The sequence below is a fragment of the Eutrigla gurnardus genome (genome assembly GCF_963514095.1).
Source record: "Eutrigla gurnardus genome assembly, chromosome: 1".
Classification (NCBI taxonomy): domain Eukaryota; kingdom Metazoa; phylum Chordata; class Actinopteri; order Perciformes; family Triglidae; genus Eutrigla; species Eutrigla gurnardus.
Window position 1 is genome coordinate 17,791,045 of NC_139915.1, and position 72,089 is coordinate 17,863,133.

Consider the following 72,089-nt stretch of genomic DNA (forward strand, 5'->3'; position numbering starts at 1 on the left):
TGACCATTCTTCCAGAAGTTTATTTGTGAGGTCACACACTGATGTTGGACGGGAAGGCCTGGCTCTCAGTCTCCACGCTAATTCATCCCAAAGGTGTTCTATCGGGTTGAGGTCAGGACTCTGTGCAGCCAGTCAAGTTCATCCACACCAAACTCTCATCCATGTCTTTATGGACCTTGCTTTGTGCACTGGTGCACAGTCATGTTGGAACAGGAAGTGGCCATCGCCAAACTGTTCCCACAAAGTTGGGAGCATGGAATTGTCCAACATCTCTTGATATGCTGAAGCATTCAGAGTTCCTATCCCTGGAACTAAGGGGACACGCCCAGCTCCTGAAAAAACCCCACACCATAATCCCTCCTCCACCAAACTTTACATGTGGCACAATGCAGTCCGACAAGTACCGCTCTCCTGGCAACCGCCAAACCCAGACCTGTCCATCACATTGCCAGATGGAGAAGCGTGATTCGTCACTCCAGAGAACGAGTCTCCACTGCTCTAGAGTCCAGTGGAGGCGTGCTTTACACCACTGCATCCGACGCTTTGCATTGCACCTGCTGAGGTATGGCTTGGATACAGCTGCCCGGCCATGGAAAGCCATTCCATGAAGCTCTCTATGCACTGTTCTTGAGCTAATCTGAAGGCCACATGAAGTTTGGAGGTCTGTAGCGATTGACTGTGCAATCGCTTCCACAATCGCTTCCACTTTGTCATAATCCCACTGACAGTTGACTGTGGAATATTTAGGAGCAAGGACCTTTCATGAACTTGTTGCACAGGTGGCATCCTATCACAGTACCATGCTGGAATTCACTGAGCTCCTGAGAGCAACCCATTCTTTCACAGCTGTTTGTAGAAACAGGGAAGTGATTGGAAAACCTGATTTCAATTATTTGGATGGGCGAGTGAATACTTTTGGCAATAAAGTGTATGCCTGGGAACAAGACATACAGACAAAAATCTCAAAAAAATAATGTGACGGTGTACTGATGATATTCAGATGTATTACAGTGACACTTTTAACCACTGTATTTCCCCACCTGGCTATATATTTCCGGGGTGATAAAAAGCTACATAGTTGGATTCACCTTATAACAATTGGTACAAACACAGTTAATATCATCCTCAAATGACTCTACAATTATATCTAATAAAGGCAGCTATGTAAAACTGACTTTACATAAGGTTTAAATGAGCTTGCATTTAAATATTTTTCTTCCATCACTATGGAAGGCGCAACAACCAATTTCAGCATAATTAGTTATTTAATAAATATATTTTTAATATGGGAAAATAAATTGCGGGGTTTTCAAATGTCTTTTGTCACATGAATACCTCTATTTTAGAGATGGAGTTATTAGATATGTTCCCTCAGGACACCAAAGTCTCAGGGTAGACTGGGAGGCCATATAGACCTTGTTTGGGGCAAGCCTAGTGATATCAATGACAATCAGTATTCATGGGACAAGTGCTCATATCTTAGCTATCAGTAAAATTTGCCGAGATACAAGAATCTCTTAAAGAGCCGTTAAAGCATGACATTCTCCAAAGAGTCGATATGTGACAGATTGATAAATGAACAAATTATCCAACTTCATCTGCGCAGGACTGTTGTCATAGTTAACCATCAAAAATCAAAACATATCTATTTCGTTCTGCTAGCTGTCTATAGCATCAAAGTCAAAGGGATATTGTAATTGGATGCTGATGTAGGCCGATATTCATAATCATTTTATCGTCAGGCTCAGCAGCGAAGTGGGCAGAGCTGCCGTGTTTGGTTCAAGATGGAGTATGCGGAGGAGAAAAGACCAATTTCCTTGTCGTGAATGGAAAGCATTTTGGAGTGATTTTTCATCAATCATGGCACATTCCTCCTGAGCCGGGAATTGGGGGGGGGGGGGGGATGAGAGAAACGGAGAAAGAGTGAGAGAACGGGCTGGTCCACTTTATTACCTGAGCGCACTTCACTGTGAATAATGATGTATAACATAAAAGCACTCAAGAGTTTCTTTAAAATGTTGCCAGCATTGATCTACAGCTTCAGTCATGGGATAACACGCATTTAACATTTAGGACACCCCTGTGTGAGATCGGGAAAACATCATGCAGCAGCTCTGCCTCTGGTTCATCAATAGAATAGCAAAGATGATGAGTGTCTCTTTATTATATATTAACAAAACCTCAAACGTCTTTTTCTCTCTGAAAGTGATTTGACATTATGATCACGTCGTCTGACTCCCTCCGCACCCCTTCTTTTGACTTATTTGATAATATAAAAAAAAATGTCATATCTATGATGCAATGTCAAGCAAATCTGCTCATTTGTCTTTCTCCACAAATTTCCACAGTGCAAGTTCTGACATGTTTGCCATTAATATTTCAGAAATAAGCTCTGAGCATTTTTGTGTGTGAAGTTCACACTTTTTCTATTCCACCCAAGGTCAATTTGTTGCTTGTTTCAAGACCTTTTTCCTGGGAGAATCCACCCAGTGCACTGAAATAAACCGACATCTTGTACCTTAAGAAAAACATATTGTGTAAAAACATTAATATTCTGTATATTTTAGTGTCAGCGTGGGAAAATGGTGAGTGTGACCAGCACTACATCGGTACAGGTCAATGCACTTGCACTGTGCTGCGAGGCTCTCTCACAGTTCTGCGGTTATGCAAAGCAACTCAGTGCATGTTCGCTCCACTGCACAGTGGTTCTGAACCTGCAGGTCTTTGAATGAATAATTTAATCATACACACTTTCTATTCCTCTTTGAACATGTAAAGAGAGAAGTTCTTACTGTTATGTGTAACATTTGTCATTACATAGTCTAAAGAATTATTGTACCTTTCTAGTAACACTTTTCTGTGATGGCCATGTCTATAATACATCATGAACATACTTGTAATGGGCTATATCTATATATAGTACTGCACAATTATATTAATAAATCACTAATATACAATATACAGATAAGAATCAAATGTGTGTGTCAAAGTATGAACATGTACAAAGTACAATCAGAGACTTTTGAATAACTATCAAAATTAACGTTGGTTTCAAAGGGTAAACAACAACAATCAAGTAATGTGCACTCTTGCTACATAACATTAAAACAAAATGTAACATTGGTAGGAATTTTAACAGTCAGGCAGCTTATTAGACACAGATCCTCAGCAAAACCAGTCTATTCACTCTGTTTTTTTGAGGTAGCAGTATCTAACATTCTAATAAACATGAAAAGTAGAATAGAAACATCAATGAGGAAAAGCCAGTTTCAAACAATATGAATAGTGCGTGTTCGAGGCCCTTATGTGGTTTAAGCATTTTATAATGACATACGATCAAGTATGATATACTTCATACTTGATTTGAAAGGATTCCCATAGTTGTAATACATTCATCTTTTTCTAATGCATTAAACTGTTATATTGCATTATAATTGATTTCATACATATTGTAAATAGTTGTTCTTTGCGTGAGGCAAACTAAAAAAAACATTTTACAATATATAGTGCTCTTGCTTCGTGTGTAGGTGTGTGCGTGGGTGTGTGTGTTTGTGTGTTGTAAACTGAGTTTCTGCTTTGTGTAGGTAGTCTGGCAGGGTGTTTGTGTATTTTAATGCTTTTGGGCGTGCCCCACTGGCTAGGTTGATTCGTCTCCGGTTCCCTGTGTTGTTGTTGTTTGCAATTTTAGCTTTTACCACTGTCAGCTGCAAGCAGCCAGCTCAGCCATTGCCCTGTTAAGAGCTGTGTGGAGGCAATAGATATTATTAAGGACCTTTACAGAATACAATGACCACCACACTCTAATGATTTATAGGATTGTGCATTATAGAAATACGTGCATAACATCTATAAGAGTTACAACCCCCAATTTCCACTGCATACGTCTCCCCTGCGGTGCGTCTCCGATCCGGCTTTGGTCCACCGTCCGCCAATCCCCACAGGATGCGTTTGAGTCCGCCACGGCGCAGTCCGGTAGAACGACTGTGACGTTGCGAGATTGGGGAGTTCTCGCGATAATTACGTAAACGCGCGAGACTGCAGTTAAAGGTATGTGCAAAACCTCTGACCTGTTGACTCCGTACCTGGCCCTGCCCATTCTGACGTTTTGTGACGTAGTTAACTGAAATATGATCCGTTGTCAAGAGGTTTTATTAACACAAGTGTTTTATTTTGAAAAGTAACCGGATGTTTTATTGTTGAGTATGTACCGAACTTCCTGTTTCGCTATATTTGCTCTGTGCTGAATTGCTGCGCCGTGGTCCGGCATCCGCCAGAAATAGAAGTCCTCCGTATTTGTTGCGGAGAGCTGCGGACTGCCGGAGCTGAGACGCAGCGGACACGCAGCGCAGCGGAACTGGTGGGGATTGACCCATAGACTAAAGTGAAACGTATCTGCTCCGCTGGCATGGCGGAGACGCAACGCAGCGGAGACGTATGCAGTGGAAATTGGGGGTAATACATTTCAAATATTAACTCAATGACCTACTGGCGTGCAACTACGCTAATTCAATGGCTCCCACAATGTGTTAGCGCTGTAATTCAAGGCCTGGCAGAGAGCTGCATATCACAGCAATTATCATCATCATGTACCTCTAGCATTAATAAACTATACTATACTATTGTACTTACAGTAAGGTATCCTATACTATTGTACTTAAGGTATCCTTGCTGAACAGCTACTACTTTACTCAGATGAGGACCCAACACTTGTTTCTATTATTTTCGCTCTTACTTTATCGGCAATAATATGTTGTGGTTTCTTTCTTTCGGCAAATGTACTTATTGTAAGTCGCTTTGGACAAAAGTGTCTGCTAAATGGCCTAAATGTAATTATGTTACTGAATCATTGTACGGTCAGTGTGCACTGTGGCTGCTCAGGTTGCACATAGTGTAGCACTTTTACTGTAGGGAAATGGTTTAGGAGGTACAGAACACACTGGAAATATATGTAAATGTATCTTCAGTCCAAATATATATTTGGATGCAAATGTAAGTATTTTGTTACGGCTTGAGACGGGTAGGACCCGGAAGCAGAGACGCTTAGGCGCTTTAGAGGAGCAGAACAAAGTTTATTTACAGACGGCTTCACAAAACTACTGATAAGAGGCCGACACGGCCGTGGGGTAACTCCAGAGCGAATGTGAAAAAGTAACAGGCGCTGAAGCGAACAGCTCGAGGATCCCGGGTGACGAGGCAGCAGGAAAAGCGAACTGAAAAACACGAGAGAAGGTACGTATCAAAACAAGATCAAACAGTACGGAAACTGGACTGTGTGGGAAAGTATGTCAGCACTACCGACGAGACGGAATTATCTGGCACCGGAGCAGTGTGCGGACCAGAGGCTTTATGGAAGATGATGATGATGAGATGAGTGGACGCAGGTGTGCCTCGTCAGCCCCGCCTACCCAGCCCTGCAGAGGGGAAGAAGGAAAAGGAGGCGGGGAAAACACAAACAGCAACAAAACACACAAAACCCTCACATATTTTCTTGTATTAAGCCGGTGCCTAATCTCAAACTAGTTCTTCGAGTTTCGACAGCCAACCGGCTCTCAGCCAGGAAAACTGGTTCCAGATCTGCACCAACTCTTTGCTGGTCATGAACTTTTCAGGAACCATGTTTTGCTTATGTCAGGGGCTGGGTTATTGTCATTTTAAAAACAGAGCTTGTGGAATCAGGGTAACTATGGAAAATGCAAAACCAAAGCAGTGGTAGGTGGAGGAGACAGACTCCTAGGCATATGGTCCTTGGACGTATGCAGATGTATACAGTGATGTAATGATGTGGCTCTATGGGCTCTAACCCATGGAATCAAAAAAACAAGCAGTAGAATCCCTGCAGGGGACACTTGACACTCACTCCACCGAACAAAGTGGCATTGCCATTGTATGCAAATGCAATTGCTTCTGCCTCACCCTCTGCAGTAGGAGAGGGATTAGACATTAATGCATATAAAGCAGCTTTAATGGGCATGGCACATGGACAAATTCATCCACTCCCAGATGTCATGTGCCTCCCATATCAAGGGTCTGAAGTTCTGGGGGACCAAAAGCACTGCCTGTAGCTCAAGGAGGTTGATGGATTGTTGGTTTTGGTCACCGCTGGAGGCAACACACCCAACCACACTCCTCAGCCAGGTTGCCCATCAACCAGTCAGCGATGCATCAGTGAAGACTGATGTAGGAGGTCACCAGTCTCAGTGGGGTTCTCTTCAACAGGTGTTGTGGAGATCCCAAGTAGCAGAGGTCATTCTCTACAGAGAGAAGAAACCAAACCAACACCATGTGTAGCAGCCCCAGTGGCACAACCAGGTGGGTGGCTGCAATAATGGGCCTTGGCTGAGTTAAAGTGGCACTAATTCCAGAGATCCTCCCTTGGCCACAGACAGCAATTGCAGGTTATAAAACGTCTTGGAACACAACAAACTGGATGGTTTTTCCTCCCCAGGAAAATGGAGGAAGGCCAGTATTTTGTGCGCCAGAAGAGTTCCAACAGAGTACCAAATATGATAAACCTAATTAAATGGGTTTGTTTCCTCTTTTGTAGCATGTGTGAAAATGAATATATTCATGAATGAATACATTTTTGGGCAAAAACTGCATGCTTGATGGTCCATTCGTCTTACTCATATTACCAATTAAATTCACAAGGCTTTATTGGCTGCTAATGCTAAAAATAATGAGAGATAACAGAATTAAATAACCACATATATACAAGTAATATAATATAAGCAGAATATGTTTGTTTTCTTTACAGTGGTGTGTGTGTGTGTGTGTGTGTGTGTGTGTGTGTGTGTGTGTGTGTGTGGTTGGGTGGTTGTTTAGGTTCCACTGGTTGTCCTTAGGTCTTCATGGGCTGCTATACATTTAGCTGCTATCATCTCACAATGATGTTTTTGTCCAAGTAAATATGGGAGTTTCTGTGTGTGTTGTATGTTTAAATTGTGGGTGTGAGTGTGTATGTGTGTTATTTGGGGGAAGTATTCCTCTCTAGGATGTGAGGAAGTGGAGTTCTGTCTCTACCTGTTGGGTGTCACAGTGGGAACAGTGCCTGTCCTCTGAGAGCCAGCTCTTTTTGTAGCGACCCATCTCTACAGCCAGACTATGTCTGCTGGACGATCCTAGAATATTTTATTCATGGTAGAAATTCAGAAGGTAATAATGTAATAATAATTGCTGATACCGGCTGATACACTTGCCAACATGTAAATAAGGGTAGTGGTCCAGGCAATGACCACTGAAGAACTCATTCACCTGAGACAACTGTCATAATTTCAGTAGATTTGCTGAATCAGGGTTGGCATGAGATGAGGTGCACTTTATTAATCCTAAAGGGAAACTGAATAGCATGAAGGACAATTAGACCAAGCAATGGAAAGTATGCCAAATGCCTGAGTTGACTGTCATTTGGGGAGATGGCAACATTCCACCAAAACTGAAGACACATGCTGCATACTGTTCTTTAACCAAAATATACTAAAAAACAGAAGCAGTAATTGTCATAGTTGTTCTGACTATGCTTGTCTTCTGAATATTCCTGTCAGTTTATATTAATATCCAATATGGGCCACATCCAGTACTTCACATATATACAACAAAGCTGTGCATAAATTGTAGGGCTGCAGTGGGGCTTTTGTGAACAGTAGGAGTAGTAATTCACCCACAATCCATCTGGGGTTCCTTCTCATTCAGCCGTCTTTGCCTTTCTTACAGAAGTCATATATTTTATGCTTAAAAAAAAAGTAACATAGTTGACGTTGTATTGACTTTCAGGACTACAGTAATGCACACAAAATGTGTTTAATTGTGAATCATCATTGCACTTGGTTACCATACAGAGTAACAATGCTGTCATGTACAATGAGATGTACAGTTTTTTTTGTTAGAAACTACCAGTTCTAAATGACATACTTATTCCTAAATTTAAATTCATAAATATTTGGTGACGAGGGCTTTCCTGGTGAAACATCTAACGTTGAGGAGCTTTAATTAGGAAATGAGCCAAAACAAGCATATTTTACAGTGAAAATAAAATAAGTAATAACTTTATATGATTACATTTTTAAATCATCATCATTTAGGTTGGTGAGCTCCTAAAGGATTGTATATTTTTTAATTGTTTGTGTGAGCCATTTGAATGAGTCTCATATTTCATAATCACAGAAAATGTCAATCATCTGGAGCCATAGTTTGAAATGCATGGTGGTGTAGTGGCTAGCACTGTCACCTAACAGCAAAACCGGTGATAGACTGGTTACCTGTCTGTCTCCACATGTCAGCCCTGTGATAGACTGGTTAGCTGTCTGTCTCTACATGCCAGCCCTGTGATAGACCGGTTACCTGTCTGTCTCTACATGTCAGCCCTGTGATAGACTGGCTACCTGTCCAGGGTGTATCCTGCCTTCGTCCAATATCAGCTGCCGTGACCCTGAACGGGATAAGTGGTTGATGATGGATGGATGTTTTTATGCATGTATGTTCACTCCTTTTACTTGCTAACGTTGCAGCATTGCTATTATTTAAATGTTGTCAAAACATTGCACAATAGAATACTTTAGCTATTATTATAATGAATAAACTTTGCATGTAAAGAAAAGCATGTGAAAGGGGAAAGGTTGTTTGACCACAATTTGGGTCCTTTCCTTCTTTTTTTTTAAAGACACATATGTAACCAGTAGGCCCTGCCTCAACAAACACGAGCAAATCTGATGCTAGAGGTGTATGTAGAGAGTCATAGTTAGAAGCTTAGCAGAGCTGACCAAACTGCATTATTTGACGCAGGAGACATAGACATTCAAAAAGTAAACTCCATCATTTTTAGGAACTATACAAAGTATAAAGACTATGAAAAGGTAGGGATGTGGATGGACAACACAACTTTCAATAACAAGACGGATCAAGATCAAATGTTTCCTAAACCTTAACAAGATTTGAATGCCACACTTACTGGTGTACTTCTTGCTCTGAGCCAATTCTCTCAGGCAGAACTGTACACCCAGCATCAGTCAGATGCTTTCGGTCATGTGAGGGAGTAACAGTCTGCCAACCACAGGGAAGGAGTAAGGAGTGTACATACCCTGAAAGGAAGTGCTGCCAGAGAGACTCATGGCTAAGCAGCAGAAGTCTTTGAGCTAAGAATTACCATGGGCTTCTCAAAGTCAGAATTTTACATTATAAGGGGTTAGGAGGTAGAGCGGGTTGGCTGGTAACCGCAACATTGCCAGTTCGATCCCTGGCTCCTCCTAGCTGAGTCCCTGGTGTCCCTGAGCAAGACACCTCACCCCAATTGCTCCTGACGAGCTGGTTGTCGCCCTGCGTGGTTGACGCCGTCGGTGTGTGAATGTGTGAATGAATGGGTGAATGTCAGTCATTACTGTAAAGCGCTTTGGACAAAAACGCTATATAAATGAGGCCATTTACATTATGACCTCCTTCATGGTTTATCATACATTCACATCTCTCCCTTTTGATCTTCAGATTTCAGTGGTGCCACACATCGTGGACATTAGATCACTGTTCTCAATCTGGTGCCAATCAGACATTGGGCCCTAGTTTCGTAGACCAGGCGCAGTCAGCTTTCAGCGCACCTGCGCCGCGCCGACGGGGTGTGTCCGCCTGGACTTTGCAAGTTTCGTGCACCGCGCAGGCTCGCGCAGGCACACCTCCCGTCTCGCCCACCGGCGCAAGTGGGAAAGAGGGAGGAGAAGAAGGCGTGAGTGGGAGACGAGGAGGAGACGAGGAGGAGACGAGGCGTGGACTGGGATTAATACAGCAGATTCAGATCTTCACCAATCAAATGAGCTTCTCTCCTCTCCTTTAATGCGTTAGGGGAGGTTCAGTGCAAGTTCCGTCACTTGACAACCCGATGACAGAAGCAGCGCCGCTGCTCCCACCATGCTCATCACGCGCTGTGCGCGCGTATCATAATAATAACAATGCCCATATTATAAAAAACAGGAGAGAGAGAGGGAGATGTTTTGGTCCGAGAGGCTGAGTTTCCGTTACGCGTGCCATCCGCCTTTGATCTGACGTCAGACGTGACGGGACAATCTATATAGATATAAATTCACGTGTTGATTCAATTAGTTGCATTAAATAGTGTTTGTTGTGATTATTTATTGCATTTAAATGTGCCTGGAACTGTGGAAACCTGCCTGTGAGGTCTCGGTGACGTGTGCGCACTGCACGCCGTCAGCCAAACTTCCACTCCGCCAGCTGTGATTCGCATTGAATGAATGGACTTTATTTACGCCTTGCGCCGAAAGTAGACCAGGTTGGAGCTGGCGAGCTTTCAGCGCAGTCTCGGCGAGGCTTTTTGCCACGAAACTTCCGCTACGCCAAGCTGAATCTGTGACGCCTCCCCCTGCTGCGCTGCCACACCCATCTTGGCGCAGGCGATCCACCAAACTGCCAAACTGACGGTGCGCAAGGCTGCGCGGGTCGAAACTTGCATTGCGACGGCTCCGCCACCCTGCGCCACCCTGCGCCGCCCTGCGCTGCGCCACGAAACTAGGGCCCATTGTGTTATCGCATATAGTTTCATGTTGACTGAGAACAGTGAAAAAACAGTTGTCCAAACTTCTCACAATTTCAAGATGCAAAGAGATGACCATTTCTTTTTAAATGTATTCAGGAAAATGGTGTACTTAAGCCATGCTGTGTCCAGTGTCTTGAACCTAAACACAGTACAGACTGGAAAGCAAATGTAAACCTCAACAATGTGGCATGTAATAAACAACTCTTAACAAGCATAGGTAAACTTTGAAATTTAAGTTTGGGAGTCCACAAAAATGTAATGTATAACACAGAGGCAATTTAGAGGCATTTTACACAATAATAAATAAAATAATAATCAGGCACCAGCAATTGCATTTTCACAACCCAACTAATATGAGCATATAGAGTACCCCGATGATTACCATAGAAACCGAACTCATACAAATCGTAAAACCCGACAATGAAGCAGAGATGAGCTGCAGACCTCGATCAAGCTACCACATGGCATCTAGAATCAACCTTAGCATATAATTAAAAGACAGAGGTCAAGTGGAATCCTCCCCACTTTATATTACCTTCCCCAGTCTAGGAGTGTAAGAGTGCAGAAGAAAAAGGAAACAGGGAGCACTAGAATGAAACCTATAGGCAATGCATCGCATTGTACATTGCATATTACATTGTAAAAATAAAATGCTAGCTTTGAAATAAAACTATATACACAGTACAGAACTGACTAAGACCACAAACTAGCACAATGAATTTCACTAGTTAAAACACACATCCAAGAGAACTTAACACAGAGGGCCCTAGTTTCGTAGACCAGGCGCAGTCAGCTTTCAGCGCACCTGCGCCGCGCCGACGGGGTGTGTCCGCCTGGACTTTGCAAGTTTCGTGCACCGCGCAGGCCGGCGCAGGCTCGCGCAGGCACACCTCCCGACTCGCCCACCGGCGCAAGTGGGAAAGAGGGAGGAGAAGAAGGCGTGAGTGGGAGACGAGGAGGAGACGAGGCGTGGACTGGGATAAACACAGCCGATTCAGATCTTCACCAATCAAATGAGCTCCTCTCCTCTCCTTTAATGCGTTAGGGGAGGTTCAGTGCAAGTTCCGTCACTTGACAACCCGATGACAGAAGCAGCGCCGCCGCTGTGCGCGCGTATCATAATAATAACAATGCCGATATTATAAAAAACAGGAGAGAGAGAGGGAGATGTTTTGGTCCGAGAGGCTGAGTTTCCGTTACGCGTGCCATCTGCCTTTGATCTGACGTCAGATGTGACGGGACAATCTATATAGATATAAATTCACGTGTTGATTCAGTTAGTTGCATTAAATAGTGTTTGTTGTGATTATTTATTGCATGTAAATGTGCCTGGAACTGTGGAAACCTGCCTGTGAGGTCTCGGTGACGTGTGCGCACTGCGCGCCGTCAACCAAACTTCCGATCCGCCAGCTGTGATTCGCATTGAATGAATGGACTTTATTTACGCCTTACGCCTTGCGCCGAAAGTAGACCAGGTTGGAGCTGGCGAGCTTTCAGCGCAGTCTCGGCGAGGCTTTTTGCCACGAAACTTCCGCTACGCCAAGCTGAATCTGTGACGCCTCCCCCTGCTGCGCCGCCACACCCATCTTGGCGCAGGCGATCCACCAAACTGCCAAACTGACGGTGCGCAAGGCTGCGCGGGTCGAAACTTGCACTGCGCCGGCTGCGCCACCCTGCGCCGGTCTACGAAACTAGGGCCCAGAGAGACTACATACATAAGGGGGAGGAGCAAGACTCTGCCGTACATCATTATTGTGTAATGAGTTGCATTAAACATGATCATTTCAGGTCTCTACAGATTACTTTGAAGCTTCATTCACTGTCATTTCAAAAACATTTTCATTCCAGTCAAAAGAAAATGTTTGCTCTTCCGCTTGCTGAATAGTTATTTTCATTCAAGAAAGTTAATTGAATAAAAAGACTGAATCCAACCAATTACTTTTTTTGGTTTTTATTACTATATTTTACTACTATTTTTTAAAATATATTTCTTTAAATAAAATATTGATGACAGACATTTACAGCTTCATTTTAGAACCTTGAGCTTCAAATATAAAAAAAAATAAAAGGCCATTCAGTACAGCGTGGAAAGATGCTGATTACAGAGTTATGAAGCATAAGTGCATGGTTTGATCATTTTTTACTTTATTTCAATGACTGAATCAGCTAGTATTTTCTCCCAAATATTTGTACTGAGTTTTGACAGATACATACACATAGTTTGAGACACGAAATGCAATTGAACATACATACACACATCCATACAATCCCCCCCTGCGTCCCACATACCCACCCCATCTTCAAGCCAGTATTTAGTATTACTTGGAGCATCTTCTTCATCCCTGGAACAATTCAGCAATATGACAGAGAGTGTTGCTCGAGGGAAAATCAACAACATAAAGGAGATTGCTGCATACTTCTCTAGCCCTGCTGATGGTTCTGTAAGTATTTCAGGAAAGGTCCCCAAACTTGTTGAAACCTTTTGTTGGAATCAGGAATCAGTGTATCTTTTCGAGGCTAAGAGGGGACAGACATACTTTTGTCATGTGCTGTGCTTTAATGCCCCACTGAAGAAAAGGGAAGTGGATCTAAGGGCTATATGGCTCATCATCATCCCCTACTCCCAGTGCGCATCCCCAGAGACCAGTCATTATGCCTCCTCCTCCACAGTCCCTTGACCACCTTAACATCAAGAAAATTTCAAAGCGCAGATTACCTTATTTATCATAAACATTCGGATAATCAAAAATAAAATGAGATGGTTTTAGATTTCAAAAGAGGCTCTCTCCGAGGTTTGAGGTATTCTTTGTCTCTTTGTCACCCTCTATAGCTGCCTCTGTCTTTCCTACACCCTTCTTAACTTAGACACTCACGAGAATGTACTGTAATTGGAAATAAACAGAATTTATCTTCTCTATTGTCCCAGAATAACCCTCTGGCCCATCTCAGGTTTATTAGCCTCTTTATTGCAGAAGTGTAAGAGAACAGTACTTGACATATCCATCTTCCTAGTAATCTTTTATACTGGTTTTATAATGATAACACCCCTTGGCCACCAGGGAATGAGGAATCACTCTGCTAATGATGGCCTGTCAACAATGCAGCTGTCTGGAATAAATCGTCAAGATCCCCCTCATAAACAGCTATTCCCCAACATCCAGCAGACACAGGCACATACAAACAGACACACACACACACTTAGTCAAACTTTTATTCATTGCCAATTTGCCCATAGAGTTCATTTTCAAAATGAGGGGAGAACATAATTTGACCAAACTGCATTTAATTTCACTGGAATACCAATGTGAACACACTGCATTCATCAACTTACCGTTTCACACATCTTAGTGACTTTTGTTGCAATTGTCAAGCTTTGCACTGCAGCATGGCACATGCGCTTTACAGGAACAATGGTAGAAGTACCACTCAAAAGGAGACCTTTTTTTCCCTTTTGTTTAGCTTTACAATTCTTGCTTTCTGCAATGGATTCTGTTAGTTGAAAAATGTTGCTAGGAGATTTATTAGCTCAACTAGCTAGAGAAAACTAATGCACACTATGGTCATTTGTAACATGAAAAAATGTGCGTGTATAAGGTTTGTGGCCATATACTATAATATATATGTATATATATATATATATATATATATATATATATATATTAGTGCTGTCAATCGATTAAAAAAATTATATGCAATTAATCGCACAATTTGCCGTAATTATTCGCAATTAATCGCAATTAATCACTTTCTTTCTTCTTAAGAATAAAGTATGTTATAATGGATATTTAAATGTAAAATGATGGAATTTATGTAGAATCAACACAAAGGAAGTATTTAAATTCAAATACTATTGTTAAATAGCAGCTTTTTTAACTTTAAGCACAGATTCTCTCATGTGAACTACAGATTTCCAAAGAAACCATCAAGGCCATCAAAATTAACTGTCAGCTTGAAAAAGGCATATTTCTTATATGCACTAACACAACATTTCAAAAAGGTCCACAATAGAACATGCAAATATGGAAAAAAGAACAAGGAAATATTCTGCTGTGAAGTCAGAATGATAAATCCTTTTCACTCCATAGAACAACAAGTCAGCTTAGTCCTCCTTTACATTCAGCCTGAGACAGACCAGTCTGTTTACATTGTCAGGGGACAAAGCAGCACACGCCACATCTTGTGTTTCTCACGCAGACAAATTACCGGGATAATTTCAAAAAACTCCTCGGCGATCGCTCGCCACGAGTCACGATATATACATATATATATATGTGTGATATATTATTGCCTCAACTGCCTCAACTCAATGGATGATGCACAGTTGTTTCTGCTCTCATCCATCTACCATTTTTCCTTCAGTTGATGGTGATTTTAGGAAACAGCCAGTTGACTGACAGCTGATTTGCTTAAAAACAATAACCATGTAAACGGTCTTAAATATGCACGTGATGATGCATGTAAAATAGTTACAGCTGCATTGTTACTCCATTGTGAAGTGGAGCTCATAAGCATGAAGCATTCTAAAAAAGTACAAACAATTAAATTGTTATATTATTTCTACTGACACAGGTCTAACCCTTGAATGGTTTGCTTGGAATAGCAAGACAGGTAGAATACACCTTTTTTCATTGGAGACATTTTGACACACTGTTGGAATTAATAACATTAATGATGGTTGTGTTCTACAGTTCCAAGGTTTGGTAATATGCATGCTGGCCTATTGGAGAGGCTTCTAAGACTTCATGATCTTGGGTTTTTGTAGTCGGTTTCCCGGTTTAGTTTGAAATTCCTCTCCTCTCTTGTGTGTTTTGGTTTGACTTCTGGTCTTTGGATGTCTTTATGCGCACTCTCCATCTCTTCTTCTCAGTTTTTGGTGTATTTTTGTAGCAGAAACAGTGCCTGGAATATGTACTACAGCGGGCTGAGTTGTTTACAATGGATTCTTTAGGAAGCAGACAAGCCTGATGCCAAAAAAAGGTCCAGGTACCTCCTAACTGTGACAGTAGTGAAACATTATATTTCATGTTAGTACTTCTGTTTTTCTTTTGTTTTTTTCCTCTGTGATAAGTCAAAATGTATGCTGTTGTTGATCAAACTGGTCATATTTTGTTTATCAAAATATTCTCCAGGGGCATTCAAATAAATAAATAGTTGATATTGGACTATTTTCTTTGTGCATCTAGTGTGCATTTTTTATCTGTCCCCCAACACAGGCTATGACTGCTACTATATCAGCTACTACAACCAACTACCACTGGTAGTACTAATTATTACAATAATAATACTTCTAATAATAGCAGCAACAATGATAACATTTGCACATAAAACAATGTTTAGAGACTTCCGGTGGCGCCATGTTGGATAAGACAGCCTAAAAAGTTAGCTCTCGAAGAAACCAATTAAAACTAGCTCTTTTAAACATTATTAACAACAGAAAGCGGGTCAAATTCAAGAAAATCTGACAACGAAAGTTAACAACAACAAAAATGATGGAGACAAGGTCCAACAAAAAGGACAATGCGAATATTGGAGTTACGGACTCGACAGTGGGAGCCACGCTGGAAAAGGACACCGTCGGTGGGGAACAAGACTCTGTAATATTGGCGGAGTTGCGCAAGTTAAGACAAGAGCACACAGAAGCGGCAACTGACAACAAGAATGCTCTAGTGAGACTAGAAACTAATCTAAAAGAGATTATGGAGAGAACTGCTTCGCTAGAGCAGCGAACAGGGGATGTGGAAGAAAGGTTTGGGGAGACGGAAGACAGAGCAGCGCGGCTGGAAAGATCAGTCGCCTTTCTTCTTCACCAAGAAGCGACGTTAGCTGCAAAATGTGACGATTTGGAGTCGAGGGCGAGACGTAACAACATACGGATACACGGTATCCCGGAGGGCTCGGAGAAAAACGACACTATAGGATTTGTGACTGACTTCATCCGCTCGTCACTACAAATCCCAGCAGCCGTGGACATCCGCATCGAAAGAGCACATCGCTCACTGATTGCTAAACCGAAAGACGGCGTGGCCCCCCCGCGAGCCATCATAGACCGCTTCATCGACCACCAGGTGAAAGACCGCATCATACAACAAGCATGGAAACAAAAAATAACATATGAGGGACGGACCATCTACTTTAACCAAGATTACACTACAGAGATACAGAAGAAAAGGAAACAAGTGCGGGATGTAATAAAAAAACTGAAGGAGAAAAACATAAAGGCACAGTCTCCATATCCTGCACAGCTGAAAGTGTTTCTGGAAACCGGGACTAAGACATACGCCACACTGATGGATGCTGCACCCATGCTGAAGAACATGGGGATTTACGTGGAGGAGGACGAATGGGGGAAACTACAGAGAGTGAGGATGCAGGGCAGCTGGACGGCGGTGCCAGGACAGAAGGGGAAGAGGAGACAGCCACGCATCACAGAGGCAGATCTACAAGCTCTCATTCAATGAACTCTGAGGTTCACAGTGGTAAAGGCAAGACAACAGTCTAGAAACTAAAGGTGAAAATAAGTGTCAATCCTGAAGGGTAATACGGTCAATTTGAATATATGTCTAGTATAATGCTTAAAGAGAATAAAAGGAGCTAGTTATGGGATTTAAGTATTACTTACATAGATTAATGTCAAAATTGGTAGAATGAGCATAACTGAAGCTCAATTTGAGTAAGCAGCAACTTAATTACAACTGAGAAGTTGCAGGTGCACAGTGTGCTATTTCCCCAGAGAGATCTTGCCACATCTCTCTGACGATGGGACTTTTGGGAGTCATAGTGTGTAATTGTTGTATATTAGTTCAGAGGGAGATGCGTATTGTTTGTTTGTTTTTTCGCTGTGTGCCATTTTACACAGTTGTTTTGGTTTATAGCAGGAACAGAGCGGAATGCTTACATCTTAAGGTATCATGAATAGGTTGAACCTTGTTTCTTATAATGTGCATGGTTTAAATCATCCCATTAAGAGGAAGAAAATTTTGAGTCAGCTGAAGAAACTACAATGTGCAATTGCACTAATACAAGAAACCCACCTGAATGAGAACGAACATAAAAAACTGAAAAGGGATTGGGTAAACCAAGTATTTCACGCTTCATTTGGCAAGAAAAGGGGAGTGGCCATACTAATTAATAAATCCCTACCATTTTCTGCAGAGAAAGTGATTAAAGATGATATGGGAAGGTATATCATGGTGGTGGGCACAATAGGAGATGAGACTATTTCAATATTAAACATATATGCCCCAAATGAGGAAAATGAAACATTCTTTAAAAACATAGCTAATATTATTACAAGTAATGGACGAGGGACCATAATCATGGGGGGGGGGGATTTCAATACTATACAGAATGGTAAATTAGATAGATTGCCACCAGAAAGGGGATCGAATACAAAAAAATCCAAAGTCTTAAATAATGTTATAAAATAATTAGGTCTTATTGATCCATGGAGACATAACAATCCTAAAGGAAGAGACTTTACCTTCTATTCTAACCCGCATGGTAGTTACTCAAGAATAGACTTTTTTTTGTGTCAAAACAACAGATACACAAGATTAGAAATTGCAGTATAGAGTCCATAACTATAAGTGACCACGCCCCTATCACGCTATCTCTTGAGCTCGGCAGGGAATCCTTCTTTAGGTACTGGAGACTAAATGTGTCAATCCTATCAGACGAAAAGGTGGTCAAAGAACTTAAGCAAAATTTAAAGGAATATTTTCAAATAAATGACAATGGCGAGGTCTCACCATCAATTCTGTGGGAGGGAGGAAAAGCAGTCATAAGAGGGAAAATAAAAGAAATAACATCCAGATTGAAAAGAGCTCGATTGGAACAGCAAGGAAAGCTAGAAAACAAAATCAAAGAGTTGGAGTTAGAACATAAAAGGACGTCTAACAACCCCACTCTCCTCGAATTAAAAAAAATTAGGTGTGAGTTAGATGAACTTTTAACATATAAAGCAGAAGGAGCTCTCCGTTTTATAAATCAAAGATACTATGAAATGGGCAACAGGGCAAGCCGGTTACTGGCATTTCAACTGCGAAAAGCTCAAACAAATAGAATAATCACAAAAATTAGGCATCCCAGTACCAAACTAATCATGGCAAAGCCAACAGAGATAGCGGGGGCCTTTGCAGAATTTTATAAAAATTTATATAGCGACTCAGAGTCTAACCTTATTGAAACTAAAACACAAGAATTCTTCAAAAAACTATGTTTGCCATCACTAACAGCAGAAGAAGCATCTGAAATTATAAATTCAATCTCATCACAAGAAATAGCTAACACTATAAAAACCCTTAAAAGTAACAAATCCCCAGGTACAGATGGCTTCCCAGGAGAATTTTATAAATGTTTTGCAGAAGAGATAACACCAGTATTATGTAAAGTCTTTAACTATGCTCTGTCAACAGGAAACCCCCCAGACACTTGGTCAGAAGCCATAATTTCCGTGCTACATAAGGAAGGCAAAGATCCAACTTCATGTGAGGGATATAGACCTGTCAGTTTGCTTTGTAACGATGTCAAAACATACTAGCACAGAGAATGCAACAACATATAACTAAGTTAATCAAACCTGATCAAACAGGGTTTATCCCGGGAAGACAGGGGGCTAACAAACGGCTGTTGCTCAGACTTTTTCCACCTAAAAAGAGGAGTCAGGCAAGGAGATTGCTTGAGTCCACTGCTGTTTGCTGCAAGTATTGAACCGTTAGCAGAGTCAATAAGACAAAATAATAACATTAAAGGAATAAAAGATGAAGGGGGCATAGAACACAAAACATCGTTATTTGCGGACGATTTATTAACATATGTAAGTGAGCCCTCCACGTCTATACCAGCCCTACTAGACAACCTGAAAGAATACAGTGAAATATCAGGGTACTCGACGAATGAAGCCAAATCAATGGCTATGATGCTCTCAGGAAGGTTTCCAGAGGAACTTAAAGAAAAGGTCCACTTTAAATGGACAGAAAAGGGGTTTAGATACCTGGGAATAATCATTACTCCTGATACAGCACAATTATTTGAGGCTAATTATGGGAAATTGATAACGGCGATAAAGGATGATTTGGCTAGATGGGAAGTGTTGCCCTTGACTCTGGTAGGAAGAGTGGAAACTGTGCGGATGAATATATTACCAAGAGTGTTGTTTTTATTCCAATCATTGCCTATTGGGATCTCGGGAACCTTTCTAAAAAAATTGGACAGAATCATATCGAAATTTATTTGGCAGAATAAGAAAGCAAGAATTAAATACAAGACGCTTCTCAGCAAAAAAGAGAAGGGAGGGTTAAATTTACCTAACTTAAGAAATTACTATTGGGCAGCACAACTCAGAGCCTTAATTATGTGGATCACTAAAGAGAAAGATTCAGTGTGGGTGGAGATGGAACAAAATGCATGTCAACATGTTTCTTTAGAATCTCTCCCATTTCAGAACGAAAAGGCTCGGAAGAAACTCAGAATGGGTAACGAGTGGATCAGGGGAACATTGAAAATATGGGCAGCAGTAAGAAAGAAGCTGAAGTTGTCAAATTCGGTAAGCAGGGCTACTAAGATAGCAAAGAACCCAGACTTTATACCATCTACCATGGATTCAGGATTTAACATATGGGCGAACAAGGGGCTAATATATATTGATCAAATGTTCCAGGGACAAATATTGAAATCATTCACACAATTACAAAAATAATTTATCTTACCAGCTAATGATTTTTACAAATTCTTGCAGCTAAGAGATTATCTACAAAAACACCAGGAATGGGAGAAAATTTGCAAGACACCATCTAAATTAGAAGAAGTGTTGTGGTCATTTTCAGAGGACAAATCAAAAAAAGGGGCTATATCAAAAATGTATAAAGCTCTACAACACGAATCAAATGATAACAATTTTGATATAAAAGAAAAATGGGAGCTGGAAGCTAACATCATAATATCAGAAGAAGAGTGGGAGGAAACATTTATAGAAGGACACAAATTAACTAACAGCCCAACATGGAGGGAATTCGACTGGAAAGTGAAAATGCGCTACTTTAACACTCCGTTTATTACATCAAAATATAGCAATACAACTGATAAATGCTGGAGGGAGTGTGGAGCTGTAGGGGATTACACCCATATATTTTGGGATTGCCCCAAAATACAAGACTTCTGGGAAAATATTCAGAAGGAAATTAAACAGATTATGGGTATTAATTTCCCTATGGAACCATCATTGTATATTTTGGGTATAATTCCTGATAATATGACAGACAAGAGATCTAAATATTTGCTAAGAGTCCTGCTGCTGGTAGCAAAAACGACCATAACAGCTTCTTGGTTGAAACCGCTGCCCCCAAGCATAACACAATGGAGAGACAGGGTAAAAAATGTATTTGTCATGGAGAAAATCACAGCGAGACTACAGTTGAAAACAGTTATGTTTGATAAAAAATGGACATTATTAAAAAAAGCGATGCCAAACCTCTAATCACCTCCAATTTTATTTTATTTTATTTTATTTTATTTTCTCTCAGATTGGAGCGTTGTTTTACACACTTGTAAAGTATGGGTACTTTGTATTGTTGTTTTTCTCACATGAAAAGTACTTGTAATATGTACAGTTGTTGTTTTATTTTGTAAAGTACACGTACTCTGTACTATTGTTTTCTAAAAGTATACGTATCTGTAATGTTGTGTTGCCAAATGGTAAAGCGCACGTAATCAGTAAGCTTGTTTTTCTTACCTGTAAAGTACACACAATCTGCAGTGTTTTTTTTTTTTTTTTTTTTTTTTAAACCTTTGATGTACCCCTACTAAGGTAACATGCCAATTAAGGCAGAATAGAGAGCAGATATGGACTATGGAAACATGACGTACAAGTACAAGAATACGGACTGATATATACAAAGAATACTCAACATGAAAAAAAAGAAAAGACTTTCAGTTTCAAGAATCTCAAGCAAGTGTAACTTTATACAAAATACATCTCCTTGGTGTTTGTTAAATTTATGTATGTTTGTTTGTATGTGTCAAATAAAAAAGTAAGTTAAAAAAAAAAAAAAACAATGTTTAGTGGTCCAATGAATAAAAACAGACAATTTGGCCCTCGACTTGGCAACCTGGACATAATTTGGCCCTCAGTGAAAACTAATTGGGGAACCCTGCTGTAAGGTATCAATGTGGACATCCTGAAGCGCCGCACTCACTGCTAGACAGAGCAATGTTGCCTTCTTTATTCAAAGTTTATTAATATGGATAATTAATATTGCATGCCCAAATTGCAACACATTTGACAAAGCAGTTGGGGGTCTCCAGCAACAGAGCCATTAAGTGTGAAGTAGATTGGTGAATGGTTATCAAGACAGATAACGAAGGACAGACAGACAGATTCCTTGCTTCATAGTTTGATCAGACAGTGACCACAAATAAAAGCAGCAAGTTTAGTTAATCCAACCAACACATTTTCTCTGTCTTCGTGGTAAAGGCTTTGAGAATGCAAAACAATTAAAGAATTAATTTCTCCCCCTCAACAATATCACATGTCAACTCTGATGCCATTTACTCCCATCAGATCTGTTTGGTGATTGTTAACCAAAACCATCCATCTTCCACTCATCTCTGCAGCCTTATTAGTCCTTAATTCAGAAAATTTGAAATGTTTAATATCCCAAGATGGATTGTAATGTAGCTTTGTCAGATTCAATTTCACTGATCATATTTAACCTTCAGCCTGCAACTCACTCACAGGTTTGAAGACTGCATTACCATTATCAATTGTTCAACCCATTTTCAGAGGCTTCTCGAAATAAAGGCTCTAATCATTTCTCTTTGCTCTTGTGGACTGAATGGAAATTTCTCATTTGTCATGCTTCATGATGAGGCATCCCTGTTATCCTCTCACATCGGACACATTTATACATTTGTATTCACATTCATTGTCTAATAGCACAAATAATAGTTCTATCAGAGATTGAGTTTGGTTCTGGCAAAATGTACAACAGAAAATGTCTTTGTATCAGTGTTTCCTTCTATAGATATTAGAACGCATAGTGAACTGCATTTGTGATACAGTCGGACCATGGCTTTGAAATGTAATGCATATCATCTAGCTTAGACTTGAGTGTTGCCCTTCTTAAAAAAGATATTCCAAATTGCCCTTCAGCAAGGCATTATGTAGCCAGTATCCCTAGAAATTACAATCTAATTGGATGTTTCTGTAGGAAGAAGTGTGCCCTTGATGTAGCAATGCAGAAATTCCGACATTGCAAGCTGCAATGGTGGATGTTTATGCAATGTATCCACATTCATATGGAAGACTGGATTTTGCAACCTTAATCCAATAGTTAATTCATTGCTGAATCTGATGATCTGAATGGATAAAGGAACATGTGAATAATCATGATGAAAATGAAGGTTACACTTGAAGTCAATCCATGCCAATCATCCACATGTTGTGTTGATAACTGTTAGCTACTGAAAGGTTGAGTAGGTGATTCTATTCAAAAACACTTTGTTATATTACTTGAAATCCTTGTAAATACCGATAACAATCAATAGATCAAATGCTCTGAAAAATAATTGGACCTCCTGCCTGTCTGTCGATGCTTATTTCCTGATTATACGCACTCTGCTGACCTCGGGCACTCGTTTGGGTGTGTAAAGATGAAAGGTTACTGTTGGTGACATATGCCCGACAAACAATATGTCTTGATGAACATTTTAATGCATTTAAGCTTGTGTGTACAACAGAGGGACCTCATGTTGTTGATGTCAAATGCTGCTTTTCTACCGAGGCATTTAAATGGCCAGTTCGTAGCCGGTGCCTTATCGTGAACCAGTTCTTCCTGTTTCCACAGAAAAAGAACCAGCTCTCTGCCAGGAAAACTGGTTCCAGAGTGACACCAACACTTTGCTGGTCTTGAACCATTCACAAACCTATGTCAGGGTCTGAGGGTGGGGTTATCTTGCCCAAAAAGACCAGCCGAAATGTTGTGACCGCCATTTTTAAACATAACTTGTGCAGGATGGACGATAAATCAAAGCAGTGGTCCAGAAAGAGATGTCTGCAGCGGGATACAGCAGGACTGTTGACCAGATAAATGACAAACTAAAAAAGTTAAAGAAGAACTATAGGGACCAAAAGAAGGACCTCGGGCGAAGTGGTAGTGGCTGGCCATGGAGCAATCCACATTTTGATGTGTTGGACTCGGTCCTCGGCGATAGACCGGCGTGCCAAATAACTGGCGCCCTAAATTCTGCAACATCCATTCATGAAGCCATGGCGGATGAAAGTGCCAACATTACTGATCCTGGTAAGTTTCACTTCAAATGTTTCACCTTGTTGCAGACCAACTATACGTTTCTTTATTAGTAGTATAATTAGTAGCTGTGCTTGCTTTGGTACCATGATACTGCTAACAATAGGCAATGTCAGCATGCTAACACTGCCGTTGGCTCATTCAACGTTGCAAACTACCATCATAACTTAACTGTATAAAGTGCAGTGGACATGTTTTTGACCACTGTTGTTTTTGTTGCTTATGGAGATGTCGGCCATCAAGAATATCGCCAACACCATCGTGCAGCTCAGGAACTTGACGCTCCTCATCTTGTCCGGCCAGACCAGTTATGGTTTCTTGTGATGCTTGTGATGAGTTAACTACATGTGTTTTTGGAGTTTGTAGTTGCTGTTGTGTTGAACTGAACTGCATCATATTGGAGGTTTCTGTATTAATTGTGAGTGTTCTTGTTCTCAGGAAGGAGGAAACGTGATTTCGGTGGGGATCTGCTGGACCATCTGGAGAGGTCAGAGGAAAGACAATTGCAGCATGGAACTATCTGAATGATGCATTGCGGGATTCCTTACTGGAGAGGAGGGACTCTGACACCAGCGCCATGCTCAATCTGTTGGGGAGCATGTTGGTGGTGATGGAGGCCTCAAATGAAAAAACATTGCACAATATTTAACACTCCGCACACCTTTTTGTGTTGTTTTTTGCGTGTGTATTGTATATTTTTTGTGTATTGTATAGTGTTTGGGTGCAATGTATTGCTTTTGCGGGAAAAAAAAAAACTCTCTAAAGAGACATGTCTGCTTTTGTATGGTTAATATACAAAACAAAAAAACAGTGCTAGTTTTTTAAACGTTTATTTTATTAAAAAAAACAGAAGTCAAATTACAGGTGTGCTTTAACAAAACAAATCAGTCATCCCCAAAGTACTGCATTAATGCAGCTCTAACGTCAGCTCCTTCTTGTTTGCCATGCTCAGGTAATGAGGAGGCTGAATGATCAGGTGGCTGAATGATTACATCTTTGTCTGGGCGGCTCCTCTGCAACATTGTCACCATGGTCCTCACAGATGTTGTGAAGCACACAGCAGGTCAGCGTAATTTTTTTGCACAGTTCCAGCTTGCAGTCATTTCTTTTGAGGAGGCACCTCCATTGTCCTTTAACTCTCCCAAAACACGTCTCCAAAACCGACCAAGCACTGCTCAGCCGGTAATTGTAAGTCTGTTGTGCAGGAGATAGTCGGCCAGTGTCTGAAAAGTGCTTCATGAGCCAATTCTGCATTGGGTAAGCTGGGTCACCAATGAGGCAATGTCCAATGTCACAGCCAGAGATGCTCAGTTTGTTCTGGTCTAATAACTCCCCATCACGTAGGACTTCCCACAAATGTTTTGTGCACACTAACTGGATAGCCAACACATGCATCCCAGAAGACATCTTTGCCTTCAACAACTGCCTGCAGTACAATTGAATGCCATTCTTTTCGGTTGTAGTAGTCTCTAGGATACTCCTCTGGTGCTATTATTGGAACGTGGCCTGTTGCTCCAACACACTGTGGTTCTCTCAAACGATTATGGAAGAAAGTAGCCAGTTCTACAAACTTGCATCAGGACAAGTTATGTGCATTGGGAGCAGCACTCTGATGACTGCGTTGCAAAGGTCCTGAATACAATTTAACACTGTGCTCAGGCCTGTCCTGTGCTGTATTCACTTCCAGCGGCCAGGTTCCAGATGACAATAGCCACTCTCTTCCGGATTGGGGCACACATGCGATAATTTGTGTTCCTTCTCCCCATGACGGAACTGACTCGACACAGATGTACTCAAACGACTCCCGGGACACAAGGGAATTCTGCACAAATTGTTGAGCTGTGTAATCCAGAACGATTGTGTCCCACCAGCGGTGACATTGTGGCTGTGCCCAGAAAACAGGTGACCTCCGCCTTGGCATCTGCCATAATACCAACACTACCTGTAAAAGATATACATCGGTGTATCATTCATTTTCTTTTATTTGACCAACTGTATTGTGATCGATACCAGGTAGTGTGTGCTAGGTAACGTTAGCTAATGTTATTGTTAGAGCTAATGGGCTAATCCAACAAAGGCTAACATAATTTCTTACATTCAGTTTTAGATAATTACCTTTCTCCTTGAATGCAATCTCTGTTCATTTGCGCTATATCGCTTGTTTCCATGCCAATGTAGGCTGTCCCATACTGTTTTCTGTCATTTAAACAGTAAAGGTTGAATATAGGCTCTTTTTTTGTCAAAGAAGCTTTTTTATTTTTATTTATTTATTAGGGTGAGCAGAGACCATCATTTCATTTTTCATGAAATATCTGATGTGTTGCACATATCTTAGCTTTAAGAATAATAAAGTGCTTTGTTAAATACTGATTTATGATTTAATTACCTTGATGAGTTTAAGATAACCTTACAGGATAAGTTATTTTGTTTTGTGAGTTCAATTTGTAAAACACTAAACAGTGAATCAAAGTTATATTTCAACTCAAAACTAGAATAAATTCAGTTCGACGTTGAATAAAAGACAATTTTACGTTGAGTAAAAGACCATTCGATTTTGAGTAAAATGGCAGTAGAGTTTTTTTTTAATTCATGATACATAGAGTAAATTATCATCATGTATATTTAAATATGAACACTGAAGTAGACTAGAGTAGAAATAACTGAAAAATTAACTCTGGAACAAGAGTACATTTTACTCTATTTAGACTAGGACCAAATGTCTTTTTTGGAGTAAAACTTTACTCAATTTGAAGGAGATTTACTCTGATAATTTTACGTACTATAGGAGAGGTCACACCCTTAAATGTGATAAGTATAATGATGCAAAAAAAATGCATACACTTTGTTAACTTGTCATAATAATAGATAGATGAGAACAATTCAAATTCAATAAAATTTACTTGTTCTGGTAATTGATTAAGGTTTAAAATAGCATAATGCCGCAATGGATGTTAAAGTTCTTTAACTGCTGAGAAAGGTGTGTTCAAACTGTAAGGGTTGACGTCCTCACTAAGTAATGTTAACAATGGAAAATAAGGAATGATTTATAAAGCAATAGAATGCTGTGGGCTGAGTATTAGTCTAAATATAGGTGCAGCAGCTGTGCAGCATGTAAGAATAGAGTTGGTGTTTGTGGGTTTAATTAGAACTGTGAGCAGGTATAGGGGGAGGGTGTTTCGGGGATACCAGAATTTATGGTTGATCCTGCTCGAGGTGCTGAAGACTGAATTCAATTAAAAATGTGCGATAGGAGGTGCCCATTTTATAACCCCAATGGTATACCTGTTGTCAGACCCCCCATCCCACTGTTCTCTTTATAGCTGAGCTATTTCTCTTGTGGGAGAGTGACATACTGTGCACTGGTAAATGGTAACGTGTTTTGGAGTGGTAGATGGTTTTCTGCTCCCAACTTTTTAGTTTGGGAAGATACAGCGGAAGGAATGTCAGCTCCAGCTGCGGGTAGAAATCACCTCTGTTTATATTTCTAGTAGCATACCCCCTGTCATTTAGATTATGAATATCTTAAGAATGTGACATAAATGTCATCTCATCTTGTGGCTACGGAAAGTTTTTAGAATGCAATATTTCATAAGGTCTATTCCCATGTAGTTTTCACATAAAATCAATCCTGTTTGATGCATAAATATATTATAAATATAGTAATATAGATAAAATAAATAAATATATCAAACACAAGCAAGTAGTGCAATAGTCAAGAAACAAATGCTTTTAACAAATTGAATTAATTAATGAGAGGATTTGCTAAGCCAAAAATGTTCAAAGTAGCACAATAAACATGAGGTTGGGTAATGTTGGTGATGATGCCGCTGAATGGCTCGTGGATTGCATTTTTGAGTGGAGCCTTTCAAACTGTGGATATGGATTTGCATAAGTAGTTAATGTTTTCACTTCTGCACGCAACGCATACAGTGCAGTGGAAGTATTAAATTCTGTCACGTACTGTATTGAGGTATTGTACAAAACTAAAGCTAACAGGGTTGTCTGGGTCTTTGGAGCTTGCTATAAGTAGAGTCATAGGTTAAGCCTGTGCAGGGCTTAAAGAAACCTATTTCTCTTATCTTCCCTGGTCATGAACCATGAGCAATAACATTATCAAGGGTCTGTTGTTACAGGATTGGGGTAGAGGGGAGAAGAATTACAGGCAGTGAGGAGAATTTAAACACTACACGTCTCAGATGTGTCCAATCGTGCCTCTAATCTGGCCATTGTGCCGGACCTTATCAGCTGTCAGTGCTTTGAATAGAACAAAGAATAGCATCGGCTGATCCATAAATCATAACTTCAAACACTGCGGTAGGTCACTGCTTTATGTGCCCTCGTGGATACAGCCTAGGCCTGCAGATTCCACTGGCCCTTGTCGCTCTCTCATTAGCACTATATTGTCTATAAGAAATGTGAAAATGGACATACAACAATATGAAGTGTTTGGGGTAGTGTTATTCACTGGGGATTTTCTCTTGTGCTATTTTGTGCAGGTTCTTGTTTGTGATTGTTCAGTAAATGCCCACTCCAGTGGCTCATCGATTTGCATGTGTGTTATTGTGTGTTCCTGTGTTCAGTCTGCAGTCTTTTAACATATAACCTACATGCATTATTTAGAAAAGTGTAAACAGCTTTTAAACAGCTCACTTTGCTCTGTCTGACAGCTAAAACAAAAATGTAAAAAATTCTGACTATGGAGACCAAATTCCCACCGTCCTGTGTTACCCATGGGACCTTATTTCCCCCCAAACAATATAGTATGGTATTAATGCGAGCAAGAGGTAAATAATTTATTGATTTTTTTATGTTTTTAACAGCTGTGAAGGATAATTTTGCAAGTCAGAAAAAGCTCAGTTTGTCGTAAGTATGTCTTAGTATCATTTAGTCAGCTTAAAGCTTAAAAAGGGGAACCCACAATGCAGAATACCATCAAAAGGTGAATGGAAGTATTTTAATAAAACAATAATTCAATGTGCAGGCATCAGGAATGCTGGGTGCTTAGCCGGGGGAAGAGTGTGTGGGCTTTGGGTGAAGGTAGTGGTGGAGGTCCAGGGCCAGGAGTGATGGGGAAATCCAAATGAGTGGGGGAGCAGGCTGGAGACCAGGGCAGCAGTGGAGGAACTGAGCCAGGAGTGAGCAATCAGGGATCCAGGCAAGTGAGGAGCAGTGTGGCTGGACGGCTGGAAAGTAGGTAATGGCTGGTGGAGAATCTTGCAGATGGGGAGACAAGGCAGGTTCAAAAACAGACTTTTCAAAAAAAGATATCACAGGTAGGTGCAGACTGACCAAGGGGATTTGGCCTAAACGTGTACCACAGGAAGTATTTTAATGATGGGTCAGATGACCCATTGTTAATATATGTTATTGTAACGGTAAGGGGAAAAACATATGTGTAAATGTGAAAAACCCACACAGAATCATAACCCAACTCAAAGCATTTTAGAGTTTTGGGTCCTTGGTTTGGTTTCACTGCCCACAACTTGAACTGCGCTCATCGACTTTGTTTTCACCAAAGCAGCTCAGCTGAAGCCACTGTACACTTCCTGCTGAGCCCCAAACAGCAGACTGACAACATTAGCTTCTAGCTGGTGAAAGAAGTGTAGCATTTAGCAGCTAAAGAGCAAATATGTTGGAAAGCCCTGCCTGTGTGACAGTAGGCTATGTGGACATCTTCCCAGCAACCTGCCTACAGTTCCAATTTCTATATCTGAAGAATGTCACAGACATGGGGAAAAAATGAATATTTATTGTTACCCAACACTTCCAGTGTCCATTTAAAAACAAAAAAGCCCACTTGCGTTAGTTTGTGGATGGAAAACTTTATTTCTTCAACAATAGGCATTTTTACACAGAAGATTCCACCATAATCATGGAAAGGAGAGTCAAAAATATGCCATGATCACACCTTTTATTAAGAACTTTCGCTTGCAGCATTGTCTGCTTTTACAAAGCATCCCGGCTTTGCGGAACCAGAGAGGCTGTGATGTAACACAAAAGCGCTGATGGCTGTGTGACGTATTAAATGAGCATTAGAAATAAGATTTAGCTCAAGTGCATCAAGACAACTTTTAGGGCCATCAAGTTAAAATGCCACAAAGGCCAAGAACAGAAGACAAAACCAGGTTCAAATGCAAAAAATATTTATTTCCCCCCCAAAAAAAGAACTAAAACTGGACAAAGAAACCACAACATATCATTGCCGATAAAGTAAGAGCTAAAAAATAGAAACAAGTCTTAGGTCCTCGTCTGAGTAAAGTAGTAGCTGTTCAGCAAACATACCTTAAGAACAACAGTGCTATGATCAAAGTGATAGGTAAGAATGGCCTCATGCAGGTTTCTGCAACTTTATAAATTGTTTATATCAGCAAATACATAACAAGGAGACTCCAAACTCTAATCACAACTCAGGTTGGTGACAAACAAGAAATTATTTGAAAAGCATTTAAAGATGGACACATTATGATTCAACACTGAAAAGCATTAAAAGTAACACATTCACATGAATCTCACTTTCTCTCTCTTCACATAGATTGGTTGGAAAAAAATGATTCCCAGAATAATCTTGAGAGTTTCTGTGATAACAATCATTTAATATAGGCAAATTGAAAGGTTTGTTCCTTTTTTCCTTCCTTGTCATCACAGCATGCATGAATGGGGTATTCCACTAAGTGTAGGTTACTTGTGTGTATTTGTGTGTGAATGTTATCTGCGCAACTTCTTGACTGACATGTGAATGTCCAGTGAGATCTCATATTTCTGTGTTACTCAGAACAGACAAGGTGATAGAATCGCTATTTTTGTCAGGTATGCATCAGTGAATTGTTCATCAGTTCACCACCTATTTCCCTATGAGGTTTCTTCTCCCCCCCTTTCCCATTTTCCTTCTTCACTCAAAACTGGGTTTGAAAAGAGGCTTTGGTGGAAGCAGAGAGGCCACAAGGGTGCAAATCCCAGCGGACGCTCAGAAAAAGAACAGCTTCAAAGGGGCCTGCAATACCACGGTGAATTGTATAAGGGAGAAAAATGCAATGATTAAAAGTGAAATGTTTGTTTGAAGATAATGTTATTTTGGAAAACCTCTCTTAAGAGGATTTCTAACTTGAAAAAGACACAAGAGGAAGAAATAGAGAGAATGTGGGAGAGAGACTTGTAACTAATTCCCACAGTTATGTATACGTGTTCAAAATTGGTAACATAGTATACGAGGAGTGTTGCTATTCATCCGAATGTTTGCCACAATCTCCAGCTCAGTTCAGTGCTCAGTGCAGGGAAAGTGGGTGAATGATTGAAGTGAAACTATTCCAGCTTTGCGGGTTGTAGAGGGCAGATATAAGACACCGCAAGATCGGACTCTGAATGGATACAAAACATCTATTTAGCCTGTGAAACCATTAGCAGGTTTACATTAGTATTCAGCAGAGGAGCTGCAATGAAGCTGACTGCACGGGTCACGTCAGCAACACATCTGGGCTGGGTCAGCTCTGTTTTAACCTACAGATCATTATGTAAAATTGCAGGGATGAGAGAGAGTGCATAAAGTGGCATGTGGTAGGGAAGATGATGAGGGGCACAGGCTTCCATCTCAATCACCAAAGATTTGAATAAATGGTGGAAGCAGTAGGACTCTATGAAAAGATGTTTGATGGATTGATGGTTTTCTCCAAATGTAACTTCTAATATTTCCTTTTAAAATACATCTCTTTTCATATAAATTACTTAACAAAATGATATTGTGGAGCATGTTTCCATATATATCAAAATCAAATTCAGAAGCTCCAGTTGGATGTCAAGGAGTCCAGAGAACATGTCTAGTCATTTGAAAATGGCATCAGCAATCATGAGAGCATGATTGCTTTTTTTGGAGTTACTTCAAGATGGACTACAAATATATGAATGCAAAGCGGGAGGACCTAGAATCCAGATCCAGCCCCCAAAACATCAGAGTTGTCAGGATCCCAGAGGATGCCGAGACAGACAACCTACCAAGCCCGTCACAAAGCTGATACCTATACCGAGAGAGGAATGCTTTAAAATACAGACAAATCTCTCTTGTTGGCCGCATTAAAATTAGTTAAGTTTACTGAAATTCCTGTACATGTTTCAATGCCTATTATTGTCTTTGGAACAATAAGATGACCATAACATAAAAAATATATGTATATCAGGATAGTTATTTTATTTTAATATTTATTTTTTCAACTTCAATTATATTACTAGGCTGCAAATTTGAATTTTGTCCCTTTGGTGGAAGAGCCTACCAGCCGATGCCACTCTGAAACCTACACTCTTAGAAATAAGGGTTCCAATAGGGTTCTTTCACAAGGGCTGAGGTTCTACCTGGAACCATTTGCTTCTGAAAAACCCTTTCCCGAAGAAAGGGTTTTTCAAGGGTTCTTGGTAACACTAATGGTTTCAGTAAGAACCATTTTGATCGAGAGAACCCTTTAAAACCCCTTTCCTGAATAAAAGGTTTTAAAAGGGTTCTTGGTAACGCTAAGGGTTCCAGTAAGAACTATTTTGATCCAGAGAACCGTTTTTGGAAGAAAGAGTTCTTCAGGGATTGTTGAAAGCATGGGTATAAGATCCTGTGTCACCAGGGACATACTTCCTGATAACAATTACCAATAATGGTGCAAAATACAGTTCCTTGTGACTACTGATACAAATACTTTTCATATCCATTTTTTTGTTTATTTGTTCTTCTCCAGATCCTGTTGATCAAACTGCAACATAATTGCCCATCTTGCGATTTGAACACCTGCCACCCAGTCTAAAGTCACTGGCAGTACACTCTTAGAAATAAAAGTGCTAAGTAGAACCATATAAGGTTCTTCGGCTTGTCCTCATAGGAGAACCCTTTTTGGCTCCAGATAGAACCAGGTAGAACCCCACATAAAGGGTTATACCTAGAACTGTGTGAGTAAGGTTCCACCCAGAACCCCCCATGAGAGGTTCTACAAAGAACCCACGCAGGGAGTTCCACTAAGAACCCTTTCATTTTACAAGGGTTACGTCTAGAACCCACACAGGGAGTTCCACTAAGAACCCTTTCATATTTCAAGGGTTTCATCTAGAACCTGCGCAGGGAGTTCCACTAAGAACCCTTTCATATTTCAAGGGTTTCATCTAGAACCTGCACAGGGAGTTCCACTAAGAACCCTTTCATATTTCAAGGGTTTCATCTAGAACCTGCACAGGGAGTTCCACTAAGAACCCTTTCATTTTTCAAGGGTTACATCTAGAACCCACACAGGGAGTTCCACTAAGAACCCTTTCATTTTTCAAGGGTTTTATCTAGAACCCACACAGGGAGTTCCACTAAGAACCCTTTCACTTTTCAAGGGTTTCATCTAGAACCTACAAAAGGAGTTCCACCAAGAACCCTTTCATGTTTCAAGGGTTTCATCTAGACCTCACACAGGGGGTTCAAAAAACATCCCTTTTCAAAGGTTTTCACAAATAAATCTTCTGAGGGTTCTATACAGATCAGTTTAGTTCATATTATATTGTGGTCATTTATCATGTTGACATTGAACAAACATTCAAAACATTTTAATGAGAGAAACATTTATTTAAAGATAGTCCAACAGAACAGGCTGTGTAGGTCTCAGCGGAGAACAGGTCAAAAGTCAGCATAGGTCCAGTGGAATCAGCAAAATGACAGGCCAGACACACCATGCTGTCCTCAGTCGTGGATTTGTGTAATCTCCAGCAATGGTGACATGGCAGAAAGGGGAGACAAAAAAGAGTTTGAGTTCCATCAGTCCAAGGTGCACTTACTGCATTTACTGCGCCTTATTGTAAGCTATCTACAAACAATAAAATAATGCATGGTCCAATGAAAGGAATCAGAGTACATACTGTACGTAGTAATTGTGACAGTGGAACAGAATCATGAGAAAGTGAGGGAACCCCACAAAGTTTTCACATTGGTTTAAATAATGTTAAAATACATTTCAGTGTTATGTAACAAGTACTCAAAATGTTACGTATTATAACAATAATGGAAATCTCAGCAAAACCCTCTTTTTCAAGCCAATTCGGCTTCGGCTTTCGTCCAAGCTGTGTAAGTCATTTCTACAAGAAAACAAACATGCAAGCAAATGAACAAAACATAACAAGAAACAAATGCTTAGTCCACCTTTCACCATAAAAGTCCTCAGCTAGGGTCAAGCATGCTGAAATAAGATATTATATTTAGCTCACCTTGATTCTCTGAAGTTTCTTCTGTTCTCTCTCTCTTCTGTTCTTCTTTGTTCTGTTCGCAGTAATCACTATTGGTATGTCACACCTGGTTTGTAGAGGGGGAAGACAAGACTATATGGTGCAATCCATGGGGCAACCAGCTCTTAAGTCACACATGACAGCCACCATTGGGCCAGCTCGCAGGCCCAACACACCAAACCTTTCCCTTTCCCCTGGGAGGTCAAGGTTCAATTCCCGGGATCAAGAAACCCTGATGCGGTCGCCTCAAAGTCAGCATTACTATATGATTTTTTGCATCAGTTAAGGCTTGGCCTCTGACATCAAAGACCTTCCTTTATCACTGAACTTATCTGCAGCTTCACAACTTGACTAAGCCAGTAAGCAGGGTACAGCAGCCATGGGATGAGGCCGATCATGGAAAAGTATGAGGAGGAGACAAATACATGAGTAAAATTGTCTGTAAAATAAGTGTTTAATATTTTTCAAATTGTCTGTCACTCATCCACACATCACCTCAGTAGGCATTAACATGGTCACTCTGCATCAACCAGGCCTTGACTCACAACTTCAAACTGTATCTCTAGATCACCTGACTTGTAACAAACTTTCAAAAGCCTTTGTACAGTGAGTAGTATAGCTCACTTAGACGCCCCAGAAAGAGGGGTTATATCCTTGCTGTAGGGACCCAGGGTTCAATTCCCCTTGCTGCTTCTTTGCTGTGTGTCATTTCCTCCCAAAGAAGGGAGTAGTGTAACTAAACTTTTAAAAAATAAACACAATTATAGCTGCTGCGCAGCAATGGGTCGGGTCCAGACTATTTTTGGCAACTTTAGGCAATTCTGAGCAACAAACAGGAGAATAGGAAGGCAAGACAGTTGACATTGTAATGTTGCACATTTTGCACCAGTTGAGGCTGAAATCCACAATTTCTGGAACCAAAGACCATTGTCTATCGCACTGACCTAATTGGTAAGTGGCAACTCAACTGTGGCTTCACAAATTGACTAAGCAAGGTATGATATCTGTCAACATGGGAATTGATACTGTGACCTAAAAGCAGAAGTCACAGTTTGTACAGACAGAGCTAAACAGACACATGAGGGGTATTCCACCAAACTTGCTAATTAAAGCGGCGTTTACCTGGTTAAGCCTGGTTAGAACTAACGCCAACTTCCACTTGCGGCTAAACCCATTCCATTAACGCATTTCAGCCGCGCCTTGTTGAGGCTTATTCAAGCCAGGTTAAAGTTGTCTTGTGTTACACCGTTCACGGGATATGAAGCCAGACCAGAACCGTGAATGTCGAATCATCGAGAAAATGGCAAAAATTATTGATGAAACTGTATGAGGAGTACAAACCCATCATAACCCATAAAGGGAATACTGTAGTGATAAATAAAAATCGCGAGGCTGCTTGGGCAAGAATTGCCGAGCGATTTAATACGGAAGTACCGTTAAGAGTAACATGTTCTAATATAACACTGACTACAATTTCTCTAACGTCAGGATAGTGTAGTGGTAATGCGCAGGCTTTACACGCGGCCGGGCAAGGTTCAATCCCCGACTATGGAAGTTTGTGAAACTTCTTTCTTTGGCCGGAACTCACTCTCTCTCTCTCTCTCTCTCTCTCTCTCTCTCTCTCTCTTTCTCTCTTTTTTTAAAGATAGGCCTAGTAAATGCATCTACATTGACCAACTCATTTATCTCAACAATTTAATGAATACATTCAATGAACCTATTAATGAACTCACCTGAAAGGAATTTATGTGGCTGAAAATTGCATGCAGCAATGCCTTTGTCATTGGGATCTATAACATGCTTTTAATAATAACATCTTATGTCTATCATGTTTTTGCAAGTTATATTTGGATTCTGGGGAAATTGTATGACATATTTATAGGTAAGGTTTATAGTTAAGGTAAAATGTTGGTCTAATTTTCTGATCTAAAGACAATTATACAGGCAAAAAAAACAAAAAAAAAACACACATGAGATATTCTCGCCGGACCTGCGATGCCCACATCCGAGGGCAGGTGCATCACCACTCACCCAACTGGGGGTTTTAAGTTATGATATGGCCAGTCGGTGTTAAACAAAATAAACGATTTATTCATATTTTTTAATTGCAAGCATGTATTTTTAGACGCTTGATGAAAATATAGTCTGTTTGTACTTAATATATGTAATTTTGGTAATTTTTGGTCTTTGACGTGACGAAATCACGAGGACTAGGCTTGGCGGAACCTTCTGCTGGTACAGTTGTTTCCGACAGACGGACTTCTCTGAAACCCCCGCTAAAGTAAGCCTGATGGTTAGCCTGCCCCGGGGCAGGCTAGTTTGGTCGGATAAATTCCCATGGTTACTTAGCGGAGAGTGCCTCAAGTCATGTTGATGGAACGCAACTCTCGCTAAAGGTAGCGAGGCTTATCGAAATTAGCCCGGCTTTGCGCTTAGCGAGTTTGATGTAATACCCCTATGATCAGCTCCCTCTGTCTGATTTGGAGGGTGGGGGTTAAAATCCCAGTCACAGCTAATCTTTGCCTGGGTCAACAAGATTTGCTGATGAAGGTCTTGCGTTCTTATAATTAATGGTTGTGGTAACATTTCAGTTTCATTATTTGTATGTCTGATCAGAAGGTGTAAGGTAATAGACTAGTATGGTGGACCTGATGACTCCACCCAGCTAGCAGGTTAGCTCAGTCACTACTGCCAGTGACTTTAGACTGGGTGGCGGGTGTTCAAATCCCAAGATCGGCAATTATGTTACAGTTTGATCAACAGGATCTGGAGAAGAAGAAATAAACAAATAAACAAAAAATGTATATGAAAAGTATTTGTATCAGTAGTCACAAGGAATTGTATTACCATTATTGGTAAGTGTTATCAGGAATTTCCCTGGTGACCCATGCTTTCAACAATCCCTGAAGAACTCTTTCTTACAAAAACGGTTCTCTGGATCAAAATAGTTCTTACTGGAACCCTTAGCGTTACCAAGAACCCTTTTAAAACCCTTTATTCAGGAAAGGGGTTTTAAAGGGTTCTCTCGATCAAAATGGTTCTTACTGGAACCATTAGTGTTACCAAGAACCCTTGAAAAACCCTTTCTTCGGAAAAGGGTTTTTCAGAAGCATATGGTTACAGGTAGAACCTCAGCCCTTGTAGAAGAACCCTATTGGAACCCTTATTTCTAAGAGTGTAGTGACTGAGCTAAACTGCTAGCTGGGTGGAGTCATCAGGTCCACCATACTAGTCTATCACCTTACACATTCTGATCAGACATACAAATAATGGCAGTCCTGAAACTGAAATGTTCTGTTACCAATTTATTTTCACAACCATTAATTATAAGAAAGCAAGACCTTCATCAGCCAATCTTGTTGACCCAGGCAAAGATTAGCTGTGACTGGGATTTTAACCCCCACCCTCCAAATCTGTACCATTACCCACTGAGCTATCCAGCAGAATGTGTAGATCAGGGCCTCCTCTGACTCGCCACACTCACTCACACAGCCAGGTTGACAGCTCCTTCATGTCAGTGGTCAGACAGAGTGAGCTGATCATGTGTCTGTTTAGCTCTGACTGTACAAACTGTGACTCTTGCTTTTAGGTCACAGATATCATACCTTGCTGATTGCACTTCCAGACAATTAGCTCAGTTGGCTAGGAGCTGGTTCTTTGTGCCAGACGATGTGGGTTCAAGCCCCAGCAAGGGTGATAGTGGTAATACATCAAAATACATGGTAGTCTTTGTGTAAGAAATGTACAACATTTTAGAGTCATGGTAGATGATGTTTGACAAAAACATATCAGAATTTTTATCCCAAAAACAGATTTTTTTTTTTTTTTTACAGTGTTTTCAAATCTGCCTGCGCAACAGTGAATGGCTTACTCAATTTGTGAAGCCACAGTTGAGTTGCCATTTGCCAATTAGCTCAGTGTGATAGACAATGGTCTTTGGTTCCAGAAATTGTGGATTTCAGCCTCAACTGGTGCAAAATGTGCAACATTACAATGTCAACTGTCTTGCCTTCCTATTCTCCTGTTTGTTGCTCAGAATTGCCTAAAATTGCCAAAAATAGTCCGGACCCGACCCATTGCTGCGCAGCAGCTATAATTGTGTTTATTTTTTAAAGTTTAGTTACACTACTCCCTTCTTCAGGAGGAAATTGACACACAGCAAAGAAGCAGCCAGGGGAATTGAACCCTGGGTCCCTACAGCAAGGATATAACCCCTCTTTCTGGGGCATCTAAGTGAGCTATACTACTCACTGGACAAAGGCTTTTGAAAGTTTGTTACAAGTCACGTGATCTAGAGATACAGTTTGAAGTTGTGAGTTCAAGGCCTGGTTGATGAAGAGTGACCATGTTAATGCCTACTGAGATGATGTGTGGATTAGTGACAGACAATTAAACACTTATTTTACAGACAATTTTACTCATGTATTTGTCTCCTACTCATACTTTTCCATGATCGGCCTCATCCCATGGCTGCTGCACCCTGCTTACTGGCTTAGTCAAGTTGTGAAGCTGCACAAAAGTTCAGTGATAAAGAAAGGTCTTTGATGTCAGAGGCCAAGCCTTAACTGATGAAAAAAATCATATTGTAACACTGACTTTGGGGCTACTACATCAGGGTTTGTTGATGCCGGGAATTGAACCTTGATCTCCCAGGGGAAAGGGCAAAGTTTGGTGTGTTGGGCCTGTGAGCTGGCACAATGGCTGCTGTCATGTGTGAGTTAAGAGCTGGTTGTCCCATGGATTGCACCATATAGTCTGGTCTTCCCCCTTTACAAACCAGGTGTGACATACCAATAGTGATTACTGCGAACAGAACAGAACAAAGAAGAACAGAAGAGAGAGAGAACAGAAGAAACTTCAGAGAATCAAGGTGGGCTAAATATAATATCTTATTTCAGCATGCTTGACCCTAGCTGAGGACTTTTATGGTGAAAGGTGGACTAAGCATTTGTTTCTTGTTATGTTTTGTTCGTTTGCTTGTTTGTTTGTTTTCTTGTAGAAATGACTTACACAGCTTGGACGAAAGCCGAAGTGTGCCATTGGCTTGAAAAAGAGGGTTTTGCTGAGATTTCCATTATTGTTACAATATGTAACATTTTGAGTACTTGTAACATCCATCCATCCATCCATCCATTTTCTACCGCTTATCCTGTATTTAGGGTCACGGGGGGGCTGGAGCCGATCCCAGCTATCATTGGGCGAAGGCAGGGTACACCCTGGACAGGACGCCAGTCTATCACAGGGATACATGTAGAGACAGACAACCATTCACACTCACATTCACACCTACGGGCAATTTAGAGTTATCAATGAACCTATCCCCATCCTGCATGTCTTTGGACTGTGGGAGGAAGCCGGAGAACCCGGAGAGAATACTTGTAACATAACACTGAAAAATATTTTATCATTATTTAAATCAATGTGAAAACGTTGTTGGGTTCCCTCACTTTCTCATGATTCTGTTTCACTGTCACGATAACTACATACAGTATGTACTCTGATTCCTTTCATTGGACCATGCATAATTGTATTGTTTGTAGATAGCTTACAATAAGCACAGTAAATGCACCTTGGATTGATGGAACTAAAACTCTTTTTTGTCTCCCCTTTCTGCCATGTCACCGTTGCTGGAGATTACACAAATCCACGACTGAGGACAGCATGAGGTGTCTGGCCTGTCATGTTGCTGATTCCACTGGACCTATGCTGACTTTTGACCTGTTCTCCCCTGGGACCTACACAGCCTGTTCTGTTGGACTATCTTTAAATAAATGTTTTTCTCATTCAAATGTTTTGAATGTTTGTTCAATGTCAACATGATAAATGACCACAATATAATATGAACGTATCTGATCTGTAGAATTTTGTAGGTTCTAGATGAAACCCTTGAAAAACAAAAGGGTTTTTAGTGGAATTCCCTGTGTGGGTTCTAGATGAAACCCTTGAAATATGAAAGGGTTCTTAGTGGAACTCCTTGTGTGGGTTCTAGATAAAACCCTTGAAAAACGAAAGGGTTCTTAGTGGAACTCCCTGTGTAGGTTCTAGACATAACCCTTGAAAAACGAAAGGGTTCTTAGTGGAACTCCCTGTTTGGGTTCTAGATGAAACCCTTGGAAAATGAAAGGGTTCTTGGTGGAACCCCCAGTATGGGTTCTTTGTAGAACCTCTTATGAGGGGTTCTGGGTGGAACCTTACACACACAGTTCTAGGTATAACCCTTTATGTGGGGTTCTCAGTTGAACCTTCCAAAAGGGTTCCATGTGGAACCTTTATAAAAGGTTCTACCTGGAGCCAAAAAGGGTTCTCCTATGAGGACAAGCCGAAGAACCTCATATGGTTCTACTTAGCACTTTTATTTCTAAGAGTGTACAGCTTGTTGTCTCAGATGGAACAGGCAGCCTGCAGGCATACATCTCTTCCTGCACTTGAACAATCCTGTCAAGGTAAAAAAAATCCAATTATATGTAACCAGCCAAGTCAACTCTTTTAAAACACGAAGACATATTCAGTCTACATGGATAGCCCTTTAGTGTTTCCCACAGGATTTTTCGAGACTGTGGTGGGGGGGCTTGCGATCATCTCAGGCGAACATTTTGAATAGATTTCATTTTAATGCATCAATTTGGTGAATTTTGAGAACCAAAATATGACATATCAATTACTGACCAATTTCTTACAGACTGTTGTTACTGATACAAATGTTGACATACTAAATGGGCTTGAGGAGTTTAAGCATTCAAGAAAAGATGAAAACAAAAATGACACAGTGCTGAGCCGTTATACTATTAGTTTATTATGACTATTATTATTATTATTATTAATACTGTTAAATATAATATAATAAATATTTTCCAAATAGTGCTTCGGTAGAAGTGGGTGACTATTCCTCAGCCTTCCTTGGTGTTTTGGTTTTGACATACGCGCATGCACTGTCAAACTCGCACAGCTGAGGGGGGGTAGGCGCGGGGGATGCCTTGCCATGGTGAGGGGGGAAAACAGAACGTTGAGACTATGGCGGCCTAAATTAGACTATGGCAGTGTCTTGTCAATGTGTGGGAAACACTGATATCTATCTATCTATCTATCTATCTATCTATCTATCTATCTATCTATCTATCTATCTATCTATATACAGTGTATATATATATATATATATATATATATATATACATACATACATATATACATATCTTCCTTCTTGGTTAAGGTGATTCTTAACATAACAGCAAAGGGTAAATTTCTTATTTATATTCATCTTTAAACAACCATTGTATAATGTTAAAATAAGGAATGCTTATGTAGTTGAGGTACTGGAGCGGCTGTGACTCAGATGTAGAGCAGGTCTTCTCATCAGAAGATCGGCGATTTGATCCTGGTTCATCCAGTCCACATGTCGAAGTGGCCTTGGCCAGATACTGAACTGCAAATAGCTTCTGAAGGCTGTGCCATCGGTGTGTGAATGTGTTTCGATTAGATCCTCCTGTGCAGGTGGCACTGCATGAAAAGTCGGATTTTCGTCGCTGTAAACGCCCGGAAATCTCCCTAATTTTCGGGAGTTAACGACAATTTACAGGCTGCGAACGCCGCGTTCGTCTGTGCCGAAAATTGTCGAAAACGAACCACAGCGAAGGCTCTAATTAGCATATGAATAGCAGCGAAACCGCGCCTGGCCAGAGATGGCTTGAATATCCTCACTCAGGATTGGATGAAACCACTAGTTTTAAACAAGTATAATCGCTCAGGATTGGTTGGCAGATCTGGTCATTATAAATGTAAAGCCAACCCACGTTGGCAGATCTGTCACTATTGGTCAACCTGATGAGTCATTATAAATGTAAACCCCACCCCCGTTGGCAGATGTGTTACTATTGGTCACACTGGGTCTTTTAAACAAGAATAATCACTAGTGATTGGTTAGCAGATCTATCACTATATATATATATACATATATACATATATATATATATATATATATATATATATATATATATATATATGTTTATATATATATATGTATATTATACATATATATACACACACATATATTTATTTTTATTTATTTATATATTTATAAATATAAATATGAATGAATTTATTGAGGAAAGGAAAAATTGCCAGGAGGAAGTATTCAAAGAAAGAGCTTTATTGACAACACAACACACAAATGAACTGGCGACATTCTGTCCGAATTTGGTCAATTTTACAGCCGCCTGCTGTGCGTGGCCCTGTACTTGGGATTCTTCTCTAATCGCGACTGTAGAGTCGCACAATCCATCCAGACACCCCGCCAACGACGCCGTCCTCCTCATCAGACATCATGTCTGTGGTGGCGCACTTCCAACGGTCCACCTCATCGCCAGCAAGCACACTCCGTCTCGCTTCCAGCAGCTGTAAAACAATCAATAAAGACAATCAGTACTGCGCGATGCACTGCGCATGGACACAACACATCTATTAATGCACCTGAAAAATAGGTTTAGGTAGGTTTGGTCACATTGACCAAAAACGGATCTAATAAATCTAATAAATCTTACCCTCTTTCTCCTGGAACGACTCAGAGCTGACCTCTTCACAGCTTCCGCCTGCAATGTGAGATCAGGCTGTGTGTGTCTGAAGCTCCTGCGTACCGTTTCATAGAATGTCTTACAGGCAGCTGGAAAACAATCAAATGAGTGGTATGAATAAGAAAACTTAAGTCACAGTAAAATTAAAACAAGGAAGAAGAAAACAGTAAAAGTTACTTACACACAATGGCGTCACTATCAGCGTCATAGAAATCCGGACTTGCGGACAAAGCTCCGAGCAAGTAAGAGGTCACAGCTTCATTATGAGGCGAGGTTCGTCTGTGAAAACAAAATGAACAGTTAAGATCGGTATCTACTGTTAACGCATCTATTTCCTTATACAGCAGAATGAAAGCATATTCTTTAAATCTTACCCTTGCTCCGGTTCGTAGCGCCTACAATTCGTCTCCGAGTTGTGAAGACGGCGTACTGCTTCCTGTAAAAGACCAACAACGTACACTTAACAAAGCAACTTAACGTTACACTGGTTCCTCTCTCTTGTTCTTTTACAAGGCTACTATGCTACTTTTAGCTTGGACTATTAGCTTTTAAGCTACTTTTAGCTTGGGCTTGCTTTGCTAATTTTAGCTTAGCTAGCAGTCACCGAACATATTCTTACCGCAATCTTGGGATTGTTCACCCGTCTTCTCTTCTTCGAGTTAACGTTAGTCTCTTCCACACACTGTTTCGTCTCCAAAGCAGCCAACCTGGAGTTTAGTGCGGCGAAACTGCTCATTCACATCGGCAGCAAGCACAGCGAGCTGACGAGACAGGCCACTGATAGCATTCAGCAGTTTCTTCTCGCCGGTCTGCGGACTGGCTGAAAGTGGTTGATCGCGTCCATGCAGAGGGGTTGAAGGGGAGCTGAATGCGAGACGCCGCCCGCCATTATAGATCACGAAACCAACGCAGTTAAAACACAGAAAATGGAGTGAAAGTTCTGAGTACAGGGCTGCGTTTCAATAACAGTTTGAGTCGCCCTCGCTCACTTGCCCTAAGCACTTGCCCTCGGGGGAATCCCCGCCGCCATCTTAAGGGCTGTTCCATTTCCCTGAACAGCTGAAGTGAACTCCGTGAGATCGACCCTTGAGGGCTGAGTGATCGAGTGAACAACGATGGCCACTTCAGAGCTGTATATCACCCACAATGCATTGCAGTGGTGCACGAAAAATATGTCCATGCGGTGGCGATAATGAACCTCAAACACCAGTGTCTGCTGTCTATTCACCACCAAGGAAGAAGAAGAAAGAAGAAAGTAGAAAATTAATTAAATTTAATTCATTTTCTTAAATTGTGCAATTAGACTGTCTGTTGCAGAGTTATGGCAGAGCCCACCGTTTACAAGTGTAAGTAAGCCGACGTATTGCCATCAAGCGTAGAATACGTCTTCGTCTCAATGAAATGAGTCTCCGCATATTTTGTGTAATTTGGAATAGGCAGTATAGCGCTACTCCAACAACGTGTGGTTGATCCATGATTGTCTGGGCTGTTAGTGAACGAGGGCAGGTGTGTTCCATTTACCTCTTTCACTCCCCCTCCGCCCTCTTTCCCTCCGCCCTCCAAGTGGCCTCCGTGTGACGTCATAGCAAGGGCTGAGGGCAAGTGAGCGAGGGCGACTCAAACTGTTATTGAAACGCAGCCCAGGTATAAAAACATGCCCGTCTTGCCCGTATGAGTCATGCCCATGACCTCGCACGTGATTGGACAAGATGCCGACCTCGCACGTGATTGGACGAGGTCCCCGTGACCTCGTACGTGCTCGTCCAATCACATGCGAGGTCATTGTTACACGGAAGAACTCGCGAGACGAGATCTATGATATAAACAGGCACGGTGTGGCCATGAAGCTCTGTGATAGAAACACACTTTTTGGTGTTTTTCATTTGAGCGTTTTAATGGAATACTGGGAAAGTTTAATAACAACAATAGGGCAATTGAAGTCCAGATTATGAGGCAGTTTCAGCAGAGCCAACAGCTTCATATGTCATGGACATGTGAATATGGTGCTGAATTTGCCAGTATTTTAGGAAGACAAATGGTTGGGACTTTGTCATGCAATGACACAGCTGATATGCTTTATGTGAAGCACAGTGTGTTGGTGTCAGCAGAAAGACTTCTCTTAGAAAACTGTACAGTGGTGCCTTTGTCTCCATTCCACCAGACAATCTTGGATGAGCCTGACAGACATGAAATGTTGACAATGTATCATCAAATGTACCCTTGTGTCACTGACGTTGACTGTTTTGCCATGACATGCAAACGGGTAACATCTGAATGTAACTTACTCAATTGATGGGTCTAGAGCAGAAAGGTCAGCATATGTATATGCTAAGTGGTGTGGAAACACTAATAGTTTTGAGGAACCCATCCTTGACCCTCTAGCAGAACTACGACCAGCCATTATAAAGCAGTTTATAGTTGTTAATGTTGTGTCAAAAGGTACTGCATTTAAACATGTTATTGCGCAAGTTTCCTGGCTTCATCCCCATCCGGACAGACATTTTTATAGAAAGCCAATAGAAGTTTGGAGCTTGCAGGGAACAGACACGTCATACCCAGCATCATTTCTGCCTGTTGAGCGCATTGCTGGGAGATGTGTGGTTAACACATCCACTGTGCATTTAAGCAAGACCAAAGAAAGGGTCACTGTAGTCATATCACTATGCACAGTGGTTGAGCTCTAGGAGACTGTGATGTTGTTTGCATGAATGTACATTTTACCTTTGTGGCAAAGCCTGATTAAAAGTAATTGTTGAAGCAAATTGTTTTGTGTATCTGAAGTTATATCTTTGAATGAAGATGAAATGAAGTTAACACCTTTCAGAAAAATGTCACCTGGGATAAAACTCCCCCTGCTACCCTGATTTGCATTTGTATAGCTCACAGCATTTTCATTTACATGTTAAAGCCTCCCCTAGGATTACGGGGAGGGGGGTCATGGGGGGACAACTGCCAAGCAAGGCCCACGTCAATTCCTGGCAATTCACGTCAGTTTTCGGTGTTTCCTGCAAATTGCCGTGTGCAGTCGTAAACCTGAACTTCCACGGCAATTTACAGGGCCGCTAACTGACGAAAATCCCATTTTTCATGCAGTGTGGCAGCTTGGATGGCAGCTACTTCCATCTGTGTAAGAATGGGTGAATGTTAACATGCAATGTAAAGCTCTTTGAGAGATCGGAAGAATAGAAAGGCTCTATTTGTGATCACAAGTTCTACATGGAAGGCAATACCTATTAAGATAGACAACAGTTCCATAAATGTTCGACATCAACTTATGCAATTTATATTGTGCATAGTTTAGACTACACAAAATCAAGGCCCTGTGCTATCTGTCTTAACATTTCCCCCATGCATGATGAGTCCAGACAAGATACAGATACACTTGCCCATCAGCTGTGGTTATGAACCGCTGCTATTAAACCAATAACCCGAGACATTTTTCTCACCATATTTGGGTTAACAAGCCATCTCTTTCTACACTCGCAAGGAAGGAAGACTTTCCATATAAACTTGCTTATGAGTTAAATGTCTTTCTTCACCTCATCTGCTTGACATGATGATATAAATGCATATTCATAATTTCACATCCACATACTTTTGGGATCACTGTTGCCAATGCTCTTTTTTCTGTCATTTTGTTTCCTCTTTTTCTTGAAATGTTTGCTACACTTTTCCAATATAGATTCATGTCTTCATGTATACCGGTATGTTCAATCCTTGTGACAGTTCGTTATATAGCCTCTGTTTAATACATGTTCAACACGGGAACAACCATTGTAATGTATACACTATCTTAAATCCTCATTGTTCTGTTTGTGAGATCAATATGTGGAACTTTTTATCCACTGAACTCAAACTGAAAAAAACTTTAAAGAGGGCTTAACCATGTCATCATGGTGATTTTTTTCTATTTGTATAAAGGCCCATTCATAGCCTAGATGTTGTGGTACAGCATGTGGCATCAGTGCACGCAATGCACTGCTGGTAGAGAAACATCACTTCACTAAAGGGGACTCAAAGGAGCATTACTAATGTGGTGAAAGACAGTAAAAGCATGGCGCCCATTCACTTGACGCGACACTAGAAGCCAGGAAATGTTGTGGATGCCGACTTGTCTCTTTCCAGAGAGGTCCGCTCACTCGCCATCCCTTTGAATTCCTTCAGTTGCATGACTGCATTACAAGTGACACCTAATTGAATATTAATGGCTTCTGATGGTATTTGATTATCTGCTTTTCATTTGGAAAGATTATACAAATGAGCCTCATTTGCATGCCAGCATCCAGGAAATGAAATGGAGTGTGTCTGCCAGATTATTATTTCTCCTTCTAACTCCGCAGAGCACAACTTCTTTAATCTCATGAATTCAGGATTAGTTTCACATTTTGGTGTGATGCTCCAATTTTGTTTGTGCAAGGAGGTCATTTATGCCGGCGAAGGGCTTTTGTTTGCTCCAGTAGGTGAAGACAATAGACATAATAAAGTTTCAATCAGCTTTTGTTCTTTTTCCTTAAAGCTTGACTGAACTTTGGAATTTGTTGCATGGCATCCATTCTCCAACAGGCCAGGTATGCAGACAGATGGTAACAGTGGAAAGATGATGAAGAGTTTAGTCCCATTCAGTCGGTATGAAGTAAATGGAAGAAATTAAAAGCCCATAATAGGAACCGAGTGGAGAATTACTGTCCTGCTCCCAGGCAACAGCTCTATCTTCACAACAATTTACAGTAATCCAGGGTGGCTGTGAGGGCCCGCCGCAAGCCGCTGTTAGCCGCTGCAATATGACATGTGAGTATACAGAGTTCCATAAAAAAATAGAAGAATCTGGAACAAGGCCTAATCATCACTTTAAGTCACCTATTATACATTTAGATGGCAACTATAACTCAACTGAAGGGCACTGTGCACTCTCCTGCTGCAGCCAATGAACATATGTCATTGGTAATAGTCTGCCTGCAACATAGAGGGGAGAGACAAAACAGGAAGGACGTTTTATTTACAATGAAATGATTTAAGTTCTACCCTTAAAAAGTCTGGCGAGGCTCTTCGGGAGTTCTTCTTTTACAGCACAACTAGCTAAGAGGAGGCACGAATCTTAAACACGACTGATAAATCGTATTGTGTTTTTTCCTGAATACAATATCGATGTTCATTCCCCCAAAGGCCCAAGGGGTACTTGCTCGTCAGTACTACTGTCCACACCTCATATCCGTGGATCAATCCTAAGTGAGACTCTGCTGAAGTACCTCTTGATTGTGATTGAATTTTGAGCATAGAGTCTTCTTTTCGATTCTTTTTCCAATCAATTTTGCCGGGCGTGCCATTGATCGGATAAACATGAGCGGCAGTGGCAGTGCAGAGTTTTGCGAAGTTGATATTGAATCAGAAGTGAGTGATTTCTTCAGCAAGTCAGTTAATAATCCCTGAATGCATGTTCCATAAGTGAGGGTATGAATATAGTCACGCCTCCTGCTATTTGCATGATACCATTTTTTTGAAGGTATGGTTGGACATGTGCAAGCTTTACAATTTTAAACAAGGTTGAATATGAAGGATTTAAATTGAATTCCTCAGCAAATCACAGAGGATGCAGTAAAGTGTAAATGTCGTATTCACATGCAGGAGCACAACAGGTTTGACAAACGCTGTCAGTGAGCTTATTATAGTCACTTTCTCTTCCTCCCTGTCTCCCTGTCTTTCTCCCACTCAGCAAGCATTCTGAGGATCTATTTCTTATTAGAATTCACCCCAGAAATAATGTTGGCCCAGCGTGCTCCTGCAGCTCCAGACTCTATTAAATGCCTCATTCAATTTTACAATATATTTTTATTTGACATTAAGGGCTTTACAAAAAGGCTGTGGAATTATTAATAGAAAAAAAAAACCGGTGTGAGAGAGAGAACCTACCAAAAGAATGCCATTAAACATTCTGATTTACTGTCCTACCTCTCCTGTAAGATCCCAGCGCATCTTTTCTAAACCTCACCCAACATAAATTGGTTTCAGAAATTGTTCAGCTTTTATAATCCTTCCAAACTCTCTTGAAGCTCTGAAGATCGCTGATTAAGCCTGTGAGCATTAAATGCACAAGTGGAGAAGTCAGTATACAGGTTTGTTTCATTTGATATAGAATAATGGGGGCCAACAAGATGCGTTTTATTTTTTGTCCAGTTCACATTCGCATCATAGACTGGATATAAGAGTGGAGGTAGTCACGTGATATGTGGACATATTGGTGTTTGGCTGTCGCCATCTTGTTTTTTTTTTTGTGAGACGAGAGGATGGAGTCACATGCGACCGAATGCTGAACAAGATGTTTTTTAGGCGAACAACATGTTAATATTAACATTCATGTCCTGAAAAGACACTGTGAAAGGGATCAAGTTCTGAAATGAAAACTGAACAACTCCAAGCCTGGAGCCTGTGGTACCGGTTTCAATCACAAGGTAACCCCGCCCGAAAGCATCCCCTGATTTCTGGTCTGTTGGACTCTAAATGGACGATAATGTACGAAGTGAACATCATGCTGGATTAAAGAAGACGTAAAATTAGAGATTGAGACCATAAACTCATGTTTAGAATGTTAACTGAGATAATAAATCAAGTGAGAAGTAGGCTAATTTTTTTTTTCAACCAGAGGAGTTGCCCCCTGATGGCCAGTAGAGAGAATGCTATTTTAAGGTAGTTCAGCGTTGGCTTCACTTTCTGACGTGGAGGATGCCACCTGTTTCAAACAGGCTTTTCACAAAAGAGTAAATGTGATGTCATACGTCAGTTTCAATTATACAAGGAGCCAGGAATTGTGTATGTAGCGCCCTGCTATAAATTATATGTTATTTCATGTGTTTGGGTTTACAAGTATTCAGTATATTTTGTAATATTGCCTGTTAAATTAGTTCTATGGTGAAATAACCTTGAAGTAATAAAGAGAAATTAATAAATTCACGTCATTTGGGGAAGGTACTAAAATGTCCCATGTTTTTCAGGGTCTGTGAATGTCTCATGACGTTTCTTTTGTTTATGTGAGTAATCAGGTATCAATCTGTTATTAGCCAATCCGTGCCTGTCAGAGATGGGTGTCAACTACCTACCGGATTCGGAAGGGGGTGGGACTAAAAAATAAAGAGAGGAGACGAGGCTCGGGCTAGTAACGAGGAGAGACGAGGAAAAAGAGTGACAGCACCATGGAAAAGCAGTAGTAAGCTATTTGAAACCGTTTAAAGTTAGTGTTGTTACTAAAACCTTAAACCGGAGGTCTGTTTGTGTGTTACCGGTACCAAATGTGGAAGTAAGCCAAGTTCAGAGCTGTTTCAGCCGGGAATTGTACCGAGTGTCCGAGACGCCATTATCGTTGTGTATCGAGCTAGAGTTAGCCTCGTCTCTGCTAGCTGGAAGGAGACCGCGTGTGTGTGAGGGAGAAATATTTTGCGCCGAGTTTCCTGAGTGAGTATGAGCACTATTTGAACTGGTAATAATATGGAAATGTATGAGAATGAATAGTGAGATTATTAGTGTTTTGAATTTATGCTCAGTGTATCGCCGACCTACATGCCTGCATGCCGGTTTGCCTGCCGCTGATCTGCTGCTGCTGTAGAGGGTGCTCAGGATCCCCGCTGTCGCCAGAGAGACTGCTGCTGCACGAGGACGTGTCAGCAGGACTAGTTTCTTCATCTCCTTTCACCTTACTCCTCTGAGCCGAGGGTTTGAGGGAACTGTGGTTATCCGTGAGTACTGAGAAACACTTTCACAAGGATACATGAGCTCCAACTCGACATGCGCGCCAACGATATGGTACCATAACTGACTTACAAAACCCCGGGTATTTATTTATTTATTATTATTTTATTTTTTCTGAACTCAAAGGTCACCAGGTCAAAGGTAAAGGGTGATTGCCTATGTTTTCTTTCCGTGTAATAAACACTTCTTCCTGTTGCAATGTGTATTTGCAGTCACAAATGTTTATTTGAATGTGGTGTTATTAGGGCTATAGTGTGTTAACGGTACATGCATGGGAGTATTAAAGTTCACAATAACAATGTAGCTATAAAATAAGCTAACCAGGCCTCTCTGCACCCATACGTTCTAGTTTAAGTAAACCCATAAAAGGTTGATATTTTCGTGGACTCCCTCCAATTCAGCTCCCATGCTCGAGGTGTCATCAGGTATAAGGGGTTTTACCATGACAATGCTCTCATAAAATAGAGTTGGTTGGGAGGGCTACATGTAACATGCAGTATGTGGTCTCAGCATTTCACTCCTTTCTCACACACAAGAGAACTGCTAAAATACACAAAGTAAGACAAAACACAACACACCTCTATTCAACAGTTCATGGATAAGTAAATGGATTTAATGTTAATGATTTAAAATCACACATCTCTCACAGTCCTGTGATTGGTCTGCACCTTCACACCACAGTTTGTTTTGGTTTACTGGAGACCAAGACCCACCTCAGTAAATTGACTGACCCTGTTCAAAGTGGTCTTTTTAATTGGTCATTTTAATTGTCACAGAATTTCCATTTCAAGTGTTTCGAATGTGAAGCATCATTTTCCAAGATAGAAAATATGGTACTTTTACGTACAAAAACATGAAAACAAACAGACACAAGTCACACTTTTCAACAATTAAAGATGCACTGAAGTTTTTTTATTAGATATTAGATAGAGGGTTATGATAAAAACAAATATTAAGTTGAATTAATAGCTGATACTTTACTGAAGCATTAAAATGGCACATATTTATTTACATTCTGTACAGTTGTACTACTACTGTGTAAAAGACTATCCTGAAAACACACGCTGAAACTTCCTGGTGGTGAACATCAGTGAACAAGTCACTTAACGGGATATTAGCGTTGACAGGAAATAACCCTGGAGGAATGTCTCCCTGAACTCAGCCCCCCAGCTGCAATATAATTAAAACAAATTCAAACAGCCAGCTACAGAGGTTCATTGTAGGGTTTTAACAGGCGTACATTCTTCATCTGTTCTCGCAGCACAGAGTGTTTACAGCACAAAGAGAACAACAAGGTGGCGTGCATGATGTCCCCTGTTGTCTTCTGTGCAAAGCCTGGAGACAGCTTGAAGCTTTTCTTCATCTGGTTTCTGTAATCTCGGTAAGTGGGGACTCTCATCTGGTGAGCAAAAGGGTGCAACCCAAACTGAAAAGTGTGTCTTCCCTATTCAGCTGTTGCTGGGTCAAAGAAGGCCGTTTGGGGTGACGTAGATGTGGCACATTGTCCTGAAATTTCGTTTTTTTTTTTTCCAACTAGCGGAACGAAAACTTCCAAATTACACATCTAAGTATATATTTTCTGCACTTTGTCTACTTACATCTGTTGAGGGTTCCTAAATTCACCAAACTTTAGCTAAATTTAGATAATGCATCATTTACATATTTAAACATACCATTTTAGAAAGCTTGTCATGACAAAAAAAACTATTGTCTTAGGCTAATCACCTAACTGGGGAGGTTTCATGGTGATATCTATTAGTGTTTGTTTTTCTTATCCTATTTAGTAGTGTAGCGAAATGTATTGCAAAAAAATAGCACATATTTTATAAGATTATGTCTCATTCGCACACATACATACATTTTCAAAAAAACTTGATGTAGGCAATCAACTGGAGAAGTTTCATGGAGATACTTAATATATCAGCTACATTCCGGTATACAGACTTGACTTATATCTGAGGGGGAATAGTAGGCAGACTATAGAACTGTGTAGGTCTGGTTGTACATTTTATTCGGTCTATTATCTGTGTCTTAAACCTACAATCAGCCTATAGAAACATGTCAAATACAGTTTTGTTTTTTAGCATATTGTGATTTTTGCCTTTTGGTGATTTTAGTTTTTCCTTTGAACCTTGTTTATCAGAACACAGAGATGGTTCAGTTGAATCCCTATGGGTAAACAAAGTGTTTCAGTGTCAAGATATGCTGGTCCCATCCTTTTAACAGCTAGAGGGTCCGCAGAGTTACTGCAGGGTCCCCGAAAATATTTGATCCCAAAAATGTTTTCCTCCAAAAATTTAAATATCTCTCCGTATGATTGTGATTCTCAGATTAAGAAAGCACGTTACAAATGAGCATGCCTGTGTTCCTGTGCTCACACTATGTCAGACAGAAGGCATGAAATAGTTCACCATTGTAACCTTCCACCACCTCATCTAATTTTTCTGTCTTGTCATCAATGTGTTCGTTACAATATATTGCCAAAAGTATTCAATCACCAATCCAAATAATTTAAATCAGGTGTTCCAATCACTTCCATGGTCACAGGTGTATAAAAGCAAGCACCTAGGCATGCAGACTGTTTCTACAAACATTTGTGAAAGAATGGGTCACTCTCAGGAGCTCAGTGAATTCCAGCGTGGTACTGTGATAGGATGCCACCTGTGCAACAAGTCCAGTCGTGAAATTTCCTCACTCCTAAATATTCCACAGTCAGTGGGATTATAACAAAGTCGAAGCGATTGGGAACGACAGCAACTCAGCCAAGAAGTGGTAGGCCCCGTAAAATGACGGAGCGAGGTCAGCGGATGCTGAGGCACATGGTGCGCAGAGGTCGCCAACTTTCTGCAAAGTCAATCACTACAGACATCCAAACTTCATGTGGCCTTCAGATTAGCTCAAGAACAGTGCGTAGAGAGCTTCATGGAATGGGTTTCCATGGCCGAGCAGCTGCATCCAAGCCATACATCAGCAAGTGTAATGCAAAGCGTTGGATGCATAGGTGTAAAGCACGCCGCCACTGGACTCTAGAGCAGTGGAGATGCGTTCTCTGGAGTGACCAATCACGCTTCTCCAACTGACAATCTGATAGACGAGTCTGGGTTTGGCGGTTGCCAGGACAACGGTACTTGTCTGACTGCATTGTGCCACGTGTAATGTTTAGTGGACGGGGGATTATGGTGTGGGATTGTTTTTCAGGATATATATATATAAAGTGTTCAGTATGTTTCAGTTGCACACATTTAAATGACTGCAGCAGCAGAATTTTTTAGTCCTTTCGGTTTTCTTCAGGCAGCAGATGAAACATGTTGCTGCTGCTTCTGTACTTGTCGTCACATGTAAAGAATAAAGACAAACGCTGGGTTGTTTGTGCTTCACAGTGCAGACAGATTTTTTTTGTTAATTTTGAGTGGCTTTGATGCTCTATCCCCTCTCTGGCCGGTGTTGTTATTTGTTGTCTGCTACATCAGCTCAGATTCCTGTGAACTGGAATGGGCTAGAAACATGAACTTGCCCTAATATCTGGAAATTAAGCTCAAGTGCTTACTCAGAATTATGACTCCAATCGTCTGGTGGTGTTGTAATTAACATCCAAAAACGTGATTTTCGAAAGGCCTCGCTGCTCACACAATAAGTCTGATTGACTTGAAATGTGACCACGTGCCGTGTTATTTAGAATGTTTTACATCTCCTCCTTAAGTGCCAATCGAATCACAAAAGCAATTAAATTCAAGGGCCTAACTCAACAAATGTTTGGCCAAACATCCAAAAAGTTGCTGGAAATAACCCAAGATGACCTGAAAGATACATTATAAGTTTCATTCAAATGCACAACAGTTTTCCACCATATGTGTGTGTGTGTGTGTGGGTAGCACTGTCGCCGCCTTACAGCGAGAGGGTCCCGGGTTCGATTCCCGGGTTCGATTCCCGGGTAAGGTTCGGGTTCCTTCTGTGTGACGTTTGCCTGTTCTCCCGTGTTACCGTGGGTTCTCTCCGGGTTCTCCGGCTTCCTCCCACAGTCCAAAGACATGCAGGATGGGGATAGGTTAATTGATGAATCTAAATTGCCCGTAGGTGTGAATGTGAGCCTGAGCGTGAATGGTTGTCTGTCTCTACATGTCATCCCTGTGATAGACTGGTTACCTGTTTGTCTCTACATGTCGCCCTGTGATAGACTGGCGACCTGTCCAGGCCTTCGCCCAATGTCAGCTGGGATCGGCTCCAGCCTCCCCGTGACCCTGAATAGAGGATAAAGCAGTAGACGATGGATGAATGGATTTATGAGAGGAAATATAAAATAAGACCAAAATATAGTGTGTTTGAACTATAACTCATCGTTATAGTGGTTTATGTAGCAAACTATTAGTTTGCACTTATGGTAGGGGGTGTTATGTGTGTGTTTGTGTTTTCCTCTGCTCGTTTGTGTCCTGATACATGTACCGCCCTCCCCATCTGACTGGTCAGGCACACCTGCAGCACCGCAGCACCTCAGCAATCAGGTGGATGGGGATAAAGCAGCAGGGATGAAAGCAGACGTGGGCGGTGGGACACATAGCCGAACAGAGAGCGTGTCATTGTCGGTCATGGATCAGAGCTGTGTGGTGCAGTTGATTGGAATAAATAACCTCTTCGTCGAGCATTACTCCCTCAGTGGAGGGAGAGTGTTATTGTTTGGACCAGTGGTCTGTTTAGTTGAACTGTGTTTCCCTTCCTTACTTTTAAGGAAGTGTTTTTTGTTTACGTTAGAATAAATGGTTTAATAGTCCAAATCTTTCTGTTATCTTTTTTTCTTACGTTACGACGGGGGATGTTAAAACAGCCGTCATCATAGTTGCTTGAACATTGAGCTTTAACAATTTGTTTCCCTACTCAAACTTCTATACTGTGGCCAGACTGATACAAGAGCAGTAAATGGTAAGATTACAAAAGTTCTGGCATTTCACAGCATTGTTGGCTTTATACCAGTGGCTTCAAATACCATTGTTTGTTTTTTTTTTTTTTCAATTCCCCCTGTTGTTTCAGACATGTTTGCCACTTACGTCTCATCCCTCACTCTTTCTGCCAATCTTTCTGCCAACACTTTCAAGGCAAATTAAAGGACAGCTGAAATAGACCACTGTGAACCCATAAAATTAATACAATTTCGATATTTCTAAAACATTTTGGCCATGTTGTTTATTTTCCTGGGTGTGTTTTTTCTCCTCTTTTGCATCCTGTCACATCACTTACGCCAAATATTAGGCTCGTTCGAGATGAAATGCGCCTCGCCTGGACAGTAGACGAGAGCAGGCGGAGCAGCAGGAGGTGGAGCCTAAAAGCTGCGTTCCAGTCGGACAGTTTCCATCGGCCTTCGAAGAATTGACAGGAAGTCATAGAAAAAGTTACATCCTGTTAGACGCGATCTGTAGGCTATCTGTAGTTTGCGACCACATTCACATTTATTTATATTTGTTCATAAATATCTGTGGAAATCAGAATCAGAATACTTTAGTAAAACCTCGGGAAAATGTACAGCTGCAGTTGCTTTATAAGAGTCAGGAAAGATGTATAAAAATAAAAGGTATAAAATAATGCCAATAAATATAAGTAATGTATACATATAATATATGTATATAAAACATACAGTATAGTATACTGTAGCAGTATCTGCTGTTGAGGTAGTATGATATAATCTAGTGCACATAAGTGAAGTTTGACAGTTATACTGTATTAAATGTGTATCTGGGTGATTATTATTAATATTATCAACCACATGAAATATGTTTGTTAACAGATTTAACTTTAATTGCACGTCATGAGACTAACAGCCCATGATCTAGCGTTAACTATACGACTCACACAGGAAATTTGCATTTTCTACATAATGTGCTGTTTGTTATCAAAACTAAGAGCTCTCAGATGAGGCGAGAGCCAGGCGTTTCCCATCATGCCCCGGGGCTTGCAGTCGGTTGAGAGCAACTGCAGCACCTGGCTCTAAAATCTGCAGCCGCCTTGATCTCGTGAGATTATCATTGCCCACGTGTTCATGACGTCAGAGCAAGTTGGGATCAAGTTGGACACAAAACTAACCGGCATGCACTGTGCGGAGATCGCCGACGATCGATTCTGTGCAGACCTGGCTCATCTCGAATGAGCCTATTCTCTTCTCGGTATCCATTTCCTGATAGGGAGAGAGCAGTCTGGCTAGCAATATTGAAAAGGAGGGGGGATTATCATGTCTTTGTATCGTGGCTTAATAGTTTCATGTAAAAAAATACAAACTACTTGTCCCAAGTGGCATAGTTAGTCACAGTGCTAAAGAGCACTTTGATTCCAGCAGGAACTAGCATTCCAGGCTGTCTTGGCCGTCAGACCAACAATGGACTCGGCAATATTTATTGGAATTGGAAGTGGAGAAATGCTTTGACAAAACAAACAAGCAAATAAAAAACATTAGCATAATTATTTAGATCTGTTGTGTACTTCCCAGGATTGGCAAGTGGGTGGCAAAGTAGGGACAGCAGGTGTCAAACAGTCCAGTATGAAAAACCAAAAAAGAAATGCAGCTAAAATGTCAGAATTTAGTGCTAAAGAATTAACCTTTTCAACATGATCTGTCCATGCAATCATGGCTGAATTCAATTTGAAAATGCAAATGAGCAAAAGTTTTCATCATTTAATGCGAGATTTCTCAATATATCATACATGTACATCACTGATAGCTACATTATGCCGACGCTGTCCATCTTTAGATTACGTTACAGAGTTCTGGCGTTAATTAGACATCAAGATTTATTAGAATATATACCCACAAGACAGAATAAAAATGTTGAGAACGCTGCAACTCATTAACAGTATTCTTTAGGGGGAACAAGCTTTGATGAGATTGTTCATTACTTCGAGGCAAATCCGGTTGAACGGAGGCTTTCTGGTACGTCTGTGAAGCTGTGGATTTCACACTTTCATACTTTCCACATTTAAAACACATGGATATGGCTTGCTGTTCTTTTGATGCACAATTACTCTAGTAACCACAGCAGGATGTCATGCATTACAGTTCACATAATGATTGTATTTAAACACAAATGTTTAAAAGAATATTTGCTTGGATTTAATTCTCTGTGATGAAGAAAGCAGGCTCACTGAGATCACGTCATTTTGAAAATTGAATGTGAATCTGGTGTGGCTTTGCAAAAAAAAAAAATGTATTCTGTTTTTTATTCTGTTTAATTAATAGCTGGTATGAGCAGATCACCAAACCAATTCAAGAGAATGGTGTTTTGACAGTGTATATGAACAAAATGTAACTTCATAATTCAGAACTGTCAATTTTTTGTTTTGTTTTTTCAGATGAATTGCCCTGGGTGGGGGTAGTATAGGATTCAGCTTTGCAATTGCATTTAGGGTCGTTGTTAAGTGATGACATGTAGAAAAAAAACAAGGTACCTCCATTAGATTTGATAAAAACTGCATTCCTCTCAACAGGCACGATGAAGCCGTATCGTGACCTATATAAAACTTCTCTGAGATGCCATATGAAGTCAGCTTCATTGTCATTCATCAGCAGTAACCCCTCTTCCTTTGTCTGTGTGGGCAAATCTTTCAGTCCCCCATCTCCTTCTCTTCTCCTGGAGTGTAATTCCATTTGGGAAGCGCATATTGTTGAAGAAAATCCTCATCATTCAGCCAGGGAGCAATGAGCAAAGTGGCGGTGAATACCTGGGCCATGAATACTAAATGATGGGTAATTAAGGGATACCTGAGGAATAGTATCCTGGCTGCCACACCTGAGGAGAGATCCAGGATACTGTCATTAAAGTGGAGAGAGATGCAGTCTGACAAAGAGTGATGGCTGCTCGCTGAGTCATTTGGGTTGAGAAGTATGACGTTTGATTAAGTCTGACCTAGATATCACAGACAAGAAATCATGGCCTCTTACATGCACTTCAGTGGAGAGTCAGACTATATTTTTTGAGTTTGAAGGCATTTAGACTGAATAATGTTGCTGTCCAAGTTTAGGAGTGTCAGTCTAGGTGAGGTTACAGTCATCACACTGCAGCAGGGACGAGGGATTTAGACAAAACACACAAACAAAGACATGAATAAAATTGGTACTTTTCAAGTAAATCTTGTATTTTGTCTTCACTCCTTTGTCTCACCTGTCCAACATCGTCTCCTGGCCATCACAAAATGTTTATACTGAATGTATCGGTAGAAGATGAATAGCTCTAGAGGGGATGACAAGCAAGATACATTTACCGTATTATCATTTAATAACCTTAACCAATGCAGTGCATTTGTTGCTTAACACTAGTGATGTCCAAATGAAGCTTCGTGAAGCATTTTCTTTATTTTCTGAGCCCAATAGATGGCGCTCTCTGTTCAACAAAGGGTTGAAGGCCGATATATTTCCATTGCTTTCACCCCTTTGTTGAACAGAGAGCGCCATCTATTGGGCTCAGAAAATAAAGAAAATGCTTCACGAAGCTTCATTTGGACATCACTACCTAACACTAACCAAACACAGGACAAAGTGTCAAAGTGCACCCAACATCCATCCTGACCACATCCCTACGTGAGGTATAAAAGACATCCCGTACTTAGAAAGACCAAATAGGCCTCCAACATTGACCATTCATCATTTTCCCCTTGGAATCCTACAGGAGTGTTACGGCCGTCGCCAAATTCCAGTCTCTTGGTGCTGAGATAATGTTTTGCCTGTCAAGCAGGTGGTGACGTCTGCTCCTCCCACCACTTTGTGACTGGCCTTTTGAGGATCCTGATTGGAGGGGCAGCAGAAACCACCCACCGGCGCAATTTGTGGGAGAAGGGTACAAATTGCCAGATTGTTTGTTAGTCGGGGCTGCTGGGATTCCCATTAAACAGCACACCAACTGTGTTTCGAGTTGAGTATAGTGTACGAGGCACTAGAAATATTTTGTAGGAACTGGCCAGGTTAGCGGTTAGTAGAGTACTGATCACACACACCTGCCATTACGTTGCTAGTCCCATTAGGTGCAGGAGCGCTGGTTTTGAGCATTTTCTGTTTTTGTTTTTTTTTGTTTTGTTTTGTTTCTGGAGATCGACAGGGAAGTTTTATTTTCATCGTTTGTTTCTGTAGTCTCTAGTAACCCGTCGTTTGCAGGTCCTCTTTTGGTTTTATTCGTTTGTTGAGATAACCAGCACTTGTAGGCCCTTTTTCTTTTTGGAGGTGCCTCTATTATTTGTATTTTTTTATTTTTTATTTTCCATTTCCCTGCTAATTAAATAACTTTAATTTACCAATTACAACTGGTTTATGTTACTTCTCTCCCCCTTGATGAGCTGGGTCGTAACAAGAGATATATAATTAAGAGCTTATAAATAAAGTATCATTTCTAGTCTTGGATTGTCGACTTGGGCTGCCAGAAATCTTTATTGCATTTGCAACCAGCTAAACACATTCTTTAGTACAGATTGCTCAATGACAGTAAGAAGTAGCACTAGCATCCGCTGCTAACACTACTTGGAAAAAGTACGCTGTTCCTGAACTTTTACCTGACAATAACTTTAAACCAAAGACTGTTTTATTTCCTGTGTACCTGAAACTGGTGAACAAAACCCAGTCTACAGCTTTTGAGTGATAAACAAGAAAAGGACCAAATTGTTTTATGACATTATACATAGGGACATTATACATAATTACCATTGGTTATCACTACCATTCTAATGGTTACGATGGTACCTTTTGTATTAGATCGTGCATCATGTAATCTTTATGCATCACTTTGAGGAGGATAACATTTTTTTTTTAACAAGGCATTATTAGCATTTTCTGTCATGCTCTGCCATCACGTCATGTCACCAGCATTGTGGGTACATTCAATCTGTACCTGGCCTTAAGTTTTATTCGTCTCCTTAATATTTTATCTCACTAATCGGTTAAAAAAAAATGAGGATACAGCTTAAAGGACACATTTTGTATACTATGCTATTAAATTGCAGTTTGAGACAGTCTTTTGCACAAAAGCATCACATATTTGGAAATCAGATCTGTGTTTTAACACAGGTCGCTGGAGCCAGAGCTGCCTTTATGTCACCCAGATTCTCCATGTCTTTGTGGTAGTGCTGTCTGAAAAGTCCAGGTAACAAATCACAAAGATTCTCCTGGGAGTCCACCCATTGACTTTTGGAGATGTCTCACTGGTGTAACCTTGACATTAATGGGAGGTTTTCACATTCTCAATTCTTACGGGACTCGCCATAATCTGTTATAGAAGAGGTAGAGTTCCCTCCTGGGCACCTCTGAAGTTTGAACCCTCACAATAACCTTGTCTGGAAGGGTTAGAAGGATGCAGCAGTCCATCCCTCGATGTTTACTAAACGCTCTCCACCCATCACAGAGCCCACATTTACCAGCCCTCCAGAGAGCAGCACACCAATTACTCCATGTGTATCTTGATTGAATAATGGGACTTTTAATTGTCTTGTCTTTCACAATTACGTCAAAGCCGTACCCTTTAATTAAGTGTCTGCCAATTATTTCATTCCCTTTTTTGTTTGAGTGGATGAACGTAATTACTGTCACCTTGCAAAGTATGAGAAGTAATTAATCCTTTTTGATTTTACCAAATCCCATTTTTTTGGTCATTAGTTGGCCTTTTAATCCTCAAAAGATTATGAAGCCGGTTAATTAGAGAAAATGGAAGGAGCTACTTGTTGTTTGTGCAGCAGCAGCACATTTTTTTCTTAAACATCATGTGCAACTTGTAATATAATTTATAGAAAATTCAATGACTAACCCTGATGATGTTATTGGGGTCTTAGATTTGGCATGAAAATAAAATAATTCTAGCTTGTGCTACAAACTGGAGGAGTGGGATTTGAAATACAATAACTTGTAGGAGGCTAGAAGGTCTAATGGAAGACACAATCCAGTTGCATTAAGGAAAATGTATACAGTGTTTTTGGAGCTTGAACTACAGTGCAGACCAAACGTGAGGACATTTTGGCCTTGGCAGGTTTAATTTTTAACCAGTCTCTCGCAGGCATGCATAATAATTTGTGTCAAAGAAATACTGTAAAATCATCCTCACTGAAGCAAAAAAGAAAGAAAAGGACAGTGAAGTGTTTGGGCATGTGGAGTGCATGCTGGACTGGGTGTAGTGTGTGCCCTCTTTCAAAACCATTTATCAGACAAGGCCAGGTGGGTTGTGGACCCAGAATGTGGGCTATTGTTGTCGGCCATAGAAAACCTTAGACATCTGGGGGATCCCTCCACCCCAGCCCACAAGCTGTATGTGGCTGCTATGTGAAGCCTCAAGCCCAGGCCCAAACATGCATATTGTGCAGGTCTGAAAGGACACTATAATCCACCCCCATATGTGCCAGCACCCCCCTCTAACCTCTATTCATCGCTCAATGTGTTTGCGTCTCTCCAGAGTGCCTTTAACACTCTGCAATGCAATGCTGCTTCACACAAGTTAAAACGTGATGGAGAGCTGTCATTGTCATTCTCTGTGGTCAAAACAGGTGCTTCCCAACATGCAGCCTTTTTTTTATATCTTATCCCAAGAGCAGACAGACCTGTGTAGATCAGTCTTTCACACTGTCACGAAGGATGCAGCTTTTTTTTTATCTTAAAACATGTGTGCTGCTTGCAAAAATAAAATACAAGCAGGGAAAATTCTGTCTTCGCCTAAATAAATACGGTCATTGACACTGACATTCAGGTCCTACCGCCCAAACAACAGTTGGCTGTTCCCCTATAAAATTCAAGTTTATGTTGTGTTTTATCCCCCCGTTTCTTTTTTTCTCTCCTCATTTGCTCCCCTCCCCGTCACATCAGCTGCCTGACTTTCTCTGTGATGAATCTCAATTATGCCAAGGTCACCTTTCATTGTGGTGATCTCTCTGCCACTTTATTGGAACTGGCAGTACTTCCACAGGATCATGGCCATGCTTATAGACAGCCGCTTCCTTCTCTGAAGCCAAAAAAAAGCAAAATAATTATAATGATAAATATATTACAAAAAGACAAAAAAAAAATCGGGAAAAGTTACATCTCTAATTTTGGCGGGCAGAATTGGCATCCCTACTTCACGCTCTGCCTAATGCTCTGTAATCATTCTCTCATTGTGTTCCAGAAAGTGGGTGGAGGTGCTATCGGGTCAGCTTATTTATGTTGTTTTTATCACTGTAATTGTTTTTACACAGATATGATGGTAAATAAAAATTTAGTTCTTAAAATTGTCACAAAGCTCTGAGGCAGTATCTTCGATAAGAGAATATATGAGAAAAGAGAAACTGTATTTAATGCTCATCTTTTCATCCGCCTTATTTTTGAAAATAGTGAGCTCTTATCAAAGTGATAGAGAAAGGTAGTCACTGTTTTCAGCTCTAACCATGACTATGGTAATGTGGCATATGTGAGGTGCTCTTAACATGAACAGGGAAATGAACGGCAGAGAGGGGCACAGGCTAATTTGTTTGTGCATAAACAACACTTGGAGTGTGAGTGGGTAGATGGCACCGCGATGACATCCACCATTCACATTTGATGAGGATGCTATCGCATGCAACTGTTGTTTCAATGCAGCATCTGTTGCTAAGGGGAAGCAGGGCTGTGTGTGTGGGGTGGGATGGTGGAGGGGGGAGGGGGTGCAGGGAGGTAGTTAGCCTCCCAATTGACAGTGACACGTTGATAGGCGTGAGTGCCGAGCATGTTAGCTCTGGCCTTTGATGGTTCCCTAATATAACTCGTTAAACAAGCGCTGGGCCGTTTACGTCTGTGATGTGTCTTATTTGTTCCGTTCTCGGCCACCCACGCATCCTCGCAAAGCTGTCTTTCTTCAAAGGAGTCAGATCTTAACAGAGCTACCGATATGAAGAGTTAATTTGCAAATACAGATTAAAAAGCTTTTTTTTAATGAATAAATCAACATGAGTATATGCATTTATATAGCACTTTTCTTGTCTTTTCGACCACTCAAAGGACTTTACATTACATGTCAACATTCACACACGCATCCAGAAACTAATGGCAGAGCAAGGTGCCACTTGCTCATCGGGATCAAATGAACATTCATACATGTTCGGCACCGCCTTCGGGGGCAATTTGGGATTCAGTCTCGACACTTCGATATGTAGACTGGAGGAGCCGGCAATTGAACAGCAGATCCTCTGATTGGAGGACGACACGCTCTACCTCTGAGCCACAACATGAATTCATATTTTCAATTTTGAGATATTTCATCTTAAATTTGCAGAACATAACAAAAACGAATAATAACATTTTGAATTTAAGCGGTGGTGCCACATATACAGTACGTCTGGGGCTTTTATTGTGAAAGGTAAGAACAAAAGCAAACATTGTAATAATAATAGCACTTTTTGGATACTCAAAGACGCTGATGCAGGACAGATACAAATTCAGACACATAAGTGGACAAGAAACATGATAGAAATGCAGGGGTTTGACAGTTCAAGTGTGGAGAGGCAGTGGGGAGGTGTTTGTGACTGTTTTAAAGAGGTTGAGTCGAGTTTTAAAAGAGTGGAGTGAGTCTGAGTTGCAGATGTCTCAAGAGAGAGGGAGTTCCAGGTCCCCCAAGGTGCGGCGCTTGGTCCTGGAGATGGGGTTCAGAAACTTAGCATCTGAGGATCAGAAGTAGTGAGTGGGGGCGTGCCGTTGGAGAAGGTCTGCAGTTGTTTTCGAGATGATGTATACTATAGTAAAGGGATACTTTACTATAGCCTACAAACCAACATCTACGACTGACCCTATGTTTCAGACACAACGGCAATGATTCACTTTACATTAACCTATTTTTTGAAGCATATACAACACTTCTAATATTAATGTGCTGCATTTAATTTGAGAAAATCAGCCAAACGAATCCTGTGAATCTGGTGGCCAGTTTAATATCTGTCTTAAAGTCGGAGGTCTTAAATTCACACAGAATGGAGGCAGCGGAATCGCAATCAGAACTTCTTGTTGTCCATATGGGACTAAGGAAAGGATTACGCTCTCTGTATTTTCTTCCATCCAATTGTGTTTCATGATGAAAAAAATAAAATGTCTTATGTATGATGTGGATTGATATGGGCACTGTGAAAAAGAAATATTGATAATGTTACACATTCTTACCGATGTCAACAAGTTCAACTTCATTTCAATTGTTATCTTTCCTTTTATATATTTTCTGATCGTTCTTATTCCAAGAGAAACGATTGCTGTACACCTAACCCTGAAGAGAAAAAAAAACAGAACAGAGCATTAAATGCCACAATGAAAAGATGGAATTGCCATTTATTGTCAGACAACTGATTTCAGGTTTCATTATACAGTGCAAACCCTCGCAGGGAAAAGAGAATGAATGGACTCACCTTCAAACATGCCACTGACTCTCTAAATGCCAAATATGCCCAAACCTCTCATGTCATGATGAATGGTAAGCTCCAGGCAGAGTGAGTTTGCGTCTCCTGTCTTTCCCCCACAAAAAGTCAGATATCCCATGAGAGACAGAGTCTGCCAGACTGATCACAGAGCTACTGCTTTATCCAGAGAGAAACTGGGCTCTAAGAAGTTTGTGACAAAGTCCTTGTGGTATTTTATGATGTGGGTTCAGCTCTCCTCCCGAGGATTACCTATCTTTAAGAGTGGTATGTGGTTACATATGCCAAAGCGTCCCATGTGAAAAAGACTGCAATCTTTATTTTGCTACTCAGACATATGGCATGCCTGCATTTCTGTTTAGTTTTCTTGTTGTTGTTTTATCAAGTGGTAAGAATAAAAAAGCTCCACAATCACACACTATAAACGAGAGAGATGTTTCACATGAATCCAGACAAAATGCACAAGGTTTTTCTGACACTTTTTGTTTAAATACCATCTAGACAAGCAAGTAGCTGTAACCAGGTGATCCCAAATCAAAAGACAACGGTGTTTATGGCAGCATGCCATCCGTGTCTGGTAAAAACTCACAACATCCCCAAGAAAGCGAACAAGCAGGGACAAGGCTTGCTGGCGAACACTTTGATCGCCTTTCATTTACTCTCGCCTCTCATCGCTTTGGGCTTTTGGGGAAATGCACTGTTTAATCTGCCGTATGTTGCAGAAGTTTATACAAGGTACTCCGCAGAGTTTGGGGCCTCACATTAGCGGGGGTGGGGGGGAGGAGGAGAGACAAAAATGCATACATTTACATGGCTGAGTGGTGTAATCTTCATGAAATACCGGTAAATAGGGAGAGGAAGCCTAGTGGAGCCGTAGATTAATGCTGCTATCAAATGGCCTGGGACAAAGAAGGGGATGGCTAATGAGCTGGAAAAGGCAGGGCTGTTCACTGCGTTAAATGATACCGTAGCACCATCTCCCCACTGGCCGCCGCACTGCCATGTTCACACATCCTGATGCTGCTAACAGCAATGTAGGACAAATATTGGAAAATGTCATTTCGGCGAGAACCACGATGACGTGTGTGATATTTGAAAGATGGCTTTATCAAAGGCAAATTTCAGCAGCACAAATACACTTCTCTAATTTCACTTTCTCCCATATGCCTCATATCTCTCCCTCCCCATTTTCTGAGAGGTCATCCACTTCTTTCTCATCCCAAAAATTGCTTTCACATTTGGTCTATTCTCTCTCCCTCGCTCTCTAGGCCCCTTCATCTGTCTCTTTTTCCCTTTAAGTCCATTTCACTTCCTATCACTCCATCTCTGTCCCCTCTCCCTCTCTCTCTCTGTGTCTCTCTCTCACTTTCTATTTGCTTCTCCTATAGCCATGATATAATGAAAAACAGAGTTTTCTCCCTTGTCTATTTCCTTCCAGTGGTATCATCTCAAGTATGCTTGTAACCTTCCATGACTGTCGCCTAGGTGACAGCAAGAGCGAGATGAACTTTTGGGCTGAGATAAATTTCTTGGTCTGGCCTGCGGAGGCAGTATCAATTTTTGATGTTCAACTGCCTCACAGACACTTTTGCAGGTATTGTTTCATGTTTTATTTAGGCCTGTGTTAGAGCTAGGTTAAAGTTTCAGCAGACTACCGGCCCAAAAGAGTCTGGCAGCATGGAGGAAATATCACATCAGTGGCAATAGTGTCCTTTTATAAAGGGTCACAGAAGGGAAGAGGGGGAGGGGATAGCCTATAAGGTCAAAATGATGCTTTCAAATCTGCCCGTGGTCTCATAGAGATGCCGTTGTTCGCCGAAATGTCACACACACAACTGACATTACTAAGTCGCCTCAGCTCTGACTCACAATTACAGAAATGGTGAAAAACTTGCAACAGTTTTCCTTAAAAAGGCTACAAAAATGCTGGGAGGATCTCTTTCTATTCCAAATGCAGTGAAACACGCAAGCATGCTCTAACCTCTTCAGGCATCGACATATTTATCTTACTTGAGCCAAGTGACAGTTGTCTCCACGGCCATTTCATTTTACACGCCGCCTGGAAAACTAGGGGAAAAAATGAATTAATCAAATGTGGAGGGTTAGGCAAAGGAATGGGGGATGATGGTGTGCGTTGGGGGTGGGTGCTGTTTATCCCCCAGTGGTGCTGTGAATCAGAAGCGGTGGGTAAATAAATAAATGTGTTATGTATGACCAAGCGCACAGACAGGGCTCTGGGGCTACTAGCTAGTCCAGCCATGATGCACTCAGACAAGTGAATAAATCAGCACACAATTAGGGCTTGTGATTTCATTTATGATACCTACAAGCGCTCCAGTGGCAGATTCTGGCAGATGTCATTTCTAGCCAATTGATTTTGCTGCTGTCCCGAGGCCCGAACAGTCATGGCCTCTCTATCCGGATTACAAATGGATGGCAAATATGAGCCAAATGGCTGTCCAGGCAATTTCTGCATGATAGGAGTGGAATAATGTAAGAGACCTCACTGGCACTGCAGGAACAAAGACATGCACATCAGTGGAGGCGATGCTTATAAGCCCTCAACATACTGGTGACACGCACGTAAGCCACAAGCAATTATTTATGAAATGTATTTGCAACATACCACATAAAAATACATTTTCAATCAAACATTAGTTGTGAATTATATTTTTGCTTCTTCTGGAAAATCATCTCGTGTTCAACATCCAGCCTTCAGTGATGAATGCACTTTCAAATATCCTTCAGCAAGCACAGTAAAATTGTTTCTAAGCTACCGTGAAATCTGTAAATGTCTTGGGTTTATGAATCAGTGATGTTTTCATTACAGTCATGTAACAAATGGAAAGAAAACTCTGCAGCGCAATCACTGAACACTGGACATTTGTCATCTCAATCATCTAGAGAGAGTGCTTGACCGCTCGCAATGCAAATTGTCAATGTCAATTCAAATCTCAAGTGAATGAAGACCATGCCCCAGGTCTGAACCTCTTCATCGGCTGCCAGCTGCATCCTTTCTCTGCTCTCTGGCTCAATTTTGTGTTTCGCCCTTAAGTTTAAATGTACCCCTTAATTTGCATGGATAAGACTAGCTGCCATTGTACACACTGTATTGTATCTGACAACATTTTGTTTGTCGAGTTTCAAGTTGAAGGTAAAGTGTTTTTGTGTATTTTTAATCAGGACAGGACAATTCTGAGTTAAAAATGCTGCCTCAAGGTTGTAGGTGAACCATCCATCCATTGTCTACCGCTTATCCTGTATTCAGGGTCTCAGGGGGACTGGAGCCGATCCCAGCTGTCATTGGGCAAAGGCGGGTACACCCTGCACAGGATGCCAGTCTATCGCAGTGCCAACATTTAGAGACAGACAACCATTCACGCTCAAATTCACACCTACGGGCAATTTAGAGTCATCAACAACCCCATCCTGCATGTCTTTGGACTGTGGGAGGAAGCCAGAGAACCCGGAGAGAACCCATGCTCACACGGGGAGAATAACTCCACACAGAAGGAACCCGACCCGGGAATTGAACCCAGGACCCTCTCGCTGTGCTACCCACTACACCACCGTGCAGCCCTGTAGGTGAACCAGGACTATTGAAATGGCATTCCCATGCAACAAAACAGAATGGTGAAATACATTTTGAGGGAAACCTATTTTCTCTTGACATATCAGAAATAAGGAGTCTGAAAGTCTGCATGAGGAGTAGGTCTAATCAGTTTTGTAGTGTGTTTTTTTCGGAGAGTGTTATGAACTGTTTAAAACTAAAACCGTATTGTTTGGAAAAAAATATATGTGGAAACAGGATTAAGAGTGCAGTTTAGTTGTAGGGGAACATCTTTTTGTAGGAGACAGTATTGTGTCGATCAACCAGTTAAATTGTAGTATACATCCGTGTTTGTCCAAAATGCCAACGCATGTCAAGTCATCGTTTTATCCTTGTATACATTTGTATGAAATGATCATGGTTACTATGGATGCTGGAGTTATGGCTACACAGAAATGTAATCAGTACCTCCTTGAGTCCAAGTGGATGTTTGTGTAACCGGGTCAAACTTGTGTGTTGAATCAAATGTATATAATTACACCAAAATCTGTTACTGCCTGACAAGAAAATGCCTCCAAATCCAGTGTAGACTGTGTGTGTAGCTTGGAGCTCCTCCTCCTTTAATTTCTTCTTCAGTGGTCCACTATAAATGCTTTCTGGGTTCCCCACCTCTGCCCTTCGTACAATTCTCCTGTGGGAGAGGTGGATGTCATTGTTTCATTCAGTTCATAATCATAAACCATCCTAATGTTTCCCTTTGTTTATTAAAAGTAGTAGTTTTAACAGTTGAAAGCCGCTAGCTTAAAGTCATGACAAACCGAACTAACTTCCAGGTTTGTTGATACCTTTATTTTATTTGTATAGGAGCTTGAGTGGACAGTATGAGTTACATGGAGGTTCTGCTTGTTATTCTTTCTGTCAGGTATGTTTTGCTGAATATGTGGTTTATTCACTGTAAGATATTTTTACTATGTAGCCACCTTCGTACAATTCTCCTGTGGGAGAGGAGCTTGAGTGGACAGTACGAGTTACATGGAGGTTCTGCTTGTTATTCTTTCTGTCAGAAATAAACGGAGATTGTCTCCAAAGAGGTCCTTGTGTCACAGCATCATTCAAACCAACACAACGCAGAAGCACACCGGTCACACTTGGTGCCGTTAGACCCGTCACATCGCGGACCAGCAATCACCAGCGCGGCGGATTCTGCGGCCGACTCCTCTGCTCTTCTCTCCTGCTCATGCGCGAGCTCCCGCTGACTACTACGTCATCGGAGCGGAGCCCTGCGCTTTGACTGGCAGGTGTTTCTGTCGTGTAGTCACATGGTAAATGTGCAGGAGGGTTACTGCTGTATTTGTTTTATTGCATTTGTATTATTGTTTTAGTCCTGTTATTTGTTATTTGGCTGAGTTTTTCAGCTGAGATTTAATGCCCAATATTCACCAGACTATTTCCATTTTATTGAACTGTTTTGCCTTGTGATAGAACACTGTACATAACTATTTGTTTCCTTGCTGTGTTTTGCTTGCTTACTGCGCATTGCTGGGTTAATGACCCTCAGTAATATACTTTTACATTTTTCTTTGTGATGTGTTTTTGGCTTTCTGGATAGGTTGACCTGAGCTATTCGGTGTTATCTCACTTTAAATATCAGGAAAGAAAAACACTATTAGTGCAATGTCTGAATTAGATGATGTGGGGAGCTTTGCCAATTTTGGTGTGGGTAGAGGTCAGCACATTGCTTCATTATGTTTTGGAAGGGGTAGGCCAAGGCCACCTGGTAATAACTGCACAGCAGACCAGTCAATGATGCACCAACCATTACTCCCTGCAGCTAGATCCACGCCTATTGCTCAGACAGATTCCCAGCCAACCCAGGTTGTCACTACTGAGGCACTGGGTAACATAATTACTGATTTGGCAAAACAGATTGGTGATAGTATCACAGCAAATCTCAGCACCATGCACCAACCTTGCTGCAGCCAGCCAGTCTCCTGTCAGCCAGCCTTTCCCTCACCATGATCAGTCACAGCTGAAAGTTGTTGTTCAGTCAGACACCAAAGAGCTGCCATACTTTAAAGGTGACCGCCCAGATGCATTCTCCATTCATCAATGGGAGGATATGATAAGGTGTTATGTATCTAGAATGGACTGTAAAACACCTGCAGAAAAGTTTGACCTGATAATATCCAGGTTGACCGGCAAAGCTAGAGATGTGGTCAAAGTGTCACTACGCTGCCGCCCTGAATTGAGTGGGGCTGAGATGCTGACTGCTGCGTTTGACATACTAAAGTGCAACTTCAGTGAGCTGATATTCTCAAGCCTGCCCATGAGAGACTTTTACAGCACTGTTCCACGAGCTGGTGAGGATGCCATGGATTATTGGGTCTGCCTGAACAAGTCTATTGATGCTGCTGATGAGTGTCTTCGCAGGCAGGGCAAACTGGTGGAGGACCCCAGTGCAGAGGTTGTCATGATGTTTATTAATCACTGTCCTGATCCAAGTCTTGCCTTGTCATTTCAACTGAAGGCTCCCGAGAAGTGGACTGCAACTGAGGTCCAGGACCGGCTGGATAGTCATGTGAGGAAAACAAGAATAAATGATCGTTCACTCACAAAATGCAAGATGTGTGTCTGCCCCAGTGCAGGGTCCTGTTGATGTCACCTGCCACACAGCTGTTCCAGTGCCTGTCCCAGTGACATGTGAGACAGTGACTCACCCTATGCCCTCCCTCTCATCCACTGCAGCCATTGGCCAGCCTCAGTCACCTGATGGAGCTGTGAATTTGCGACTGCCTTCCACTTCATACTCCTTGCCTCCTACGCATGCTGCTCCCTCATCTCCCAGCGCTTCCTGACCCCCAGCAGCTGATCCCTGCACTCAACAGATGGTGGCTATGTTTGACAAAGTTCTGTCCTTGTGCACTGCTTCCCTTTCCACTGGTCAAAGGTGCACCCACCAGCCTAGCTTATCCCGTGGCCAGCAGAGTGCTCAACACACATCATGCAAAGTTTGTGGCTCAGGAGAACAAACTAACCCATGCACACGGTAGACTGTACAGTCTACAGTCTGTGTCTCAACTGTTACAGCCCTGGCCATATGAGGCGTGAGTGCTCACAGACTTCAAGAAATCCAGCCACTCCAATGCCCTCTTCCTCCACACCCACTTTAAACTAGCCAGCCCATGTGACGAGAGGGGCAGCATGGGCAGTGTTCAAGACACCCTCACCAGTGCACCAGATCTGTGTCTGTGTACATGAACTGTTGCAATATATACCCTGCTGACAAGACAGTGATCCTTGTGGGGTCACAAAGAGTTGAAGGAGCGAGTGAGTTGTTTTATGCTCCAGTTTCAATCACTGGCCAGTCTAATCTGAGAGGGATGCTTGATTCAGGGAGCATGTCATGCACACTTAGTGAAGAAGCGGCGGCTAAGCTTAAAGCTGCTGGTGTTGTCTTGACTCCTCAGCCTGTACCAGGGAGTGTAGTGCTCATCGGATGTGGGGGCCTTTTCACACACCCTCAATGTATCTTTGATTTGGACATTGAGATTTATGGATCCAGGTTTGTCGTACCAACATTTGTAGTACCAGGGCAAAGAGATGAACTCATCATCGGGAGCAATATACTTCGGGGACTTGTTTCCTCAAGCAACACTGACCAGGAATGTGAACAGTTTCTCCAGCTGCTGACCTGCATCTCCCGTTGGTCAGGCCCCGAGATGCCAGACAAGGTTGGCACAGTTAAGTTGCAACAAGCTGTCACCTTGCTGCCACAGAAAGAATATGTGGTGTGGGGGAAACTGCCACCATCTGCTCCAGTG